The 72,089-nt window shown below is 36.3% G+C and overlaps 1 protein-coding gene and 1 pseudogene across 1 annotated transcript; one reads left to right on the top strand and one right to left on the bottom strand.

The window, feature by feature from the left end:
- The first annotated feature begins 43,154 nt into the window (after positions 1-43,154).
- LOC132314546 (rust resistance kinase Lr10-like) lies at positions 43,155-45,121 on the top strand (annotated as a pseudogene).
- Positions 45,122-64,421: 19,300 nt separating this feature from the next.
- Positions 64,422-69,208, bottom strand: LOC132314545 (rust resistance kinase Lr10-like). The gene is made up of 3 exons (XM_059813395.1): positions 68,981-69,208; positions 68,769-68,867; positions 64,422-64,943 (listed from the first exon to the last, which is right to left on the bottom strand). The coding sequence occupies exons 1-3, from the start codon at positions 69,206-69,208 to the stop codon at positions 64,422-64,424; spliced, it is 849 nt and encodes a 282-aa protein (XP_059669378.1).
- Positions 69,209-72,089: the final 2,881 nt, after the last annotated feature.

Here is a 72,089-nt window from a genome sequence, read left to right as displayed (position 1 = left end):
TATTTTAATCGAAGTATTTGAACATAACTTTGACAAAATCTACCTGGCCTGTCCAGCTAGATCACTTCACCGAAAAAGAAGCAAGAAGTGGGTCTATCTGTTGGTTTGTCGGCGCCGAAGACTTTCCTCTCCCTCTCTCTCCTTTCTTTCTTTTTTTCATTCTATTTCTCTCTCAAATATCTCACTCACCGGGAAGTGGGTCGATCTGTTCCGAAGCTGGTTCGTCGGCGCCGAAGACTACTTCCTTCTCTTTCTCTCTCTTCTCTTTCTTTTTTTCATTCTATTTCTCTATTTGATATCTTACTCACCCGGAAAAGAGAAGTGGGTCTGTTCTGAAGGTAGTTTGTCAGCGCCGATTGAGTATTGTACTTCGATTTAGCAGCCATCTGACCTAAATCTATGAAATATTCAGTTGGTGTTGCGTTTTCCGGCCGTCGGAAAGTTTACCTTTGGTTGGGTCTTTTTGAAACTCACCGGAAATTTGTATACGAAAGTCGCCAATTGGATACTGTAGTTCGATTCAGCATCCCTGGACCTAAATATATGAAATCTCTAGTTGGTGTTGCGTTTGCCGTTTACACGACCCCTCTAACCACCAATTATCCTCTGGATTTACCTTTATTCTACTGTATGATTATGAAATTCAGACTAACAAGTTCCCACTATCACCAGAAGAAAGAAAGATAAGGAAATCTAATGAGGAGGCATATATTGTTTCTACTTTTATTTTATTTATTTTTTCTTTATTTAATTGTTAAAATTACTTACCTGACTCTCACGTGTATTCTGTCAAATTAATTTGTCAAGTTGGTGTTGCATTTGCCGTTTACACGACCCCTCTAACCACCAATTATCCTCTGGATTTACCTTTATTCTACTGTATGATTATGAAATTCAGACTAACAAGTTCCCACTATCACCAGAAGAAAGAAAGATAAGGAAATCTAATGAGGAGGCATATATTGTTTCTACTTTTATTTTTATTTATTTTTTCTTTATTTAATTGTTAAAATTACTTACCTGACTTTCAGGTGTATTCTGTCAAATTAATTTGTCAAAATCATGGATCTATCTATCACGACCCATGAATATGTATCTTATCAATTAGTACATCAAAGAGATATTAATCTTTAAACTAGACAAATTTGCCTTCCCCTTTTTTTTTTTCACTTTCAAGTCACATGTAGAAGGTTTTCTTAGCTCAAAAAAAAGAAATAATTAGAGGGATTTTTGGAGTAAGATAATTTGAGAGGGCAGGCGGCATGATGTAAAATTATTTACAGTCATAGAAATGAAAAATTAATAATAATAAAATTAATGAGCCAGCTTGGGCGGGGCAGCTAAAAATTAATAGTGGTGTGCTTTTTCTTCTTCTTGCACAATTAAACATCTTTTTTTTTTTTTTTTATCAATGACTTTGACTAATTCTCAAACAAGGTTCTACCTCCACTGCCGTTATTAACCAAATTTACTAGTATCGAACATTTTTAGTGGGCTTAGCATTGCAAGTTGCCTGAAATGACCGGAAACGAATGCTATAAAAGTGTTGGCACCAAAACTTGGCAGCCACTTCAGGGACCAGTGAGGAGGGGACCAGTGAGGAGCTGACAAATGTGCAATATGATTCCAAGAAGAATCGGCCAATTGAAAAACAAGAAGAGAAAATCTAAGAATTCAGCCACCTTACCCAATAAGGTTGTTGTTGAAATCTTGCTAATTAATATTTGAATTAATTCAAATATGTTATTTGAAAAGGAAAGACTCAGAAGATTTAGTTACAACAAATAACTAAATCTCTACGAGGTAGGAATTTAGTTGAAGAAGGAAATTAAATCCCTATGAAATAGGAATTCAATGAAGGGGCAGCGGCGTGAATATATGGGTAAAAGTTACAAAAGGTTATTCAGGCCATTTAAGGAAAATACATCCGTCGAGCCTATGGAAGGAAGTTGCTAATTTAGCAACTTGTCAGCAACTTTTTAGCAACTAGCATGGACTAAATCAAAGGGATTCTTCGGCAAAGTATCTTCAACTAAAGCAAAAAAAGAAAGGAAAATTCAAAGACGAAGCAATACGTAAAAGGAATACTGAAGCATGACTTTGTTTGAGTAACAAAGTGAAGAAAATCAAGGGTAGCGAGATATTTTAGCAAGAAATAAAGATAAATGAGTTGATTTATAACTTCTATAAATAGAAGTCTTGTAATCTATTCCAATTTGTCCAGCACCAACCACAAATCTGCATGAATCAAAAATTCATCAAATAACTCTACGTCATCTTTATCTTCAATTCATTTTGTCCAAATGGCAAATTTCATTCGAAGAATATGAGTTCCAGTAACTTATCGTTCTTTTTGCAGTGTCTAGTTATACTATTTACATTATCATTCATTGTTCAACGCAATAAATTTAAATAACAAATCTTTGATCAAATTCATGTCACTTTAATTTGGCCAGTATTTCATTCCAAAATGTCATTATTTTCTATGTAATTTTCATTCAGCCATTTTCTTTATTGTCATTTCAATTCAGCCATTTATTTTTCATGTTATTTCAATTCAGCCTTCTTTCTTAACTCTCAATTTACTTTCAGTCCATTTCATTTCAGCTACCTTTATTTTAAAGTCAATTTAAATTCAGCCAGTTCATTTAAATTACTTTACTTTTCATTGCATTTTTACTTCTTTAAACACCTTTTATAAAAAGTCTTTACTACAAACAAGGCAAAAAAGAACCTTGCTGGGAGTTCTTACTAGTCTCTCTCCCATGCAATCGCCTGAGAGTCAGCCATTGAAAAAAGGGATAGGCTGGTGTTCGAATCAATACTTTGAGTGTTTTGTACAAATACTCTGGCACGCCCGCAAAGAGTCCATCGACCGGCGTAAAAAACCGCGCGAACATAATTTGGCACGCCCGGTGGGACCACTAGAGAGTGTTTTAAAAGAAGCAAAGATGCCACCACGGCAGACGAAAAATTCTAAGGCCGTGGCTACTGATGAAGATTTGGAGGAAGATCATCAGCCAGCTCAGACTGAGAACTCTGCATAAAGTCCTATTAATGAGTTAGCAGTGATGCAAGCACAAGTGAGCTCATTGGTAGATGCAATGGGAATAATAGGAGCACGTTACAATGACTTGCATGAAACAATGTCCCAACTCTCAGCCGCAATTTTGAACAGGCCGACTCAGGCTAGCAGCTCCAATAATCAGGAATCGGCTCTTCAGCCGAATCCATCATAATCTACTAGGCCAGAGAGGGCCGTTGAATCATCATAGCCATGGCCACCAGTAATGATTGTAACGACCCACTCCACCATATGGTATAATATTGTCCGCTTTGGGCCTGAGCCCGCATGGTTTTGCTCTTGGGTTTCACCCCAAAAGACCTCATACCAATTGGAAATGACACTGTGCACCCATAGCTCGCCAGTATTGTAGCCTGATAGTGTCTCTTGCACCCGCCCACGACACACCCGCCCACAAGGTCATCACAATCCACCCCCCTTGGAGGCCCGACGTCCCCGTCGGCACACTTCCGGCTGGGTCAGGCTCTGATACCATTTGTAACGACCCACTCCACCACATGGTATGATATTGTCCGCTTTGGGCCTGAGCTCGCACGGTTTTGCTCTTGGGCTTCACCCCAAAAGGCCTCATATAAATTGGAGATGACACACTTACATATAAGCACTTCACCTTTCCTCTACCCAAGCGATGTGGGACTTGTGCACCCGTAGCTTGCCAGTGTGGGAGCCTGACAGTGTCTCTTGCACCCGCTCATGACACACCCACCCACAAGGTCATCACAATAATTACAACATATAAATAATAAGCAAGTAATTTACAGTCCAAAACCAAATATCCATATCATTACAGAAAAGTGATTAAAGCTTCAGCAATTTAAATCCAAGATCCAAACCATGTAATTGCAAGAAATGGTTTAATAGTTCAACAACCAGCATCCAGAGCATGCATAGATCAGTTTTAATGGTTTAATTGTGATGACCTTGTGGGCGGGTGTGTCGTGGGCGGGTGCAAGAGACACTGTCAGGCTACCACACTGGCGAGCTACGAGTGCACAAGTCCCACATCGCCTGGGTAGAGGAAATGTGAAGTGCTTATATGTAAGTGTGTCATCTCCAATTGGTATGAGGCCTTTTGGGGTGAAGCTCAAGAGCAAAACCGTGCGGGCTCAGGCCCAAAGCGGATAATATCATACCATGTGGTGGAGTTGGTCGTTATAATAATACTCCAACCAAGTGCAACATCAAGTCAGCCGGCTCATACGCCACCAACCTGGGCAGAGAATCACCCGCAGCCTACTGTGTTAGGTTTTAATCAGCCGCCAGTAGCAGCTCCGCGGCCACAGGTAATTACATTAAACCCTCATCGGGTACCTTTAAACTCGGGGGGCAATCAGATCAGATGGAGGTCACCGAACCCATTGTATACTTATGTGCCACCACAGGTTGGGCTCGGGGGGCAAAATATAGCTAATCAGGCACATGATTGGCCGAATTACTATCAACCAGCGGCTAATCAGCCGCTAGTTTTTAATCAGGTACCACCAGTAGTAAATTATCCACCTCAGGTCATGTTAGATAGAACACAATTAGCTAATTTACTTACAGAAGAGTATGGCCTGGAACTTAGGGGTGCCGGCTGACCAATCTATATAACTCCATATCCAGAAGTGGTAGACCAAGTTGAGTTCCCTAGAGGATATAAAGTCCCTGACTTTGTAACCTTTAGTGGTGAAGGGAATCAATCAACCGTGGAACACATCGGCCGCTTCACAATTCAATGTGGAGAGGCCAGCGTGAGCCCTTGGCTAAAATTAAGGCTTTTTCCTAACTCTTTAACAGGGGCAGCTTTTTCATGTTATATTCGTTTACCTCCTAACTCTGTTTTTAATTGGCCATAGATGGAGGAGTTATTTCACAATCAGTTCTACCGTACGGAGACAGAACCAACTCTGGCCGATTTATCCAGGCTGAGCCAATTGCCTAGTGAATCGGTCGAGACATTCATTGCAAGGTTTAGGAGGGCAAGATTAAGATGCCGTGTACCTCTTCCAGAACAGGAGTACATCAATTTAGCCTTGAACGACCTTGATTTTGAACTCCGGAAGAGGTTTGAAGGAGTCCCATTTCGTGACATATATAACCTGGCCGAGAAAGCTACCAGGTATGAGTTGGTTCTCAAGGAGGAAAAGGAACGGAAGAATTCCTCGAAAGGTACGTACTATAGGGATCCTAATTATGAAGTTTTTTCAACCGATGTGGTTGAAGAAGAGGATCTTGATGCTAATCATGCTGAAATCATTATTAAGAAGCCTTATATGTGTGAGGCTTTAACAAAACCAAAGGCATTTACCAGTGGTACTCAGCCATCAACTTCATCAGCCAAGAAGGGTACGGCCGATACTGGTAAGGTTTATACGTTTGACTTAGCCAAGATAGAACAAATTTTTGATTATTTGTTGGTCGACAAGCAAATCGTTTTACCAAAAGGACACAATATACCGTCAGCCACTGATTTAAAAGGAAAAGAATTCTGCAAATTTCATAATTCATGGAATCATACTACTAATAATTGTTATGTATTTAGAAATGTATTGCAGAAAACAATTGATGAAGGTGTATTGAAATTTCCTGAAAAGAAGCCAGACGTGATGGGGGTCGATGGTGATCCATTCCCTAATATTGTAAATACTAATGTAATCAGCCTGGCACTTGAAAAAGCCGCTGATAATAGTATGCAAGAAAGATTACCAAAAGTTCCTGATAGTTCGTCATCGGCCAGTAGCGATGAGTAGAGGGTAAAGGACTTGGAAAATCAGCTGAGAGAAGCTCAAATTGCCCTCATCAACCACGGCTGTTGTCCAAATTGCAAAGGCCGTGGGAACATTCAAGACAAGAGAGGTTATTTTTAATCGACCAAGAAGCACAGTGTCCATGAAAGGTTGGGTCATCAGCCTAGACAGTATCCTGAAGAAATTAATTGACCAATATTCAGAGAAAACGGGCCAAGGGCAGTAAGAATCATTTGGTCAGAAAGATCTGTGACTGATAGAGTTTTGCCAGAGCAACATTCTTATCCTAGTTTCAAAAGGAAACCAGTAATTCAGTAAAAAATATGGATTCAAAAAGGGAAAGAATCTAGCCGTGTAAAAATGGTTAGGCCTCCTTTGGTTGACCATAGCAGATGGACTCGAGTGAGCCATCCGAAATTTCCTAAGCAACCTCTTACACATACTCAAAAAAGGAGGATGCAAGGAAGAATGCAGAACTTAGAAGAAAAGAGGTTAAGACTGATTAGGTTCAGCCAGCCATGGAAGATAAACCAGGGATGGCTGAAGACATGGAGGTTGCTATATCTTTTGGGAATGAGGCATCCTCCTGTGAGGAGAAAGATGATCAAGAAGATCAAGATCCAAAGCATGCGGCCAAGTACATAATCCATTTTGGTTCCTTTCCGGATGAGGTAAATTGTAACATGGTATTTGTTTTACCTTCTATCTTTGAAGCAAGGACATAGCCAATGGTGAACAGGGATGTTAAGTCAGCCAAGCGCAATGAGGAGGCTGAATCATCAGCAATCAAGAATAACTCAAAGAGTTTATCAGCCGGAGTAGGATTGGTCTCTCAAAGGCCGATAAGATCATCTTTGAAAAACCACCTCTGGCTATGACTCAACAGTTGAGGCCATTGTATGTTAAAGTGTGGGTTGAAGGTCAGCCAATTAATAGGGTGTTGGTTGACAATGGTTCAGTGGTAAATGTTATTCCAGCAACTACTTTGAAGAAATTGGGCAAGACCATGGATGATGTGGTTCCAACCGACGTGGCCATCAGTGGTTTTAATGGAGGGTCTAGTAACACCAAATGTATTTTGCCTTTGGAGATTACTATTGGTGGCAAGACATCCTTCACGGCCTTCTGTACCATTAATTCAACCATGGCCTATAATCTCCTTTTAGGCCGAGATTGGATTCACCCTAATATGTGTATCCCATCAACATTGCATCAAATGTTGATCTTCTGGGATGGAAATGAGTTAAAAATTGTTGAGGCAGATAATAAACCCTTTATAGCTAGGGTGTATTTGGCCGAGGCTGCACTTTATGATGAAACTGTTATACCTATAAAATTTGTAGGCATCAACAGATTGGGTTGATCAGCAGCAACAACAATGAAGAAGAACATGATAAGTACTGAAATTGAAGAATTATTGACAGAAGTAGCTCAGCCGAAAATTGATATTTTTAGGTCGACCATCAAAGAAATTAAAGACGTTTCTGATGGATATCACAACTAAGGAAGAAAAGAAGCGGCAAGCTTTCAGGGCCGCTTGCATAAGACTAAAAGCATATTTGGCTGAAAATAGATTGGCCAAAGAAAACTATTATATGAAGAGGTATCGGCCAGCACGGCCGATATAGTTCAAGAAAGTTTCCAAAAGTTAGATGCAATCCAAATTGAAGATCTGGAATCAGCCCCTTCCAGGATGGAAGACAATAAAGCAGAGGTTCAAGATCCTTTATTTGAGATTAACGTTGGTACTGAAAAAGATCATCGGCCATTATTTGTTAGTGCTTTGCTTGAGCCTAATTTCCAGGCCGAATTGATCAAATTATTAGAGGAATATAAGGATTGTTTTGCTTGGAGTTATGAAGAGATGCCTGACCTATCACGGGAGTTGGTAGAACATAGATTGCCTATCAAGAGAGATTTTCAGCCTTATAAACAACCATCAAGGAGAATGTCCTTGGAGGTGATGCTTAAAATTAAGGAAGAAATTGAAAGACTGCTAAAGGCAGGATTTATTCGAACGGTCAGGTATGTTGAATGGTTATGTAATGTTGTTCCTGTAATAAAGAAGAATGGCAAGCTTAGAATTTGTGTGGATTTTTGCAATTTAAATAATGCCACTCCAAAAGATAAATATCTAATGTCAGTGGCTGATCAACTTATTGATTCTGCTGTTAAGCATGAAATATTGTCTTTTATGGACGGCCATTCCGGTTATAATCAAATCTATATAGCCGATGAGGATATTCACAAAACGACTTTTAGCTGTCCTGGGTCAATTAGCACTTTTGAGTGGGTTATTATACCATTCGGCCTAAAGAATACAGGGGCTACTTATCAAAGGGCAATGAATTCAATCTTCCATGATATGATTGGCCGATTTATAAAAGTTTACATAGATGATGTGGTTGTGAAATCATCGGCCAAAAAACAGCATTTGGAACACTTGAAAAAGTCCTTTGAAAGGATGAGAGTCCACAAGTTGAAAATGAACCCATTGAAGTGTGCTTTTGGGGTTTCAGCCGGGAATTTCTTGGGATTTTTGGTACACAAACGAGGCATAGAGGTTGATCAGAATAAAGCTAAAGCTATTATGAATGCTATGGCTCCAACAAACAAAAAACAGGTGCAAAGGTTTCTCGACCAGGTAGGTTTTCTTAGAAGATTTATTTCTAATCATGCTGGCCGAGTACATGCTTTTTCTCCTTTGTTAAAATTAAAGTCACATGAGAAATTCCATTGGGATGAATCTCATCAGAAGGCCTTTGACAAAATAAAGAGTATTTAGCAAACCCCCTAGTAGTAATCCCTCTAAGGAAGAAATGGTCGTTGAAGCTTTATTTATCTGCCACGGAAGAATCAATTGGCAGTATGCTTGCTCAAGATAATGAACATGGAAAGGAACAGGTTGTTTACTATTTAAGCAGAGTACTAACTGATGTTGAATGCAGTTATTCTTCAATTGAAAAACTTTGTTTGTCTTTATATTATTCAGCCATGAAATTAAGAATCTATATGAGGCCGGTTGATGTTTACATTCTTTGTCAAACTAATATGATTAAATATATGCTATCAAGACCATTGATCACTAGCCGAATAGGTAAGTGGGCATTGGCCTTGATGGAATTCAATTTTATTTTTGTCCCACAAAAATCAATTAAATGAAGGGTTCTGGCTGATTTCTTGGTCGATCATCCTTCAACTGATATTGATCTGTAGGTTTATGATGAATTAGAGTCATCAGCCATATTCCTAACACCTTGGGTTTTGATGTTCGATGGATCAAGCAGGTATTATTATCATCTCACTAGCTGGAAGAAGGACTTTATTTTCATTTTTCTTAGATTTTAAATGTTCAAATAATTAGGCCGAATATGAAGCACTTATAATCGGCCTAGAAATTTTGATTAAAATGGCTGTTGGAGATGTAAAGATTTTGGGAGATTCAAACTTGGTATTTAGTCAAATTACTAAAGATTTCAAATGTTTAAGTTGGCAATTAAAGCCATTTCATTCTCTGGCCACTTCATTGTTGAATCAATTTAATACTGTTCAATTTAAGTTCTGGCCGAGGGACAGAATAAGAAGGCTAATAACATGGCCCAAGTAGCCTCTGGAATCAGAGTACCAGTTGGAATGGAAGACCAGTTGATAAAGATAACACGAAGATCATTGCCATCGACCGAAATAAGAAACACTATGTTCGCCGATTCATGGGTAATTGATATAGAAGATCTGGCCGATGATGATTGGAGGATACCATTCATAATGTTTCTCCGAAATCCAAACATCAAAGCTAATAGAAGTATCAAGAGAAGAACAATCAACTTTCTACTCCTTGATGGGGATCTATATAGGAAGGGCCTGGAAGATGGACTCCTATTATAATGTATAAGTAAAGAAGAGTCAATTCAGGTTATGGTCGAGGTACATGAAGGCAGCTGTGGAGCCCACCAAGCAGGAATTAAGATGAGATGGCTGATTCAAAGGTATGGATATTATTGGCCAAAAATGAGAAAGGATTGCATAGATTATGCAAAAGGATGTCAGGCCTATCAAGCACATGGGCCGATTCAAAATGTACCAGCAAAAGAATTACAGCCAATAATCAAATTATGGCCGTTCAGGGGTTGAGGCCTTGACCTTATTGGAAAAATTAATCCACCATCAAGTGAAGGTCATCACTCGGTGATTGTTGCCACGGATTATTTTACTAAATAGGTTGAGGCCAAAGCTTGCAAAATAGTTGATCAACAAACAGTGATTAACTTCATGGAACAACATATTGTCCATAGATTTGGAATTTCAGAAACACTTGTTTTAGACAATGCAACAGTGTTTAGGGCGGTTGATGTGTTACAATTTAGCCACAATATGAACATCCATATGATAGCCTCTACACCATACTATGCCCAAGCAAATGGTCAAGCCGAGTCCTCAAACAAGATTTTAGTTGAGATCATTGAGAAAATGATCAAAGATAAGCCAAGAAAGTGGCATGAGACTTTATCTGAGGCTCTATGGGCCTATAGAAATTCAAAAAGAACAGGCACAGGAGTTACACCATATATATTGAATTATGGCCATGATGCTGTTCTGCCTATGGAAATGAAGGTTAGATCGGCCAGGGTTGCATTCCAAAATAATTTAACTCCGGCTGATTATACTTAAGCAATGTTAACAGAGTTGGAAAACTTGGATGAAGTTAGGCTGGATGCTTTGGATCATATCGTAGCTCACAAGAAAAAGGTAATGAAGATCTATAACAAAAGGGTAAAACCTAAGTCTTTTGTTGAAGAAGATCTAGTTTGGAAAGTCATTCTGCCAGTAGGTAAGGTTGATAGAAAATATGGGAAGTGGTCTCGTAAATGGGAAGGGCCATACCTAGTTCATCAAGTCCTAAGTGGAGGAGCATACAGGCTGAAGTATCTTAGTGGCCGATTGCATGATTACCCCATTAATGGCAAATAACTTAAGAGGTATGTGCCAACAATCTTTGAAAGGGAAAATTAGAGTCAGCCAGTACCTTTGGCTGACCATGTGTACCTTTATGTAATAAATTCGGCCTATTTATAGGCTAATTTAGTTGTTTAAATTCTAATAAATGTTCTTGCTGAAGTATTGATGTTTGTTTAAAGCAGTAAAAGAGACCATTTATTTATTAAAGTGTAGAAAGATTACATCATCTAAAGTTCGTACACTAAAATGGCTACAAAAAGGGTCCCCTTGGAATAAGAGGTTTACAAGTTTGCAAATTTCTTCTAAAAGTTAGCCCAAATCACTAAGGACCGATTGAAAGCAACCATGGTTTGTCTTTTTTATTCTTCTAACTTAGGTAATTCTTCACGAAGATTTGCATGCTCGTGAGTAAGGTCTTGAGCTTTAAACTGCAATGTGGCAGCCTCGGCAGACAAGATGGCCTACGAGCATGAATCTGGTCGATCTCCTGTTGGAGAACTCTTTCTCTATCTTCAAGGCCGATCAACTCTTTGTTTACCTTATCAAAGATAGAAGCTTGGGTTAATAACTGTTCACCAAGAGTGTCTTTCTTGCTTTTGCTCCTATTAAATTGGTTGATCGATTCATTAGCCTGAAAAATCTCATTAGCCTGGCAGTTGACCTTTGAAAGTAGCAATGGTGACTTGTAGGTCGACTGGGAAGTCTGGATATTGGCTGAGTATGGTAAGAACAGCTGTGAGTTCACTCTTAAATTGAGGAAGATCGCAGCATCTCTTTACAAAATTTCAACCAAAGCTTTTTTGGTTTCTTCCATGGTTTATACTGGAACACTGGCTGAAGTAATTGGAGTTGATCCTGAAGACGCACTCTCTCTTTCCTTAGTTACTGAAGCTACCACGTCTTTGAAAAAATTACTCAAGGCGAGAAGAGAAGAAGCAGGGACTTTTGGTGGAAATGAAGGAACAATTTGAGTTTTTTCATGCACAACCTGCCAATACAAAAAAAGGTTAGTTTACTGAATTTTGAAGTATGGACAAAATTTAAGGTATGAGATAGTCAATACTTTGGATAATTCGGCCATAGTTGCATCCAAATGTGACTGATGGCTGATTACTGGTGGAAGAAACTCTTGCTGAAGAGCTGTGTTGTCTCCCTGAGATGATGCTTTGGCCGGAGTAACTTGAACATTTAAGGGTACCTCAATGGGTTCATAAAAATCTTTCAAAAGGATGAAATTACTAATTGGGCTATAAACCAAGTCAAGGAGAGGAGATTGCTGCAAAGGAAAGACCAATGGTGTTAGTAAAAGTATTGAAGGTTGAAAAGCTTATATAAAAATAATAATAATAATAATAATAATAAAAGAAGTTATCATTACCTCTTTTTCATCTGAGGAATGATCAGAAGGATCATCAGCCACATTAATTATGGGGTCATCGGCCAGTTCAATTACAGGATCATCAGCCATGTCTTCTGTAGGCTGAGGGCTTTCTGGATCCTTCTCTACCTCATGTTTTTTACCCTTGTTAAATTTTGTCCTCTTTAAAGTCCCATGGGCAGTTGATTTCTTTTTTTTTCCCTGAAGAAGGAAATTTTATTAAAAATTGTGTCGGCCAATAATAGTTGTGGCCGAGAGTTAAGTATCAATATTGGTCAAGTATTTCAGTAATACGGCCGATATGATTATCTTCGTATGCGATGAGTGTAAACTTTTACCCTGCCTACAACAAGAGGGCCTGGAGCAACATCAGGGATGTGGATGATTCAATTTCTGCAAGCTGAGGAGGTTGATTGGAGTAAATTTCATCATCTTGAGGATCAACATTCCCTGGATTAAGGGAGGCTTACAAGCTTTCATTATCTGAATCTGCAAAAGGGTAAGAGAATTTAATTCAAAGCTTTTTAATAAATATATATATATGAAAATAAAGGAAGATTATACCTTTGAGAAGGCTGGCTGTGGCCTTTGCCTTAGCTTTTCTCTCCTTATTTATTCTTGTTAGAGCATCTGTTGGCTGGGAGAAAGGAAGTTTTTTGGCCTTTTGTTTCTTACCTTTGGGAGGATCTTTTTGTGGTACTTTCTTTGGGGTAATAGCCCGAGTAATTACAAATGCCCCTTCAAAGGTCACAGATATGAATTTAAATGATTCTAAGATTTTAATGACAAGGTACTGGCACTTAGCCGTCCTGGTAGAGACAATGTAAGAAGACCACCATTGGTCAAAACTAGAATCTGAGGCTGGGTTTTTTATGAAGGGTTGGAATTTGAATCCAGCTTGCAAACTAGAAAACCGAGAAGATACATTCTTAACATAAGATTCATCCGAAAATACCACTCGCCTGTTGAAATTTTTGTAAAAGGAAAGATAAGGAAGCGTGGGAATCATTTGAGTCAGGCCGAATTGCCTAACAAGTTGACTAAGGTTATAAAACTCAACCCCGACCTTTGAATTTATTGTCCCCAAAGGACCAATATTGAAATGGAGATCTCTTGAAAGAAGGAAACTGGCCCACATGGCCGAAAACTCGTCAGTAGTTTTCTTTGTGGATACTCCTTGAGGAGGAGTCAGCCATCAAGGGGCTTGAGAACAATGAGAGAAGGGAAGGAATTGGCTGATGGTTCTATGCTCACAGCCAGAGTAGAAGAAATTAAAGCAATCTCCAAATGAATGAGATTTGGGCACGGCCGATGCATAACTCACAGAAAGGAGTGGGTCATTGGCCGATGGCCTCACCACAGGCCCTAACTCAGGAAAGTATACTTGTAGCCAAATTTGAAATAGCCAGAGGGGGCCACCATAACGTCCAAAGTTAGAGGTGAGCAGGTCATAAATTCCCCTATATAAATGGGAAAGCACTAAAGGGGCTAGAGCAAGGGGATTACCTCTGGAAAGAGCAACGGCCACATGAATGTAATCCTTAGTAACTTGGAACCCCGGTACACACAGAAGGAATTTGTTCATCCAGGCCAATAAGAAGGCAATATGCTCGGCATCATTTACAGGAACGCGAGGATCCATGGTAGAGGTTAAATACTTGCCATATGAGGATTCGGAGGATTTGGTTCCATTTTGCTTAGAAAGAAAAATGAAGGGGGAGTCCTCCTCTATCAATAAGGTGCTCACATCAATCCCAAAGGGTTTGAGGCCGGTTAAATAGCATACATCTTGAATGGTTGGAGCCATTATGCCACATTTCAAGTGTAAGGAGTTGGTGGTGGTCGACCAGTTGAACATAGCTGCTATCATCAGAGCCCTGTTCTGAGCGATGTTTGTTTTGCTTAATTGAATGGCATCATAGATACCACAAGCTTTCCATGTGTCTCCTTTCATAGCTCCAACTCGGTCAACCTAATTGATCCAAGCATCATTGGGAATATGCCATGTCTTAAAATGAAAATGTGACAAACTGCCATTTTCATTAGTAGGGAAAGTTTGAAGAAATGGAAGTGCCTCGGCCGAGGGGTAGTAAAGCGAGATGGATGAAGGAGCTTCATCAAGGAAGGTAAGACCTAAACCCTTGAAGTCAGTGAGAAGATCCATAAGAGTATTAGGGCAATACTTGTAGGAAGAAAGAGTTTTTAGGGGTTTCTCGATGATACTGCTATGAGTTGAAGAATCTGAAGGTTGTGGGGCCGAGGTAGAATCGGTTGACTTGGTTTTCTTAGGAGCCATGAAAGATCGTCAAGTGAAGGAATCTGGGTTGTTGAGAGATGAGGAAAGGAATTTCAGAGTTTGAGACTTAAGGCTAAAGAGGAATGATCTCAGAAATTTCAAGATATGAAGTTAAATACTAGCTGGGTGTAATGACGGATTGATGTAATCACCGCTTTAATTAGGAAGTGGATAACCATTAAGGTAGGTGGTTGGGAAGAGAAGGAATTAATTATCAAAAATTTGAAATTCAAGTTTGGCTGACTCAAATTCCAAAAGCTTCTTATCATAAACGATAAGAGCATTTGAAATTCAGGGGGCATTTGTTGGCACCAAAACTTGGCAGCCACTTCAGCAGTGACGTGGACCAGTGAGGAGCTGACAAATGTGCAATATGATTCCAAGGAGAATCGGCCGATTGAGAAACAAGAGGAGAAAATCTAGGAATTCAGCCACCTTACCCAATAAGGTTGTTGCTGAAATTTTGGTAATTAATATTTGAATTAATTCAAATATGTTATATGAAAAGGAAAGACTTAGAGATTCAGTCACAACAAATAACTAAATCTCTACGAGGTAGGAATTTAGTTGAAAAATGAAATTAAATCCGTATGAAATAAGAATTCAACGAAGGGGCAGCCGCGTGAATATATGGGTGAAAGCTACAAAAGGTTATTCAGGCCATTTAAGGAAAATACATCAGCCGAGCCTATGGAAGGAAGTTGCTAAAAATTAGCAACTTGTCAGCAACTTTTTAGCAGTTAGCATGGACTAAATCAAAGGGAGTTTTCTTCGGCAAAGTATCTTCAACTAAAGCAAAAAAAGAATAGAAAATTCAAAGACGAAGCAAGACGTAAAAGGGATACTGAAGCATGACTTTGTTTGAGTAACAAAGTGAAGAAAATCAAGGGCAGCGAGATATTTTAGCAAAAAATAAAGATAGATTAGTTGATTTAGAACTTCTATAAATAGAAGTCTTGTAATCTATTCCAATTTGTCCAGCACCAACCACAAATCAGCATGAATAAAAAATTCACCAAACGACTCTACGTCATCTTTATCTTCAATTCATTTTGTCCAAATGACAAATTTCATTCGAAGAATATGAGTTGTAACGACCCAGCTCCTTATGGATCCGGATCATTAAACGGGTCCTAACCCGACTCAAAAACATCCGAGGGCAAAACGGTCATTTCACGTTAAAATTAAATAACAAGGTCCAAAAAGACAAAATGGTAATTTGCCATAATTCAATAAATTGAGTCTCAAAGGGTAAAATAGTCATTTGCTTGCATTGCATAATAAACAAAATAAGGTTCGGGCAATATAGTCCTTTTGGTGGTTAAAATGTGATTATTGCATTTTATTGGTTCATAAAAATAATTACGTGAAACCTCACTTGAGTGCCAAAGTGCAATTTGGGAAACTAAACACATATTACTTAAGAGACAGAAACCGGTCGACATATCCACACCATACGTTGACTGGTTTGGGTATGAACAGTGGGAAAACCTAATGCCAAGATACCGGTCGACGTATGGATACCATACGTCGACTGGTTTGGGACGTGATACCGGTCAACTTATGGGATGCCATATGGGATGCCATACATCAACTGGTTTACGACGTACGTAGTATTAACCCATACTGAGAGGATATCGGTTGACGTATGGGAAGCTATACGTCGACCGGTTCTGGGAAACTTTCAATTCCTCTTGCCACTGTCCAATGAGAACTCTCATACACCAACATTTGGTCGTTCAACCACCCACGCCACTACACTTACATGTAATTTTAATACATTTCAACAATAAATTCAATAACAACAACCACGTTATTAACATAATTTACCACACGTCACTAAAATACAGTAGAGGATTAAGTGTAATTAAAAGTTAATTACATTTTCTCAATGGCCATGAATACAAACTTATTTACATTCCCAAAACTATAATTACACATGAAGTGGCCAAATACAAAATAGCAAAAAAAAAATCATTTTCTAACGACTTTCAAGCTTGCGGAGGATTTTCATCCGCCATTTCCTTGTCGTGACCTGAAAAATATATAAGTAGGGTGGGGTGAGCAATTTGCTCAGTAGGTGATGCCTAAGACGCACCTCATGAGACCCCGTGAATTCAAAACGAAGAATAGGCCAATAGGAGTTGGGGTCATACAACTTAGGGGAGAATACCACATGATTATCATTCTCAACATAAATAATATGGTGCAATGGAGATGCAATGCATGCCGATGTCGCTCCCTATTTTCACAATCAGAATCATCGCTTTCAACTGTTAATACAACCCGCCCTTTGGTGACCCCGCAACGACACGAGAGGAGGATGGGCTAGTGTCCCTGACCCTTGATACCCCCGCGGCGTCATTATGGGGCCTAGCTAGCTCAGCCAAGCTAGGGCGACTCCCTAGTCCCCTCTAGGCTATATTAACCTCCGACCCTTTGGTATCCCCGCGGTGACCGAGTTTTCCAAAACACTTTCATCAAAACATTCTTTCCCAAAACTCCCCATTTTCATTTCAAAAACAGATTTCTTCCCTTCATGCAGCCCAATGGTGTACATGCATGTCTCATGATCTCAATACTATGAAAATGAGGAATTTGACACGACACAAGTAAGCATGTTCTCATACTTCTAATATTTAAACAATAATGGATTATCACAAAATATAATAGGGCATGCTTTCATACACCATTCATAGCATGTGAATAATACAATAGGCATAACTCACAATATAAGCATGCTTTTCAAATAGTGCAATCAAGACAAGTCTTCATATATGCACATATATACATTCAAGACATTTTTAGGCTACAATTAACATAAATAAGCATGCTATAACACAATTCAAGTAAGTTAATTCACAAAGGTGCATGAATAATGTGAATTAGGAAGCCCCTACCTCAAGATTGCACAAAACCCTTAAATTGGGTCAAGAATTTTGAATTCCCTAGGGAGGCTCAAAGCTAGAATTGTCAGTATGAACGTGTAGTGCTCGTCGTGCTCTTCGTTTAGCCTCAAACGGCACTTAAAAACTCCAAGAGTTGAGAGAGTTATGAAGCTCCAAAGATTGTTACAAAATGGAAAAGAAAAAGCAAAAACACAAGGAAGAGCAAGGCATTTATGGGAGAGAGGAAAAATGAGAAGTAAAAGTGGTTTCTAGACCACTTAACCTTGGTGATGGGTCCCGCCATTTCCATTTGCTTTTATCTTTTTCTTTTAATTTCAAATTATACCACATACAAATACCACCTAATCCACATAATCTAAAATGTCCAAAAATTTAAATGGACCCAACCACAATCCCGAACGACAAACGTGAAAGGACAAAAATACCCTTGTCTCTATGAATTACTGAAAAAAAAAATACAGAAAATTAGAAATGTCACAATCTCCCCAACTCAAAAGGATTTCGTCCCCGAAATCAAGCCATACCTGGGGAAGAAAACAACTCTGAGTACTTGGAGCGAACCTGCGGTTCAAGCTCCCAAGTAGCCTCCTCGACTCCGTAGTGTCTCCAAAGAACTTTCACTAGTGATATCGTCTTACCCGTTAACACCTTCTGCCGTGTGTCAAGGATCTGAAGTGGTCCCTCTTCATAGGTGACATCTTCATTTATGTCCATATCGACCCAATTCAAAATGTGAGATGGATCCGGTTCATACTTCCGTAGCATCGACACATGAAACACATTGTGAACCCTATCCATCCGTGGCGGTAAAGCGAGTCTGTAGGCAACCTCCCCTACACGGTCCAAAATCTGAAACTGTTCAATGAATCATGGCGACAACTTGCCACTCTTCCCGAATGTGATACCCCTCGGATCCGAGACACGGGGTGATCAAGCCCAGGCCCAAACCCGAGGGAATATCAAATAATTAATATTTTATAATGAACACGGAATACAAAATAAATTAAGAAATGAAATTAAAGCTGGAAGGAACTAAAAATAGAATCCGCAAAATGTTATAATTATTGAAATCCATCAAACCCAAACTCCAAAACTCCATCAGTTTACAACTTGGGAATCCATCTCTAGTGGACCCCTATTAAACATCCAAACGGAAGATAGAACAACTGTAATAAACGTCCAGAAATAAAACTATAGAGAGAGCCCTACATCGTCGGAAGAGTGAATAGAGACCTCTGCTTAGCACGAACACGTCTAAGCCTGGAACTGTCATGTACCTGAAAAAATAGAAGTGGGTCGGGCCCACGCGCAAGTTCTATACTACTACAATCCAAACAGAGGCCCGATACGCATGTACATCCTAAACAATTCAACAATAGCTGATAGTCCGTAAATATATATATAGTCACACTAAAGGACTCTCACTGGACTATAGGCCGGTCTCAACCTGAATAGAGGTAACATGCTAAAACGCACACGAAGTGGGCATATGTACCTATACCTAAACAGGGTACACCTCCAACCATCGTAGCCAGCTACACATCCCGATGCATATACGCTCCCTAGCCATCAGTCCTGAGGCTCAAGCTCATACCGAGGCACCATAACAGTACATATATAAAATCCATCCAAAATCCCTGGTATTGCCGCTCAACAAGTAATTGCCATGACAATACAAATCCACGGGACTTAACTTTTAGTTAATCCCATCCTTATTCCAAGTAGGTGGGTAATGGTATTGTTTTAAAAACCAAACCCATCCTTAGTATGCCACCGTCCCATACCGGTGCCTACTTTCCAATCCTTCAGTAATCAATAATACCAATAAATCAAGTATATATCAACTAAATTCCAACATCCAATATTCAATGTTAGCAGTGATAAAATAAGCATTGATAAACAGGGTCACAACAACAACATATACATGCCCAATTTAAGTTGTTCCCTTTAGTCTGATATAAAGACAAAATTAATTAAAACTTCCATTTAACACCTTACAAATGACATACAGATATGTAGGGTATGTATCACAAAATCCTAACCTCCACAGTTGATACTAACTGTGATAATGTAAGCATCAAAACAATATTCACAGTATGTATGTAGACATGCTCAAATTATAGTGTTCCACAAAATCGATCTAGTGTTAAACTCAAATCCTCCTAATATTTAAGTTCCAACAGTTGCTATTACAGAAGTTAAGATAGCTATCATCTAGACCCATCCTTCCAATAATTTATACTAGCAGTGGTAAGGAAAAACGTGAACCACAGAACCACAATGCATCCACAAACATGCTTAGTCTAGGTTGAACAAGCATACAACATTACTGTAACTACCAGTTTCATAGCAAAACAGATATCATTTTAGTTTGGTTTAATCTTCATTAATCCTGGAATCATTTAAGAGTGCAAAGAGTATGAAGCCTAAGGGAAAGAGTAAGGATAGAATCTTACCTCAGAAACTTTTGTTCAAAGTTTCAATGTCGTCTTCTTAAAAAATCCCGGCGAGTTCCAAAACCCGGTTACTGTTCATGGGTACGAAATACTATTCCCGAACTCAAAATCTGATCTCTACCATTCAGATTGTGCGACACTGAGTCATGAACCTATCCTCCAAATTTCAGCTCGATCGGACCATGGACAAAGCAGAATCAGATGTTTGATGAAATCTGGGCAGAATGGAAAAAAAACCTGTGCGACTTCCAAAACCCTGTTACTGTTCACGGGTACGAATCACTGTTCCCGAGGTCAAACTCTGATCTCCACCGTTCAGATTGTGCGTCACTGAGTCGTGAACCTCTCCTCCAAAATTCAGCTCGATCGGACCACGGACGAAGCAGGATCAGATGTTTGATGAAATCTGGGCAGAATGGAAAAAACCTGTGCGACCCAATTACTGTTCACGAGTACGAATCACTGTTCCCGAGATCAAACTCTAATCTTCACCGTTCAGATTGTGCATCACTGAGTCGTGAACCTCTCCTCCAAAATTCAGCTCGATCGGACCACGGACGAAGTAGGATCGGAGCTTTGATAAAACCTTGGCAGAATGTAAAAAACTGCGTTTTTCCTTCTCCACTTCCCCAAAACGTGTGCTTTGTTTAAAAAAACCCTACACAGACGTCTACCTTATACTTATAGAGTTTTCTTAAACCCTAAGTTCATTTAAGTCCAACTCACAATCCTAACCGGCCCATCCAATTAACGTAGAAACCTACGACGGCTATAATATAAAACCCTAATTTATACTGTAATTAAAACCCTAGTTAGATGTATTTACCTAATTAACCTATTCACCATTAAATACTTAACAAATAATCTAATTGAACAAAATAATAATTAGTAAACCCACTTAAACCAAATAAGACACACATAAAATAAGACACACATAGAATAATTAAACCAATTACACTTAAACCATTAATGCCAATTAAATAATTAAAATACTAACAAGTAATTCCAATCAAATAACTAAACCAATTACACTTAAACCATTAATGGCAATTAAATAATTAAAACACTAACAAGTAATTCCAATCAAATAACTAAACCAATTACACTTAAACCATTAGTGCCAATTAAATAATTAAATTCCAATCAAATAACTAAAAATAAATATCATTTAAATAAATTAAATTACCACAAAAGAAAACAATTAAGCACCTAATAAAAAAAAATAATGACACATAATCAAATAAAATGCACTTAAATAATAAATTAAATACCATTAAATACCAGGAATATCATTTTTAAAATTAGGGGTATTACACCGAACCTCATCAAACCTTTCCGTGCAGAAACCCGTAAGAAAACATGGTCTCCCACCTTAAAAGATAGCGGTCGTCTCTGCCTATCCGCATAGCTCTTTTGTCGGTTCTGAGTCATGAGCATTCTCTGTCTAATCAATTTAATTTTCTCGGTAGTCTCGAGTACAAGGTCGGGTCTTAAGGCGGCTGTCTCGCCCACCTTTGTCCAACAAACTGGAGACCTACAAGGTCTGCCGTACAACACCTCAAATGGAGCCATTTTGATGCTCGCCTGATAACTGTTGTTGTAGGCAAACTCAATAAGCGGTAGATGCTCTTCCCAACTACCATCCAAGTCAAGCACACATGCCCAGAGCATATCCTCCAAGATCTGGATAGTACACTCCGACTGGCCATCCGTCTGCGGATGGAATGTCGTACTCAGGTGCAACACTGAGCCAAACGCTGCTTGAAGTCCTTCCCAGAACTTCGAAGTGAATTTAGCATCTCTGTCCGAAACAATGGTTACTAGAACTCCATGTAACCTTACAATCTCCTTCACGTAAAGAACGCCAAGCTCCTCTGCATTATCTATTGCCTTAATAGGCAAAAAGTGAGCCGTTTTGGTCAATCTGTCAATGATGACCTATACAGCCTCGTTGCCTCTTCGTGACCTTGGAAGACCTGTTACAAAATCCATAACAATCTGTTCCCATTTCCATTGTGCTACAGGCAATGGTTGCAATAACCCTACCGGTCTCTGATGCTCGGCCTTCACCTGTTGACAGGTAAGGCACTTAGCCACAAACTGTGCAACATCCTTCTTTATCCCGTTCCACCAATACTGACGTCTCAAATTGTGATACATTTTTGTACCACCTAGATGAACTGCAAAACGGGAAGTGTGAAACTCCCAAAGAATATCCTCACGACAAACCGTGGGGACAACCAAAAAATCTCTAAACCGTAGACCCCCATCTGCATGCAATGTCCAATCTTTCACTGTCTCATCACTGGAGATCAAGATGTAAATGGCATCTAAATCCGGATCCCGTCTCTGTAATTCAATCACTCGTCTGACAAGAGTAGGCTGAGCCACAAGACTAAACAGGAAAGCTGGTTCACTGTCATCATCATCGTCAAAACATTGCAATCCCATCTCTGCCAAACTTTCAAGTATCTTCCACTTCCGGATAGCTAAACCGGCCAAAGTGCCACGAGATTTCTAGCTTAAGACATCAGCTACAACATTTGTCTTGCCCGGATGATACTACAGATCAAAATTATAATCCTCTAAGTACTCAACCCATCGTCTCTGCCTGTTGTTCAAGTCCTTTTGGGAGAAAAGGTACTTGAGACTTTTATGATCTGAGAATACCTCGAATCTCTCACCATACAGGTAGTGTCTCCAACACTTCAAAGCAAACATGACTGTCGCCAACTCCAGATCATGAGTAGGGTAGTTGTACTCATGAGTCTTCAACTGTCGAGACCCATAAGCCACTACTCTACCATCATGCATTAACACACAACCCAGAACATCACGTGAAGTGTCACAATAGATCACATAACCTAAGCCACGCTCAGGTATCACTAACACTGGAGCCGTAGTTAGCCTTGTCTTTAACTCCTGAAAGGATGACTCACAGGCTTCATTCCATGTAAACTTGATCCCTTTCCGGGTCAAACGGGTTATAGGCACTGCCAAACGAGAGAAATCTTTCACAAATCTTCGATAGTAACTCGCTAGACCAAAAAAACTACGGATCTCAAACACATTATTGGGTTGCTCCCAAGTCAAAACTGCTTCAATCTTTGATGGATCAACTGACACTCTACCTTCCGAAACAACGTGTCCTAAAAACTTCACCTCTTGTAGCCAAAACTCACATTTCTCATATTTGGCATACAATTGGTGTTCTCGCAAAATCTGTAAAACAATACTTAAATGGATCTCGTGCTCCTCTCGAGTCCGTGAATACACAAGAATGTCATCCACAAAAACTACCACAAACTGGTCCAAGTAATCGTGGAAGACGCGGATCATCAAGTCCATGAATGCCGCTGGCGCATTAGTCAAGCCAAATGGCATAACAAGGAACTCATAGTGTCCATACCGTGTATGGAACGCTGTCTTCGGGATATCCTCATCCCTAACCAACAACTGATAATAGCCAGACCTCAAATCAATCTTCGAGAAAGAACTGGCTCCCTTCAACTGATCAAATAGATCATCTATCCTTGGCAAATGATACTTATTCTTGATGGTAGCATGATTCAACTTCCGGTAATCAATGTACAACCCCAAGGAACCATCTTTCTTTTTAACAAACAAGACCGGTGCGCCCCACGGTGACACACTCGGTCGGATGAAATCTTTCATCCTCAAATCATCAAGCTGCCTCTTCAACTCTTCCAATTCAATGGGTGCCATACGATTCGGTGCCATAGAAATCGGTACGGTACCAGGCATCAAATCAATAGTGAACTCCACTTCTCGGTGTGGAGGCAACTCCGTCAAATCCTCTGGAAACACATCCAGAAAATTACAAACAACTGCCGGATAACTTTCCTCCACAACATCATCTTCCTCGACTAGAAGACTAGCCAAGAAGTAATCACCACAACTCCGTCCACGAATCCCATACAACGATAAAGGCTGGGAATCACTCCAATCTCCCATAAAAAAGAAACAGTTTCCTTCTGGAGTGCAAACTGCAATTCTCCCTTTGAAACAATCAATCGTTGCCCAGAAGAAAGCTAACCAATCCTTCCCGAGAATGACATCAAAGCTAGTCATCTCCAGGAGGATAAGGTCAAACACGAAAGTCCGCCCGACTATCACAATGGGACAATCCCGCACAACTCGGCTCAAAGACATTAAAACTCCAACCGATGTATCAACACACAACGCCCGATCCATGAAACTGACTTCTAACCCCGATGCAAGTGCAAATGATGATGAAATGAAAGAATGAGATGCACCAGAGTCAAACAAAATACGGGCCCAAGAACTAAACACTGGGAATATACCTCGGAGAACTGACGGTCCAGGAGATGGATCAGTAGGTGCAAGTGCAAAGACACGTCCTTGCTGTGCCTGTGCTTGAGAACCACCAATCTGAACACCAGACTGCTGTGCCGACACAATAGGAGTATCCCCCCTAGCTGGTCGAGAACCTTGAGAAGACATGGTAGGTTATGGTGGTGGCAGTGGTCTAAAACCTAACTGAACTGTAGCCGACTGTGACGGTCTCTACCGTAACCCTCTGCTACTACCGGTGCCTGCTCCCTAACTCGGACAATCTCGAATCAAGTGACCCTGCTGGTCACACCCATAACAAGCCCTTGGAACTGAAGAAACTGAGGACGATCTCATAGGACAACTGAACTTGTAATGTCCCGGCTGCTGACACTGAAAATAAACAACTCCACTCTTATCAGACCCAGCTGGCATAGGAGTGGTAGGAGCAGATCGTGCAGACTGTTGCCCCTAAAACTGAAATGGACCACCTTTATTCCTCTTCCAAGAAGATCCCTCTGAAGATGGCCCTACACCTCTCTTTTGCTTCAATTGCTCTCTTCTTGCATCCTTCTCTCTATTGTCAGCCTCCAATATCAAAGCCCTTTCCACTACTTCAGAGTAAACCTTAATGAACTGTGCCGTGATCAATGGCCTCATCCGATCATTAAGACCAGAAACAAACTTCCGAGTCTTGTCAACTTCATCTCTCACCGTTTCTGGAGCAAAATGAGAAAGTGAAGTAAACTTGTTCTCATATTCCGCCACCGACATATTGCCCTGGATAAGGTTATGAAAATGGTCCTTTAGCTCCCATCTTTTAGAAATCGGGAAATACTTTTCATAAAACAATTCCTTGAACTTATCCCAACTCATCTTCTCCACCTTATACCGGCTTGTAACCAACTTCCACCATAGTTTGGCATCCTTAGCAGACTTATAAGTTGCTAGGATGATTTTCAGGTGATCCTCCGTCACATCGATAGAGGTCAACTGAGTTTCAACTTGATCCATGTAGTCGTCTGCTACCATTGGATCCGCACCGCCCTTAAATATAACCAGCATCAACTAAGAAAATCCCTTAATAATCTTGAGACACTTCTGAGCTGGCGTCTTCTCAACTTGAACTGTAGGTTGTGGTGCCGATTGCGACTGTGCAGCAATCGTTGCCCTCATGGACTTTTGCAACAAACGATTCAACTCCAGTGCTACAGAACCTTCACCCACTTCTACGGTGCTTCAACATTATCCCTCCTCGAGGGAACAACTCTTAGGGGAATCAAGTCCCTAAGAAGTGTGTCCTTATCATTTAGCTCCTCCAGATTGGAGCTAGAGCTCTCACCAACATCACCCCTAGTCGGCCTAGGGCCAACTTCCCTTAACTCTTCACGTCGTGACATCGTGCTATAAAACGAGAGAACGGTTCAAAAACATGACGCTAAAGTCCACCGTGGACGACTCAACAGGAAATGATAACGTACCAACATTTAACATGCACAACTATGCAAGAAATATTTAACGTAAACATTTAGGCACGTAAGCACATAGACAATTAAACATACTTGTTCAAGTAAATAAACACGTAGCAAGTAATCACGTAAACAATGCAAAAAACACCCCACGCAACTCTATGTAGACCTTTACTCGTCGTCCCAAAGGTTTTCGAAGCCACGCTTTGATACCATTTTGTAACGACCCAACTCCTCATGGATCCGGATCATTAAACGGGTCCTAACCCAACCCAAAAACATCCGAGGGCCAAACAGTCATTTCACATTAAAATTAAATAACAAGGTCCAAAAAAGACAAAATGGTAATTTACCATAATTCAATAAATTGAGTCTCAAAGGGTAAAACAGTCATTTGTTTGCATTGCATAATAAACAAAATAAGGTTCGGGGTAATATAGTCCTTTTGGTGGTTAAAATGTGATTATTGCATTTTATTGGGTCATAAAAATAATTACGTGAAACCTCACTTAGGTGCCAAAGTGTAATTTGGGAAACCAAACACATATTACTTAAGAGACAGAAACCGGTCGACGTATCCACACCATACGTCAACTGGTTTGGGTATGAACAGTGGGAAAACCCAATGCCAAGACACCGGTCGACGTATGGGAAACCATACGTGGACTGGTTTGGGACGTGATACCAGGTATGGGATGCCATACGTGGACTGGTTTGGGACGTACACAATATTAACCCACACTGAGAGGATACTGGTCAACGTATGGGAAGCTATACGTCGACCGGTTCTGGGAAACTTTCAATTCCACTTACCACTGTCCAATACTCATATACACCAACATTTGGTCGTTCAACCACCTATGCCACTACACTTACGTGTAATTTTAATACATTTCAACAATAAATTCAATAACAACAACCACGTTATTAACATAATTTACCACACGTCACTAAAATATTAAGTGTAATTAAAAGTTAATTACATTTTCTCAATGGCCATGAATATAAACTTATTTACATTCCCAAAACTATAATTACACATGAAGTGGCCAAATACAAAATAGCAAAGAAAAAATCATCTTCTAACGACTTTCAAGCTTGTGGAGGATTTTCATCCGCCATTTCCTTGCCATGATCTAAAAAATATATAAGTAGGGTAGGGTGAGCAATTTGCTCAGTAGGTGACGCCTAAGACGCACCTCATGAGACCCCGTGAATTCAAAACGAAGAATAGGCCAATAGGAGTTGGGGTCATACAACCTAGGGGAGAATACCGCATGATTATCATTCTCAACACAAATAATATGGTGCAATGAAGATGCAATGCATGCCGATGTCGCTCCCCATTTTCACAATCAGAATCATCGCTTTCAATTGTTAATATAACCCGCCCTTTGGTGACCCCGCAGCGACACGAGAGGAGGATTGGCTAGTGTCCCTGACCCTTGGTACCCCCGCGGCGTCATTATGGGGTCCAACTAGCTCAACCACGCTAGGGCATCTCCCTAGTCCCCTCTAAGCTATATTAACCTCCGGCTCTTTGGTACCCCTGCGGCGACCGGGTTTTCCAAAGCACTTTCATCAAAACATTCTTTCCCAAAACTCCCCATTTTCATTTCAAAAACGAATTTCTTCCCTTCATGCAGCCCAATGGTATACATGCATGTCTCATGATCTCAATACTATGAAAATGAGGAATTTGACACGACACAAGTAAGCATATTCTCATACTTCTAATATTTAAACAATAATGGATTATCACAAAATACAATAGGGCATGCTTTCATACACCATTCATAGCATGTGAATAATACAATAGGCATAACTCACAATATAAGCATGCTTTTCAAATAGTGCAATCAAGACAAGTCTTCACATATGCACATATATACATTCAAGACATTTTTAGGCTACAATTAACACAAATAAGCATGCTATAACACAATTCAAGCAAGTTAATTCACAAAGATGCATGAATAATGTGAATTAGGAAGCCCCTACCTCAAGATTGCACAAAACCCTTAAATTGGGTCAAGAATTTTGAATTCCCTAGGGAGCCTCAAAGCTAGAATTGTCAGTATGAACGTGTAGTGCTCGTCGTCTTCTCCGTTTAGCCTCTAACGGCACTTAAAAACTCCAAGAGTTGAGAGAGTTATGAAGCTCCAAAGATTGATACAAAATGGAAAAGAAAAAGCAAGAAGACAAGGAAGAGCAAGGCATTTACGGGAGAGAGGAAAAATGAGAAGCAAAAGTGGTTTCTAGACCACTTAACCTTGGTGATGGGTCCCGCCATTTCCATTTTCTTTTATCCTTTTCTTTTAATTTCAAATTACACCACATACAAATATCACTTAATCCACATAATCTAAAATGTACAAAAATGCAAATGGACCCAACCACAATCCCGAACGACAAACGTGAAAGGACAAAAATACCCTTGTCTCTACGAATTACTAAAAAAAAAAAGTACAGAAAATCGAAAACGTCACATGAGTTCCAGTAACTTATCGTTCTTTTTGCAATGTCTAAATATGCTACTTACATTATCATTCATTGTTCAACGCAACAAATTTAAATGACAAATCTTTGATCAGATTCATGTTACTTTAATTTGGCCAGTATTTCATTCCAAAATGTCATTATTTTCTACATAATTTTCATTCAGCCATTTTCTTTATTGTCATTTCAATTCAGCTATTTATTTTTCATGTTATTTCAATTCAGCCTTCTTTCTTTACTCTCAATTTACTTTCAGGCCATTTCATTTCAGCCATCTTTATTTTAAAGTCAATTTAAATTCAGCCAGTTCATTTAAATTACTTTATTTTTCATTGCATTTTTACTTCTTTAAACACCTTTTATAAAAAGTCATTGCTACAAGCAAGGTAAAAAAGAACCTTGTTGAGAGTTCTTATTAGTCTCTCTCACACATAATCGCCTGAGAGTTAGCCATCGGAAAAAGGGATAGGCTGGTGTTCGAATCAATACTTTGAGTGTTTTGTACAAATACTCTGCCACGCCCGCAAAGAGTCTATTGACCGGCGTAAAAAACTGCGCAAACAAAAAGACATAAATATTCTATTTGATTCAGACCAATGCTCCATTGGATGAGGTGAATTGATTTCATATTGAGATTGATGTGCACTTAGTTGATCTTTCTCAACAATATCTGTGATAATTTTGACAAATGTCACTAGGCTTGAAATTTTAGTATCTATTAATTGATTTTGCATTTTCGTTATAACTCGAAAAAAATATATATAAGGTGTGTTTGTTGCAAAATTTTTGTAAACAAAAATATATTTGGTAAAAAAATTGTTGCAAAATTTAAAAATATAATGGCTACATTATATGTTTTTTTTTTTTTTTTTGGATGGTAAAGCAAAAACACACACACTTTTTTGCCTACGCCGGGGCTCGAACCCCTCCCCTCCCCTCTTCTTTGAAGTTGAGGAGGTTATACCATTGGGCCAAAGGCCCTTTGGTGCTACATTATATGTTGCTATTGTGCAAAAACATGTAAAAATATTAATTTAAATGTTTCAAGTTCTATTTATTTTATTCATTAAACGTCTCAACACTATACAAGACAAAATATGTTTTTACCAAATATATTTTTTTTAACTGATCATTGTTACAATAAAGGACAAAAATAAAAACAAGAAAAACAAAATGAGTAGCAAACATGTCCCGATTAAATTATGCACACATAATTCTATATTTAACTGCGGACTTTTTGTGTGGACGTGATTAATTCAGAAGGCCCTCTCTTGCTTTTTCCAATGTATACTTTTAGGAGCTTTGTGAGTTCAGCTTTCCATTGCAACCTCGTACCTCTGATATTTTGAGATTATTAAAAGTTGTTAAAATGAAAATAAGGCATTCCAATAGACTCTGAAAATATGGAATAGTTATTTTGTCGAAAAATAATTTATATTATTATTTAATATATTATAGATTAAAATATATTTTTATTAGATAAAAAATAATGTACAATATTTAATATATTTTATATTAAAAATATATATTTTTTATTAATATTTAATATACAACTTAGTATATAATATAAATAATATGAATTTTATTTGGAATGAATAGTGTCAGTATAGTAACAATAATAAAAACTTTTATGCGTTACAGTGTCAAAAATATAAGAAACATTTTTTTTTTATATTTTCTTTTTTCTTCACAAAAATAAAAAAACGTTTTCAGTTATAAAAAAATAAAAATATTTTATTGAACATGATTTTTATTTTGGTTTTGCCTTTTTAAACTATGCACACATAATAATACTATATTTAACTGTGGACTTTTTGTGTGGACGTGAATAATTCAGAAGGCCCTCTCTGGCTTTTCCGATGTATACTTTTAGGAGCTTTGTGAGTTCAGCTTTCCCATTGCACAATTTGTAACTAATTCTCATGTTGAAAAACTCTCTCTCTCATGTCTGGAGGAAGGCTTCTAGTTTGTGTCACAGCCCTTATACTACTCATCCTTCAGCTACCTCAGATTTCAGAAGCTATGTGTGAACCTTCTTCTTGTGGCAATATCCATAACATAACCCACCCTTTCCGATTAAAAGGCGATCCACCTAATTGCGGTGATACCAAGTATGAGCTGGTTTGTGAAAACAATATTTCTACACTAGCTTATTTCCATTCCAATAAATACTATGTTCAACTATCAACTATCACAACTTCACTATCCGTCTAGTCGATGCCCATGTACTACTGCCCATTTCTAGATACCCAAGGTCATACCTATACCCAGATGATGAGAACATTATAACAAAGCGTATAAATTTTTTAAGTTGTCCAAATCCATTGGATTCTCCTCTCCAAGTTGACTTATCTCCTTGTATGAATATTGGAGGAGGAGGAGGAGGAGAATTCGTTGCTTCTTCGAACTCCTCTACAACTACAAGGAGGCATTCTTATGCTCATATTGTTAGGATATGTGTGCCCTAGCATAGAAAATTCTAATTTTGGATTGTAGAAGTCATGGTTTCTTGTCTGGATATTATTATTAAAGCATTATACAATTGGTGAATGGAATGTATTATTTTTCGATTCTTTATGGAATTGATGGTGTCCGCTTGATTACAAAATATATTTATATATGTATGTAATGGCAATTAATACTATGATATAAATTAGTAATCATAAATGGTTTAAAGTCGGTAATTATGGATGGACATTTAATTAGTTAAGACTTAAACCGAGTCCACGATAGATTGAGATATATTGCGAGAGCTGTCGTATGCAATTGCTCTCTATCACAGTCATGGCTTTTGACTCTCAAGCATGAGAGAAGTATAGACTCTTTTATTAATTAATAATTACTTTGATTTGCTCGGCGGATACCTCGGGATCTTTAGATCGACACTTTGGGTAGTTATGTAATTAATAATTAGAGGTCTATATTCTCAATATTTGCATCAGTGCTATTTGTATTTATTTTGTTTTGATTATGGTTGATCACAAATTAAATTCGAAGGCCTTCGTATGTTTTAGACAAATGTTTTATATATATATTTATTTAATAAATTATTATTATTTTTTGTCAAATAAATATTTTATTGTGATCGAGCCGAAAATAATCAAAGGTAACAAAATAATTATATTAATTATGTTGTCGGATTGATGGCTTTAATTATCCGATAAATAATTAAGCATAGAGGGGTCAAAGTGCAACATTGACTTAGAGGTTATTTACTATTTAATTGGAGTGCAATTAATTTCTTTTAGTGGAGTAGAAATTAATTTATGAATTAATTGAATTGGGTCCATGGTTTAATGGACCGGACCAATTATTAATTTATAAGAGCCAAGAAAATAGTAAGCCCAAAAGGATTCTCACCAATAGCCCAAGTTGATATTGGAGTCATGTTAGGATTGAGAAAGTTGAATTAGAGATGGAGAATGATTTATTGTTTCCTTATTCTTATTTTATTTTGCCTATATATACATGAGTTCATGTATATTTTAGGTGTGACTTGGAGAACAAGAAAAAGGAATACACTTTCTCTCTCTAGATTTTAGGGTTTTGTTTCTCTTCTAAAGGAGGCTACCACCAGCCTAGATTCCAAGGTCATTCATCAAGGCATATTGGTGATTCCTAAAGGGAAGATAATAATCAAAAAGAAGGAGAAAGGATCTTGCTAAAGGGATCTACAATAAGTGAGAACATTCACTTTAGAGGAAAGTTCAAAAGGTTTACTCAGACCTTTGATGTGAGTATTCAATCTGTTTATTGAATTATGCATCATCTTTTATTTATCTTTGCATAAAACTTGTCTCCATGTAATGAATCAAGATCTATGATTGCAAATCCCTCAAAAAGTTTTAAAAATTTGCACGTTTCCCAACAGTGGTATCAGAGCACATGGTTTGATTCATTACTAGAGAACATGTGTTTATAAAAATCATATTCATGGATCCAAATTATATATACATATATAAAATTATTGATATATGTTGATGTATATTAATACATGTTGATGTATGTATAATTGTGAATGGATGATGATGTGTGTTGGGCCATGGATGAAGCTTATATGTATATAGAATGTAATTTTATTTTTGGATGAATGTAATTAAGGCTTTGTTTTAGCCGTTTGAAAATTCAATGATGTAATTTAATTTTTTCCATTGTATTTCAAATTGTAAGTATTAATTAAAGCCATGTAATATTCATCAAAGGATGCTATGAAGCTTCAAGAGGGTCTGAAAGGGTTAAATTATGCTTCAGTAATTTTCTGGAATTTTTACGAATTTTTCGGGAATTTTTTGAGGCTTAATTTAATTTTCTGGGATTTTTCCGGATTTTTTGGAATTTTTTCGGCGTTTTTCCGGTGGCCGGAGCTTTGCCGGCGGCGAGAAGAGGCGTCGGAGGTGGCCCGGATCACGTGTGGCAGTGGCTTGGTGAGCCTGGCGCGTGTTCCACACGCGCCAGGAGTGGGCTGGTAAATGACAAGCTGGCGTGTGGATCTCACGCGCCAGCCAAGGAGTTGGTACACTCCACGCGCGGGAAGGCGCGTGGAGGCGCGTCCCACGCGCCCCAGGCGCGTGGGAGCGCGTGAGGGTGCATTCCACGCGCCCCAAGCGCGTGCCAGCGCGTGGGGGCGCGTGCAGCTTGCCCTAGGCGCGTGCCAGCGCGTGTGGGGTCCTCCGGGCTCGTTCCAAGCGGCGTTTTGCTTCTCCTGATGCGTACAAGCTTCCTATGGGTGTTTACTGACAGTTGAAGGATGCCCGTACAGCAAGAATAGTTTTTAAATGTTAAAAGCTGAATCCATTGGCCATTTATATTGCTTCTGTCTATTATTTGATGCATGGAATAATTTTATAATTGTTATAATTGTTCATGCATTGGATCCATGATTTTTAATTAAATGGCTTGATTTATATTAATTAAATTATGAAGATAAATTGGATTAGATTGCTAATTAATTTGAGGGCATTTATTGGGAAACAGAAAAATTATTTTTAAAAATTATTTTTTGCCTCAAATTAAAGATTAGTGAATCATTTAAAATTCATATATTTTCTAAATTTAATTGGATTAAAATCAAGGCGTTTTGCATGCATTAAATCATGAATTAAAAACCCTAATTTTATATTATTAAAAATTGAGTGGGAGCGGGGATTTTTATACATTACCCCATGGCCTTCGTAATTATAACCATTATGATTAGATCTTTAAAAATAAGGCTCCACGCATGATTTAAAGAGTCTAGATTACAAGAATGGTTGTCTCACGAAAATATATTTATTAAATAACCATTATAGTTAAATCTTTAAAAATAAGGCCCTACGCATGATTTAAAGAGTCTAAGTTATTAATGGCAATATATTTAATATTTGTGTTTCCGTTGGAGCATTAATTATGTTATACACTCAATCTAAAATCAATAGTATTAGCTCCCCAACGGAGTGGTCTATACTAGGTGATTTTAGAAAGGCTAAATCTAATCGGGAATTATTTCATATTTAGATAAGGCATTGTCTAAAGAGATATGGAAATAATGAGTTATTCTCGTCAATAAGCAATAATGAATTCCGCCAACTGGATAAGTTATTGGCATATTGATTGTCCGATTTTTCATGCAATGTGGTTGAGGGACCCACAATTAATTAATTGTTTTATACTTGCATGATTATTATTATTCACTTTATTTATTGTATGAATGCTTTTATTTTCAGATTTATCATGACTAGTCCATTCAGTCCACTTGCGAACATACTAAAAGAAAATCGATTAACTGGACCTAATTATATCGATTGGAAAAGGCAACTAGATATTGTACTCACATATGAGGGGTTGAATTATGTGCTTACTACTCCTAGACCTTCTCCACCTTTGCCTGAGGATCCTCCTGAGGAGCATGAAGTATTTAAGAAATGGAATAAAGCAGATGAGATGACTAGGTGCTACATTCTTGCTTCACTCTCGAATGTACTCCAAAGTCAACATCTTCAATATCTCACTTCTGCAGACATTATGCTTAACCTTAAGGAAATGTTTGGGCAAATTGGTAAGAGCGCACGCCAAAATGCTATGACAAATTTGATGACCATTAAGATGGTCCAAGGTACTTCAGTTCGGGAACATGCTTTAAAAATGATTGGTTTTTTAAATGAACTGGAGATCCTTGGATGCAACTTGGATGGTGAACTTCAGGTTGACATGATTATCGCTTCATTGCCAGACTCATTTAACTCTTTTAGGGTTAATTATTACATGAATAAGCTTGAGTACACACTCGCTGAACTATTGAATGAGTTGGTAACCTTTGAAGGGATAAACAAAAGCAAGGGTGCATCTATCAACTACACTCAGTCTGCTGGACCATCTACTTCTAGGCCCAAGAGGTGGGGCAAGAAAAAGAAGAAGGATGGTGCCAAAACTGTGGTTGTGCCAAACAAAGTAATCCAAAAGGATAAGGGAAAGAAGAAAGTGCGGGTTGAAGGCGAAGGAAACTGCTTCCATTGCGGTCAACCGGGTCACTGGAAACCTAACTGCCCAATACTTCGCACACAAGGCAAAGGAAAAGGTATATTCATTGTTGAGGCATGTAATGTGGTTGAATCTATAGATTCCTGGTGCATAGATTCTGGAGCCACTAATCATGTTTGCAATTCATTGCAGGGATTCCAGGAGTCCAGAAGCCTCAATGAAGGAGAGATATACTTGCATATGGGATCTAATGCCAAGGTGGAAGCTAAAGCAGTGGGAGTGGTTCATATGCAGTTTGATAGTGGGAGGAGTCTTATTTTAGAAGATTGTCTTTATGCGCCAAATGTTAGGCACAATTTAATTTCAGTTTCTTCGTTGGTTTGCAAAAATTATATTTTTACTTTTGGAAAAAATGTTTTAATTAAATTAAATGGTTGTGTTATAACTTCTGGTGCATTGAAAGATAATCTATATGTTTTAACTCCTAGCTCATATCAAATGCAAAATTATGAATTAAATGCAACTTCATCTAGATTGAATGTTAAAAGAAAAGCAGTTTCTCCAAACTCATTGTATCATTGGCATCTACGATTGGGTCACATCAATCAAAATAGGATTCAAAGGTTGGTTAAAGAAGGTTTATTACCTGGTGAGGCAGAGGAGCCTATGCCAACTTGTGAATCCTGTATTGAAGGAAAGATGACTCGAAGGGCTTACTCAGCCAAAGGAGATAGAGCCAAAGAACAATTAGAGTTGGTGCACACAGACGTGTGTGGTCCCATGAACACCCAAGCGAGAGGAGGGTTTGAGTACTTCATCACTTTCATTGATGATTATTCACGTTTTGGATATATTTACCTAATGCGACACAAGTCAGAAGCTTATGGAAAATTCCGTGAGTTTCAGGCGGAAGTGGAGCGTAAATTAGGTAAACTTATCAAAACACTTCGATCTGATCGAGGAGGTGAATACCTCTTGGGGGAGTTCAAGGATCATATGGTCAATGAGGGTATTGTGCGCCAGTTATCCGCACCTGACTGCCCTCAACAGAATGGAGTGGCAGAAAGGAGAAACAGAACTTTACTTAACATGGTTAGATCTATGATGAGTTTTGCTACATTACCTCTATCATTTTGGGGATTAGCCTTAGAATCAGCGATGTATATTTTGAACTGTGTTCCATCCAAGGCTGTTTCAGGAACGCCATATGAGCTGTGGTTTGGACGTAAACCTAGTTTAAATCACATGCATATATGGGGGTGTCCAGCACACGTGCGAAAGAAACAGGCAGACAAGTTGGAAGCAAGATCAGATGCATGCTTATTTGTTGGCTATCCTAAGGGCACTAGAGGTGGATTATTTTATGATCCCAGGGACAATAAGGTTATTGTCAGCACTCATGCTGTTTACCTGGAGGAGGATTATATTATGAATCACAAACCTAGTAGCCAGATAGTGTTAGAGGAGATGGTTGGCACGTCAGAGATACACCCAGTGGACACACCTAATATAAATACTGAGAATGATGAGACACAAGAAGTCCCTGTTGAATTACCATCATCTAGTACATCGATTCCTGCACCGGTCCTTCGGCGTAGTGGGAGGACTATCATCCAACCCGAAAAACTCACACTTTTGGGTGAGGTCTATGAGGCCGTCCCCGATAAGCATGAGTCGGACCCAGTAAGCTATGCGGAAGCGTTGACCGATATAGATGCAAATCGTTGGAAAGATGCCATGAAATCAGAGTTGGAATCGATGTATTCTAACAAAGTCTGGGATGTTGTAGAACTTCCTAGTGGGGTTCAGCCCATTGGTTGTAAGTGGATCTACAAACGAAAGAGAGGAATGGATGGGAATGTTGAGACATTCAAAGCTAGACTGGTTGCCAAAGGCTTCACTCAACGTGAAGGTATTGATTATGAGGATACATTCTCACCAGTTGCAATGCTTAAATCTATTCGCATTCTTTTGGCCATTAGTGCTTATTATGACTATGAAATATGGCAGATGGATGTTAAGACGGCATTTTTAAATGGCCATCTTGAACAAGACATCTACATGAGGCAACCAGATGGTTTCGTGGTTAAAGGTCGTGAGGACTGTGTATGTAAGTTGAATAGGTCTATTTATGGACTTAAGCAAGCTTCACGCACATGGAACATTTGTTTTGATCAGGCAGTCAAATTATTTGGCTTTGAACAAAACGTGTTTGAACCTTGCGTTTACAAGAAAAAACAGGGTAATGTCATCATGATTCTCGTTTTATATGTTGATGACATCTTGCTCATTGGTAATGATGTAGAAGCATTGTCATCAGTTAAAAGGTGGTTGTTCAATAAATTTGAGATGAAAGATCTTGGAGAAGCAAGCTATATTCTTGGGATCAAGCTTATGCGAGATCGGGTTAAAAAGAAAATAGGCTTGTCTCAAGAGTCTTACATTGACAAAGTTCTGATCAGGTTTGGAATGGAAAACTCTAAGAAAGGGTTTTTGCCATTTAGACATGGGTTGGCTCTTTCTAATGACCAGTCTCCCAAGACTGATAAGGAAATTGAGCAAATGAGGCGGATACCATACGCTTCGGCAGTTGGTAGTCTCATGTATGCCATGGTCTGTACCAGACCGGACATCTGCTACTCGGTAGGGATTGTCAGTAGATATCAGTCCAATCCTGGACTTGATCATTGGTCAGCTGTGAAGAATATCTTAAAATACCTTAGAAGAACTAAGAATCTAATGCTCATTTATGGAGGTGATGATCTGGTTCCAGTCGGATATACGGATTCTGATTTTCAATCAGATCCAGATGCCAGGAGATCTACATCTGGATATGTGTTTAAGTTCAATGGAGGGGCAGTTAGTTGGAAGAGTGTCAAGCAGGGTTGTACTGCTGACTCAACCATGGAAGCAGAATACATTGCAGCCTCTGAGGCAGCAAAAGAAGCTGTTTGGTTGAGAAACTTTCTAATTGAACTGGAGGTTGTGGAGCATATAGATCGGCCTATGACGCTTCATTGTGATAATAGTGCAGCTATAGCCCAAACCAAGGACCCAAAATTTCATAAAGGAACAAGACACATTCAGAGGAAACATCATGTGGTCCGTGATATAGTAAAGCGAGGAGATATACTTGTGGCCAAGATTGCATCGGAACATAACCTTGCTGATCCATTCACAAAGGCTTTACCGATCAAGATGTTTGATCGTCATATGGAGAACATGGGAGTTAGATGTGATTTGAATTGGCTATAAGTGCAAGTGGGAGCTGTTAGGATATGTGTGCCCTAGCATAGCAAATTCTAATTTTGGATTGTAGAAGTCATGGTTTCTTGTCTGGATATTATTATTAAAGCATTATACAATTGGTGAATGGAATGTATTATTTTTCGATTCTTTATGGAATTGATGGTGTTCGCTTGATTACAAAATATATTTATATATGTATGTAATGGCAATTAATACTATGATATAAATTAGTAATCATAAATGGTTTAAAGTCGGTAATTATGGATGGACATTTAATTAGTTAAGACTTAAACCGAGTCCACGATAGATTGAGATATATTGCGAGAGCTGTCGTATGCAATTGCTCTCTATCACAGTCATGGCTTTTGACTCTCAAGCATGAGAGAAGTATAAACTCTTTTATTAATTAATAATTACTTTGATTTGCTCGGCGGATACCTCGGGATCCTTAGATCGACACTTTGGGTAGTTATGTAATTAATAATTAGAGGTCTATATTCTCAATATTTGCATCAGTGCTATTTGTATTTATTTTGTTTTGATTATGGTTGATCACAAATTAAATTCGAAGGCCTTCGTATGTTTTAGACAAATGTTTTATATATATATATTTATTTAATAAATTATTATTATTTTTTGTCAAATAAATATTTTATTGTGATCGAGCCGGAAATAATCAAAGGTAACAAAATAATTATATTAATTATGTTGTCGGATTGATGGCTTTAATTATCCGATAAATAATTAAGCATAGAGGGGTCAAAGTGCAACATTGACTTAGAGGTTATTTACTATTTAATTGGAGTGCAATTAATTTCTTTTAGTGGAGTAGAAATTAATTTATGAATTAATTGAATTGGGTCCATGGTTTAATGGACCGGACCAATTATTAATTTATAAGAGCCAAGAAAATAGTAAGCCCAAAAGGATTCTCACCAATAGCCCAAGTTGATATTGGAGTCATGTTAGGATTGAGAAAGTTGAATTAGAGATGGAGAATGATTTATTGTTTCCTTATTCTTATTTTATTTTGCCTATATATACATGAGTTCATGTATATTTTAGGTGTGACTTGGAGAACAAGAAAAAGGAATACACTTTCTCTCTCTAGATTTTAGGGTTTTGTTTCTCTTCTAAAGGAGGCTACCACCAGCCTAGATTCCAAGGTCATTCATCAAGGCATATTGGTGATTCCTAAAGGGAAGATAATAATCAAAAAGAAGGAGAAAGGATCTTGCTAAAGGGATCTACAATAAGTGAGAACATTCACTTTAGAGGAAAGTTCAAAAGGTTTACTCAGACCTTTGATGTGAGTATTCAATCTATTTATTGAATTATGCATCATCTTTTATTTATCTTTGCATAAAACTTGTCTCCATGTAATGAATCAAGATCTATGATTGTAAATCCCTCAAAAAGTTTTAAAAATTTGCACGTTTCCCAACACATATTGGGTAGCTAAATGCATCAAGTGTGATGGAATTGTGCAGTATTGACCTTATTTTTATGACAACGTTGCCAGGGTTTAATGAAGTTCACGGAAACCTTTCATTTGCACAACTCCAGAGTGCCCTGCTTTATGGATTTGAGCTTTTCTGGTTTATGGATCAATGTGGGAACTGCACTCGAAGATATTGCTACCTTGATGAAGAGGATCACTTATATTGCTCTAATCGCATTGGTAAGACATGGAAATTCTTTTTTCTTTTTTTCTTCTAGTTCACTATTTTCTTCACTTCAAATTTTAACACCTAGTTCTACTTTTAAAGATTAAAACTTCCTACATATACTAATTACCAAGCGTCATATGTGTGTGCCTGTTGTAACCAAGGCCGGAGCGAGCAAGTGTATTCCCTCCCCTTATTTTTTTTTCTTCCTTATTTCGTGTGTGTGTGTGTGTGTGTATATATTACTGAGTTTTTACAAAATTCTCTTCCTGATTCGTAAAATTGTTAGTCTGAGACCACATTTTTACTCGACTAGACCCAAAAATCTCTTGCTCTAGATATATATATATAACCCATGAAAACAAATTTAAATACATAAACATTATTTTTATAAATGTATTTATCTCTCTTTTCTTGGATCCCAAATATATACAAATACGTATGTACATGTACATATATTATTTGCATAACATTGCATCAATTTTTTTTCTTTTTTATTTGTCCTAAAACTTGCTTCGTAGCGAACGAGGTAGGCTTTATCCAGACAGGTTGCAAAGTCACCGAATCAATCATAATCTGGTATGTCCTTACTTAAGCCCTCGATCGAAGGGGGTCAACCTTGCTAACCCTGAAGTGGGTCGATGGCCCAACCCTGCATTTTTGACCACTAACACTCTCTTTACTTTAACCGGAAAGAAAATATCACTAAATCACAAGCCTTTTTTTATTAGGAATTTTATCTAATTCTTATATATTCATGCCCATGTGGGCACTTCAACCATCCATCTTATACTTGGCAAAGTAAAAAAATACCACCTAACCCTTGATAGATTCTTTGCATATATCTTATTATTATTACTATTGATATAAGAGAATCTTAACCATCCATCAATAAATTTATTTTAATTATTTCCTTGGGTGGACTACGACATAGTTAGTACTCGTAGTTAAAACGAATGCAAATTCTCACGATTGTGACCAAAAAATAAGTATCTTATTTCAAATTTTCTATTGAAATGAATAGCTTTTATATTATTTTTTATATTTTAACTTAAGTTGTTAGTTAAAATTTATTTATTTATCACGTTCAATATGCCCCGAAATAAAAACCAAGACTATATAGCTATTGTGACTTCTTTATATATTCAGTACCAACTATTCTAGAAGCTTCATTTTGCCAACAAAATTTTTAATTACCCAAGAAAAAAAAAAAAAACTAACTGTTATAGAAGCTCACACTTTACTGGAAAGGGTATAATTATACCCTCATTTGTTGTCTCGTGAATTCCTGTCCAAAATTATGTTATTGCATTTCCTCACCTCCCTCATATGTATTATGCATGAGGGACGATTTAGAGCAGAGGCGGATTCAGAAAGTTGTGGAAGGGATGCAAAAGTAAATTTAGTATAACTTTTTTTGTAATTTTAAAGTGGCTAAAGTGAAAATTTTATATGTATATAATTAAAAATAAAAAAAGTTCAGTTGGGCAATTGCCCCACGGCTGTGTCCTGACTTAGAGGTGTTGATTGCTTTTTCTTCTGTGTTACTTCTTGCACTTTGTTGCATGTGGTTGAAAACTACTCTTTTTCTTTTTTCTTTTTTCTTTTTTCTTTTTTTTTTAAGGTATCGTTGAAAAATACTCTCATCACTTACTCATTGCTACATGCCATTATTGTTTATATATTGGTTAGTTTGCCTACATGTTATAATAAAAAAAGAAAAATGTTGTTATAAGGGAATGTACATAAACTCTTGTTTTGTATATTGTCAATTGCTGGTACCCAGCTCCAAAAATTTTGTGCTCTAAAAGTACACCAAAGTGACTGAAAAAAGAAAAAAGAACACGGGCTAGATACACGGGAGTATATATATATTTTTCGAAAGTTACTGAAGGGGTTTTTCTTTTTTGCCATAACTAGATTCTTCTTATATGTGTGTTTATGTGCGCTCTTTCTTCTGGACAATTTAGGTATGGATTCATCTTATAAATTTTTCAGTTATTTTTTAAGATTATGTTATCTTTGATCTTATTCATATATGTAATTTTTTTTTTTTTTTTTCTGGACAATTTAGGTATTCATGACGGGGTGCTTTACTTGATGCGTATTTGCGGTAAGAATTCTTTCCCCAGCAAATCACAATTAATGGAGGTGCCTATTGTAGTGGACCACCAAAATGAGATTGGCGTGAGTTTGTGACTTGAGCTAAACTAATTCATGAAAACTCAAGCAAATCGTGTTTGGTAACATTTTCAGTTTCGATTTTTAGTTTTTGTTTTGATTTTTCTTTAAAACCAGCAACAAATTTTTATTTGGTAACTCTATTTTGACTTTTTATATTTCAAAATTTTAGAAAACTTTGGAAAACTCTTTTCATATTTCCTTCACAATTCTCAACTCTACAAATGTGTGAACTTTGATTTTCAGTTTTGGTTTGAAATACTGTTGTTGTTGTATTTTTTATTTGATGGTAAAGCAAACACACACACACATTTTTTTGCCCACGCCGAGGCTCGAACCCCTCCCCTCTTCTTTGAAGTTGGGAGGTTATACCATTGGGCCAAAGACCATTTGATTGGTTTGAAATACTGTTATTATATTATTTTCTCAAAATGAGAATTAGAAAATTATTATTTTATTAATTTTCACAATTAGAGAAATGTTATTTTATTATTTTTCAATTATACTCAAATAGTAAATAAAATTAAAAAATATATTTTATACTCGAATACTAAAATTATAAATGTTATTTTTTCATTTTATTAATTTTCAATTATACTCAAATAGTAAATAAAATATTATTTTATTATGTTATTATTTTCAAATTATACTCAAATAGTAAATCAAATTAAAATATATATATTTTATTATAATTGAATAGTAAATTTTAAAATGTTATTTATTATTATATTAATTTTCAATTATATTCGAATAGTAAATAAAATATTATTTTATTATTTTTCAATTATACTAAAATAGTAAAATAAAATTAAAAAATATATTTTATTAAACTCAAATAGTAAAATTAAAAGTGGTATTTTATTATTTTTCAATTATACTTGATTGGTAAATAAAAGAGTCAATTTAAAATACATACATATATATATATATATATAAAACAAATTTTCTCTCTTCTCTTTTCAAAAATTCAACAACACCAAATTTACGTTACCAAACATATTTAATTTTGACAACTCCACAACTTTTCAAAATTTGTCATTTCACATAAATGAAAGCAGAGTCAAAAATGAAAACAATGACTTTACCAAACAGGCCCTAAGAAGTAGCAATTGGTTTTTAGTTACAAGGTACATTTGGCACAATTATTTTCAGTTTGTTTATATTCCTCACTTCTTTTTGCATATTTGCTTGCTTTTTTTTCATTTTTTACTGCAGTGATCTCTCTAGCGGAACAGGTCATTGGTAAGAATCTGCGTCTTTCAACACTTCAATATATATATAAACACACACATAAAGAAGAAAAAATGTGAAAAATATGTCCTGTATACAAAGAAACAAGGCAAATTATAGATTTTAAAAATGCATGTAATGTAAAGTAGTCTCTTCTTCTATGCAAAGAATAATAATGCAGCCATAAGTACGTCTGGTCATGATTATCTTGTACTATGCCTCCACAGGATTAAACGTTGCAACGAGAATTTTATGTGGAATTCCATTTGGAGTAACGGTCTTAATCAAAAAATTGCGAAGAAGGCATTTATCAATGTTCGATGATATTGAGGATTACTTACAAAGTCAGAATAACCTCACTCCTATTAGGTATTCTTACTCCCAAATTAAAAAGATGACCAATGATTTCAAGGACAAGTTGGGTGAAGGTGGTTATCGTACGGTGTATAAAGGAAAGCTTAGAAGTGGCAGCCCTGTAGCAATCAAACTATTGAGTAAGCCTAAGGCTATGTTGGTACGGTGAGTTTGAAAGGGAAGGATAAGATTAGTTGTGAGGGAAAGGGAAGGGAAGGGAATGATAATTTTAACTTTCCGTTATGTTTGGTTGGTTAATGAAGGAAAAGAAAGAGAAGGATAATAATTATATTTGGGGAAAAAAAGTAAAGGGAATGATAATAATAAATTTACTATTATACCCTTATTATATTTAAAAATATATATATATATATATATATATATATATATATATATAATCTCTTATATTTTGCTACAAAAGAAAAAAAAAAAAAAAAGATTAGGGCAAATCATTTCAACCTCCATCTCTAATCTCGTTCTCAAAGCACCTCTATCTCTAATCTCGTTCTCAAATCTAAACTTACCATCTCCTCCTCTCTCTCTCAAATCAAAACCCACATCTTTCAATTTCCATCGTTGTTCCAGTTCGGGTTCGCCGTCCGCCTCAAAAAATCAAAACCCACATCTTTCAGTTTCCATCGTTGTTCCAGTTCGAGTTCGCCGTCGCCGTCCGCCTAAAAAAATCAAAACCCACATCTTTCAGTTTCCATCGCTGTTCCAGTTCGGGTTCGCCGTCCGCCGTTCGCAAGCTTCCCATGCTGAATACATGCCCAATATCAAGTGCAATTTTGAGGGTAAAAGTGGCATGACAAATATTATATGAGCCATTGCCTGCCATTGCCTTCCTTTTCCTTCCTTATCCTCCCATTTTTGGAAGGTTAAAGAAATTATTGTACATTGTTATGAAGAACCCCTCCAAACCCTTCCCTCTCATTCTCTTTCCCTCCACTCACCTTACCCAAACACAATTTTTTTATAACCCTCCATCACCTTCCCTTCCCTTTCCCTTCAAACCCACTCTACCAAACTGAGCTTAAAGCTAATAGGCAAGAATTCATCAATGAAGTGGCTACCATTGGAAGAATTCACCATGTCAATGTGGTCCAACTTGTTGGATATTGTGCCGAGAGGTTTAAGCGCGCACTTGTGTATGATTTCATGTCTAATGGATCTCTTGAGAATTATATTTTTCCTAGAGAAGGAGAAACACTATCCTTGAGTTATGAGAAAATGTACAATGTTTCTGTTGGAGTGGCACGCGGGATTGAATATCTACATCGGGGTTGTGACATTCAAATCTTACATTTTGATATCAAGCCTCATAACATTCTCCTTGATGAGAATTTCACTCCAAAAGTTCCTGATTTTGGGCTTGCAAAATTGTACCTAACAAATGATAAGATTGTGTCTCTGACTGCGGCAACAGGAACAATGGGTTACATGGCTCCGGAATTGTTCTATAAAAGCATCGGAGGTGTTTCATACAAAGTTGATGTGTATAGTTTTGGGATGTTGTTGCTGGAAATGGCGGGAAAAAGAAAGAATTTGAATGCATTTGCCGATCATTCAAGCCAAATTTACTTCCCTTCATGGGTATATGACCAAATTATTGAAGGAAAGGACATAGAAATAGGAGATGCCAATGAAGATGAAAGGAAGGTTGTAGAAAGGATGATAATAGTGGGATTGTGATGCATACAAATGAAGCCTAGCGATTGTCCTTCAATGACTAAAATTGTGGAGATGCTCGAGGGAAATGGTGAACTCATGCAAATGCCTCCCAAGCCTTTTCTTTTTCCAGAGGAGATACCTGAAGATATTGGAATTAAATCAGAGCATTCAATTCAATTGGGTGATTCTATTGATTCCATCAACTTAGATATAAGTGCTTGACCTGTGGCTGAACCACATGGAAATAAATGGGGGCAGTTGCGCCCCTATTGAACTGTTTGTTATTTTAATACTATATGTATGTTATTTTATAATTGTGAACGTATTGTCTTCGAACTTCTTAACCCTTTTATATATATATATATATGTCAAATTATCTCTTTTCTTTTCCAAATCTCTGCCCCTTCCTTTTCATGACCATAACCAAGCTCATCTACCTCTTCTATTTTAGCCAGCTTCTCTTTGGCTCCTAAGTCAGCTAATTCCAATTTTTAGCCAATATTATTTTTTTTACAAAATAAGATTCTTATTTTATTTTAGAAAAAGAGAAAAGTGAGAAAAAGTGAAGAATTTTGTTAACGTCAATGGATTGATTAAGAAAAGTATTCAACGTTTTTGTTTTCAATAAATAAAAACATTTAACGTTATTCATAATGAAATTGAAAATTATAAATGTTTGGAAAAGAAATACTACAAACCAATATATAAACTTCATTATTTGTTGTTTTGGAAAAAGATATATATATATGGTAATTTTCACTGAAGTAAATTTCTGAAAAGTCCGCATTGTTCTTAACTATTTACCAAAGCTTTAATGTGTAATGAGGAAAATAGATTTTTTCATTCATAAATTCTCTCATTAATGATCTTAATTAAAGGTGGTTGTTGTTTCTCCAACATGTAAAAAATAAATAGATGGAAAATGTTATATATATTTATGTGTGTGGGGTCCCCAATTATATGTCATCCATGAGATCATCAATGAGACTTATAAGGGAAGCTACCAAAATGGCGTACAGAGGAAGTTTGTTTTTGAAGCCTATAAATAGGCCTTGTACATGCACTAAATGATATAGCTTCTTTTGTCTCTCAATTCTCACACTCTCTTTTGTCTTCTCTCTCTCTTCATATATATATATATATATACACACACATATATATTTATTATAAGTTATCAGCACGAGCTATCCATCTGAGATTTGAAGAAGAAAGCTTTCTCTCCCTCTTTCTATCCCAACTATATATTTATTTTGTGATATTAGTTTTGATAAATTGTTAGATTGGTTTGCTTTATCGGAGAAAATAATATTTCTGACTCCAAAGGGTAAGGAAATTTTAATTATGGATTATTGTTAGTAAAATAAAGTTGTTCACTTAAATGATATATATGCTTACACTATGGTCGGTTCTACCACCTTTATTATTTAATAATTTACTAATTATGATCGGTCTTACCACCTTTATTATTTAAAATTTTATGGCTGGTTTTACCACCTTTATTGTTTAATAATTTATTTATAATGACCGGATTGACCATTATTGTTGTTTAAATAATTTATATTATGCTATTATTTCATTTTAATTCCATTTTATTTATATGCTAAATTATATTTTTATATTGTTGTCACATCTAGTTATTCTGAAAATGTCAAATTTGACAAAGCTGGAATTCGTGGCCCTGGATATTTCTGGCAAAAATTATTTATCATGGATTCTGGATGCTCAGATCCATTTGGATGCCATGAGCCTTGGAGACACAATTAAAGAAAACAATGATGCATCATTACAAGATAAAGCAAAGGCCATGATTTTTCTCCGGCTCCATATTAGTGAAGAACTGAAAACTGAATACCTCACTTAAAGAGGTCCACTTTGTTTGTGGAACAATTTGAAAGAAAGATATGATCATCAAAAAACAGTCATCCTCCCAAAGGCCAGGGCTGATTGGCTACAATTGAAGTTGCAAGATTTTAAAATTGTGGCTAAATGTAACTCTGCTCTATTCAAAATCAGCTCTACATTGAAATTATGTGGTGATACTGTTACTGATGAACTTTTGCTAGAAAAAACATTCACCACATTTCACGCCTCGAATGTACTCTTGCAACAACAATATCGAGAGCGTAGATTTAAAAAATATTCAGATCTGATATCATGTTTGCTAGTGGCAGAGCAAAATAATAAGCTTTTATTAAGAAACCACTAGTCCCGTCCAACTGGATTGACACCGATCCCTGAAACATATGTTGCCTCATCCCGTGGTCGTGGACGCGGACGTGGACGTAGTCGTGGTGGTAGAAATGGCCACAATAATGAATATGGTCGTGGTAAAAATAACTACCACAGTAATGACTATGGCCGTAGTAGAAGTCATTATTATTACCGTGAAGGATATCAATCCTCACATTCTCGCAATCAGAGATCCACACCATATCCTCAAAAGAGAGATCATAATAAAATGAGACAAGTAAAAGGAAAAGATGTGGCCCAACCTCCCAAAATACATGATAATACTTGTTATCGGTGTGGCATGACAGGGCATTGGCAAAGTATTTGTCGTACACCGAAGCATCTGGTTGATCTTTACCAAGCCTCAATGAAAGAAAAGGGAAAACAAAAGGAAATGAATTTCCTTAATCATGATGAGCCAGTTGACACCACAAATCTGGAAATGAATTTCATTAATCATGACGAGTCAGTTAACATCACCAATCTGGATGTATTAGAGTTTTTTTATGATCGTGATGGAAGGATAGACTTCCTGATTGGTGATGGAAATGTCCACACCAGTTAATCTTATGTTTTTTTTTTCATGTTCTGTATACTATGTTTCTATTTTCCTTGTATTAAAGTTTTTATTTTCTAGTTTGTATCAAAGTTTCCTTTGTTATAAAAGTTTCTTTTCTGATAAAGAAATTTGCATGAATAGGAATGGATCTAACTAGTCCCAAAATAAATGGTGAAGATATATGTCTTGCAAATAGTGGAACAACACATACAATCCTTCGAGATCAAAAATATTTTTCCCACTTAATTCTGTCAGACGCCAGTGTCAGTACCATATCAGGTCCCACCGACTTGATTGAAGGCTCCGGATGAGCCAACATCATTTCACCACATGGAACAAGATTACAAATCGATGATGCCTTATATTCTACAAGATCTCGGAGAAATTTGTTGAGTTTTAAAGATTTGTGTCGTAATGGGTATCATATTGAGATTGCAAATGAAAGAAATATGGAATATCTCTACATTACTTCCATTACCTCAGGTAAGAAACTGATATTAGAAAACCTCCATGTTTTCTCTTCTGGGTTATACTATACAACCATTAGGACAATTGAGTCAAATGCTGTGATCAATAAAAAAATCTCATGACCCAAAACTTTTTATATATAAATAATAGATAAATATATATCCCCACTACAGGATTCTCACTAACTATGCTGAGGGTCTCAACCTGAATAGAAGGTAGCATGCAATACGCACCTGAGTGGGCATGACTACCTAAGCCTAACAGAGTATACCTCAACCAACATAGCTAGCTACGCATCCTACTGCATATACACACCCTAACCGTCGACTATGAGACTCAAGCTCAAATCGCGGTACTATAATTTATATATATAAATTCCCATCCAAACCAATGTAGTGCCGCTCAACTGATTCATTGCCATGACACGACATAAAATTAAGATTTAAATGTTTTAGTTAAAACCCTATTCATCTTAACGCAGAAATATAAACAACCATCCAGTATGTCGTTCAACTGTTTAGTTGACAGGACATGAAACCATGTAGGATTTAACTGTTTTTAGTTAATCCATTCCGTATGTATGAATGGGTAGGAATTAGCGTTGTGACCTAATCCATCCCTTCGTATGCCACCATCCCATACCGGTGCATATATGCAAATGATCCGTAAATGATGCAACATTATAAGCAGTACATCAAATAAAGTCCACATTATCCATATAGTTGATAAACACAGAATTTAAACAAGTTATCAACTACAAATCCAGAATCCATCCATGTAATCAAACGAGACAAAGTTTACTAATTCGTCAAGTTAAATTCCAGCATTCATCCATGAAATTGACAGAAAATATATATTTAATTCTTCAATTAATTCTAGGCCAACATCCAATTAGATTGACAGAACCTAAGTACTAGTTCAGTAATTTAAGTCCAAACCCTAATCCAAGTAATTGCAGTGAAATGCTTAATATTACCGCAATTAAGATTACAAGCTTAAGTCCATGCATTCCAGAAAAGTATTTAGTATTTCAACAATTAACATCCAGGATATGCCTAGATCAAACTTGTTAATTAAATGATCCTAGCATGCCACCCCAACAAAATTTATAAATATATACATATTCCGTTAAATTGCTAAAACTAATTTAGGTAATTAAACCCCCTTCATTCGTTAGCAGCCTACACCGTTGTATACTTCTCTACGGTTAAATCCATGAGCACAAGGACACTAATTATGCATATTAGGCTTTAAAACAACCCATTATAATTTTTGGAGTCTACACTACAATCCGTTAAATTTTTAAAACAAGATTTAGCAAATTAGTCCTTCCTATTCGTTTGCAGCGTGCAAAGTTGCTTATTTTTACACTGTTTATTCTAATTGCTCTATAAACCAAATTTCCCAATTAGAGAGTTTAAAACCCCTTGAAATTACTCTTAAAAATTTTATTTCAGTCCTTGCGACAATTTAAAATTCCAAACAATGCCCAAACCATCAGATTTCACGCATAAAAGGGGAGCCTGCTCTTAAACTAGTTGAGCAGGCTCCAAAAATGATGGAGCAGGCTCCAATATTTATTGGAGCCGGCTCTAGAAGGGTGGAGCCTGCTCCACTTTCCCTAGAGGCGGCTCCACTCTTGGGGGGAGCCGGCTCCCTCTTCCATGGAGCCGGCTCTCTCCCTCTCTGAGAACCGTCTGCGTTTCTGCCACTTCTACGGCCTTCTGCACCGTCTCCGGCCGCTTCCACCTCCTCTGTTCTTTATTAAAACTCAACCTAAGGGTCTAAATTTCATCTTACATCATTCCAGTTATTTATTTTAAATAGTTTGCATTCAAAAGAAACATATAAACTATTACCAATTCAAACATGCTTACAAATCAACCACTGACCCAAACTTTCCAGAACAAATTCAGTTTAATTTCAACACATATAACTACTTAATTTAACCTATATAAAGCATGTAAGATCCATTTAATATCCAATTAAAATCCTAGAGATATCTAGGATGCACAGAACACAGGCCAACAGGAGAGAGAAATGAGAGAACTTGCCTTTACAGTTTTGGATTCAAAACTCTATTGCCGTCGTTCTAAGTTTTTCCGGTGATCCCATTCACTGTTAAATCTCCTATTGCTCCATCTTCCCTTCTCCTACGTCCGTCCTGTAAGCCACGGCCAAACCCTCACCAAAGTAGCTCTGTTTGTTTCTCACGACCCCTCTCTGTTCCTCTCTGTTGTTCTCTCAATACTCTGAACGTAAATAAGGTCTGTGATTGCTAAAACCCTAAGGTGACATACTACTCTATATATATATAGACTTAATTGAAATCCTATTCCCTGTAGGATTAAAAACAGAGCCCTAATCTAAATACTAGTCGGCCCATAAACAGAGCCTACGTTTAAAATCTATGTCGGCTACACTTAGGTGACGTCTAAAAAACTCACTTAACTTAATTACAATAATTTCAACCCAATAATGAAATTAACGCAACCAATACCAATAATCACCAATAAATCCATTCAGTCAAATAATAATATCATTAACGCAAATAATTCAAATAATTACAAATAGGTCCAACAATTCAAATAATAAAATAAAAATCCAATTAATTTAAATATCACAATTACCAATTAAACCAAGGAAAAATAAAACAACTAACAAATCAATTTAATGTATAACCATTTAAATTCACCCAACACTTAATTTAATTCAGAAAAGCCTAACCACATAAATACCAAAAACAAATAAAATAAATAATGAAAACAATAAAAGGAATATTAAAATTCCAATTATAACCCTTTTAAAACTAGGGGTTTTACATGAATCTTTTATTAAAAGACTTCAGCTAATTGGTCATCCTTTGCTTATACGAACAAAATTACCTGTTTCTGCCTGGGGTTATGCCATATTGCATGCTACATCATTAGTTTGTATACGACTAACTGCTTATCATAAGTACTCACCATTGTAACTTGTTTTTGGTCAACAACCAAATATCTTTCACATACGAGTTTTTGGTTATGCTGTATATGTTCCAATTGTACCACCCCAACGCACTAAAATGGGTCATCAATGTAGACTTGGTATTTATGTTGGTTTTGATTCTCCATCTATTATTAGATATCTTGAACCCATGACAAGTGATGTCTTTAAAGTACGATTTGCTAACTGTCATTTTGATGAGACAGTTTTCCCACCATTAGGGGGAGAAAAGGCACAGCAGCAATGTAATCTTACTTGGAATGCCCTGGAATTGTCTCATTTTGATCCTCTCACAAATTAATGTGAACGAGAAGTTCAAAGGATCATTCCCTTGCAAAATGTTGCAAATCAATTACCTGATGCATTTACTGATACAAAGAAAGTGATAAAATCACATATACCAGCTGCAAATGTGCCAACACGAATTACTGTCCCTGAGGGACCTTCTGTCAGTAATGCAACAAATGCATCTAGAACACGCCTAAAGCGTGGCAGACCAGTTGGTGCAAAAGATATTGTTCCTCGTAAGAGGAAATTGTAAAGAAAAGCTGGCACTCCTGAAAAGGCCACAAAAGGAGCAACATATATTATTGATCAATCTGAGATAATAGCCTTTGATAAGGCAGAGGCTCTTGATGAGTCTCAGGTACCTAAAAATGATGAAATAATAAATATTGATGAGACAAAAGCAACAAATGATGATATGGCCCCTGATGAGGCAAAGGTACCTGAAAATGATGAGATCTCATTAAATTATGAAACGAGATGGAATAGAAATGAACTTGTTGTGGACAACATATTCTCATATCTCGTTGCTCTTTATATTGAAAATGAGGATCCGAAACCTCAAAACGTCGAAGAATGTCGACGAAGAAATAATTGGCCAAAATGGAAAGAAGCGATACAAGCAGAGCTAAATTCATTGGCTAAACATGAAGTATTTGAACCAATAGTCCAGACACCTGAGGGTGTTAATCCTGTTGGGTACAAATGGGTGTTTGTAAGAAAGCGTAATGAGAAAAATGAAATCGTGAGATACAAAGCCCGACTTGTCGCTCAAGGTTTTTCACAAAGACCTGGTATTGATTATGAGGAAACATACTCCCCTGTGATTGATGCAACTACTTTTAGATTCATAATACATTTGGCAATCACAGAAAGATTGCATATGCATCTAATGGACGTGGTTACAGCATATTTATATGGATCACTAGATAGTAATATTTATATGAAAATCCCAGAAGGATTTAAAATGCCTGAAACAAAACCACGTAATATGCACTCAATAAAATTACAACGATCCTTATATGGATTGAAGCAATCTAGACGAATGTGGTATAATTGCCTTAGCGATTACTTACTCAAAGAAAGGTATGTGAACAGTCATATTTGTCCATGCATTTTTATTAACAAATCATAATCTGGTTTTGTTATTGTTGCAGTATATGTTGATGATCTGAATCTTGTGGAAACATTAAACGAGATCGAAAAGACAGCCACTTATTTAAAGAAAGAATTCGAAATGAAAGATCTCGGAAAGACAAAATTCTGCCTTGGGTTGCAGGTTGAACATTTTTCGAACGGTATTCTCATTCATCAATCAACATATACAAAACAAGATTCTGAAACATTTTCATATGGATAAAGCCTATCCATTGAGCTCCCCAATGGTTATTCGATCACTTGACATCAAGAAAGATTCTTTTCGTCCTCGAGAAAATGATGAAGAACTCCTTGGTCCTAAAGTGCCCTATCTCAGCGCGATTGGTGCTCTTTTGTATCTTGCAAATTGCACAAGACTTGATATAATTTTTCCAGTCAATTTATTAGCACGGTACAGTTCTGCACCAACTCGCAGACATTGGAATGGAATCAAACACATATTGCGATATCTTCGTGGCACAACTGATATGGGCTTTTTTTATTCGAAAGCACCAAAGTCTCCATTAGTTGGATATGCAGATGTCGGCTATCTTTCTGACCCACATAAAGCTTATTCATAAACAGGATATGTGTTTACCTGAGGCGGCACTGCTATATCATGGCGATCAATGAAACAGACAATAATTGCAACTTTTTCAAATCATTCTGAGATACTCGCAATTCATGAGGCAAGCAAGGAATGCTTTTGGTTGAGATCAATGATCCAACATATTCGAACAACATGTGGTCTCTCATCAATAAAAGAAAGCCCAATAGTATTATATGAAGATAATGCGACATGCATTGCACAAATGAAATAAGGGTATATTAAAAGTGACAGGACCAAGCACATCTCACCAAAATTCTTTTATGCACATGAACTCCAAAAAAAAAGGGCGATATTGATATTAAGAAGATACGTTCATGTGAAAATCTAGCAGATTTATTCACTAAAACGCTTCCAACTACAATATTCAAGAAGTTGGTGCACAACATTGGAATGCGTCAACTAAAGGATCTTCAGGGTTGATCTAATGAAGGGGAGCAAGTGATCAAAGAAGTATTGACATGCTGTACTCTTTTTCCTTCGTCCAGGTTTTGTTCCACTGGGTTTTCCTGACAAGGTTTTAATGAGGCAGTTTTACTCTATGCAATACCATTTTCAGATACATAAGAATACTGTACTCTTTTTCCTTCACTAGGGTTTTGTCCTACTGGATTTTCCTTAGTAAGATTTTAATGAGGTATATTCTTAATGTAGTATTGTGAACCCCAAGAAGAAGTGTTATATATATCTATGTGTGTGGGGTCCCCAATTATATGTCATCCATGAGATCATCAATGAGACTTATAAGGGAAGCTACCAAAATGGCATACAAAGGAAGTTTGTTTTTGAAGCCTATAAATAGGCCTTGTACATGCACTAAATGATATAACTTCTATTGTCTCTCAATTCTAACACTCTCTTTTGTCCTCTTTCTCTCTCTCTCTCTTCATATATATATATATATATATATATATTTATTATAGGAAAAGAATTGTTTCACATCAAAAAAATACCCCACACTTGACTTGTTTTTTTGTTTTATTATAGAGCTTGACTTGTCAACCAAAGACTTCTGGCCATATAATTGCTGGACCACTGAACGTTGTTGACTTGTCAACTATAAACTAACTTTAGTTGTTTTAAAACGCTTTTTAGCTTTTGGTCCAGTCCATAGATTTTAACATTTCGAGCAATGGACTTGGTAGCTATTTGTCACTGTCCATACCTGGACATCTTAATCGTTGACTCACCGTCTACATATTTTGCCAAAAAAATTCTATAATGGCCACAACCTACGAGGGTTGCTAAAAAAAAAAAAATTTCTTTACGAGGGATTCAGAAATAAAAGATGTATCAAATGATTGATATCTATAATAGATCAAAACTAAGTGTGGATTTTACCTTAGAGATTTCAAATTACATATACGTCATTTTTCAATTTATTTAAATTAAATTCTCTCCATTTTAACTTTTCTTTCTCTAAAATTTAATCCTCCATATTTCAACATTTCTCACATTAAAATTTATTTTAATTAAATTCTCCCTTTTTCATTTTTACTAAGTAGTCCGTATTTTTTTAGATGATATATGAGGAATCATTTATTAGAAACCAATTAATTGGAAATCTTTTTCCAAATTAAATTATTCAATTTGGATAAATTATTCAATGTTTTTCACATTCGATATGATCTAGATCTACACGGCACTACTTGAATTTCTTTGCCTATTTTAGTCAAAGCCATTTATCACTTTAAACAAAGACTTGAGTCACTTGATAGCTATTTGCAATGATTCATGCGGTACTAATTGACTTGCTAATATAATGAAAATGAACAGTGATATTCACCCCGAACACTTGCAGTGAATTATCTAATCGATTAATTTTTAATTAATTATTTATACAAAATACAACTAAGTAGATGTCTCTATTTTCTTATTTGTTGCATAATTGACCAATCAAAAGAGTAAGTCTAGTAGTTAACTGTAATTATTCAGTGTTAGAATCATTTTTCAATGAAAATATAATAAAAATCATTATTTTAAAAAGTTAAAATTTTAAAATGTGTACACTTACTTAAGAATGGAGGAGTAAGAATCATTAACCATGTAAACTGTGTTGAATCTCTAATTTCTTGTGCATGCAAATTTTTTTTTTATTTGAAATCAAAATTATTACAAAATCATTTTAATTACTTCATATAAGTTTTTAAGAGAGATAAAAACACGACATGCACACCTACAGTCAACTTGAAATAAGTTGAGACTTAAGTCAATATTTTGAAAGACGACTCTTTAACACATTAATATAAATAACATTAATAACTCGATATTTGTAAAAAGTTTTTATTTGAAATCAAAATTTCCTCTCATTTTTAGCATCATAAATTAAAGAGAGAGAAAAAATGGTGTAGAGAGAGAGAGAGAGAGAGAGAGAGAGAGAGAGAGGGAGAGGAAGCCTCTCAGGGCTAGAAGGAATGCAGAATTTTTGCTAAACGTGCCCCTTATCACATGCATAGTCCACCTTTGACTCACTAAATGATCGAATTGCCCCTCTCATGCCTATATAATACAAATACACCATTAACATGTAAAAACCGCATATACCCTCACATAAATATTAAATACCATGTAAAACATCCAATTAGGTCCAGAAAATATTTTTCGGACACTCAAATCCGGGCATGGAACCCACCTGAGACCTCTCAGTTTGAAAATTTAAAAAATAACAAAATGATCAATAATGCATTTTTAATAGTCCTGAACTCGAAAAAATACCTCAAATAACTCTCGAAACTCATACGGTACACCCCACGGTGTTAGACTAGCAAAACGAGTTGACAAAATAAATAAATTCAAAAATTTTGAAAAAAAATAAAAAAATGAGAAACATTACCATACAAGTAATTAAAAGATCATACATTCACATGAGACACTGCCTTTTCAGAGAAGTGTGATTGCTTCTTCATGCTCTTACTTCTTGTACTTGCTGCATTTTTTAATTTTACTTTCTAATATGTGTGTGTGTGTGTATATATATATATATATTATTGTTACTTGCTAATTGGATGTCATACATGTCATTATTATTCATGTGTTACTTGTATTTATCTCAGGGAATACGTATGCAAAAAACCCTAATTCTATTGTTTAGCTGATATTATTATTTTTACAAAGAAATATTTTTTTATTTTAGAAAAAGAAAAAGAACGATAAAAAGTGAAGAATTTTGTTAACATCAATAGATTGTTCGAGAAAAAACATTTAACAATTTTTTTTATATATATATAAATTTAAAAAATTTAACGTTATTCATAATTAATTTAAAAATTATAAATGTATTGAATAGAAGTACTACAAGTCAATATTTAAACTTTATTATTTGTCGTTTTGATCAAAAAATTATTTATTATTGATTTATTGTTCACGGTGGCTTTTACTAAAGTAAATTTCTAGCTAGGAATTGTACTTAACTATTACCAAAATGTGGTATTATTATTATTATCATCATCATCATTATTTATTATTTTTGGCAAGTAACCAAATGCTTTGTATTGTGTAACGAGCAAAATAGATTTTCCTCGTTCATAAAAAGGTCGTTGTTGTTTCATCAATATATACTTAATTGTAAAAACAAGCTCCAATGTTCAATAAAATCTGTCATTAGTTATCTTAAATGATTTAAGTTGCTTTTTCATAGTCAAATATCTTACTTAAAAGGCAGTTCGCTTTTCTCCGAAGGGTTAGCTAGGAGATTTTTTTATTATTTTATTATTTTTTATTTTTTTTTTGTGGTATGGTGTAACGAGTACGTTTAATTATTTATTTTTATATATACGCACAATATACGCACAAAAGCGTGTATTACATAAATAATTCATCCTGTCATGAACAAAGGATAAGAGAGAAGAAACATAACTCGATGGAAAAAGAATTTGTTCACATAAAAAAACCCACACGGTATCACACTTGACTTTTTGTTTATTTATTTATTTATTTCTATTTTTTATGGATTATGGAGTTTGACTTGTCAACCAAAGACTTCCATCCTCATAATTCCTGAACCGCTGAACAGTGTCGATGATTGATTTGATTCTATTTTTTTTTTTTTTGGTTAAAAGATTGATTTGATTCTATGATTCCTGAAGGACCCACAGTACTGTTTTTACATAAATTTAATTATAATTTCGTTTCAGAATTTTCAAAATTAATGAAATAAGTATTTTATTGGCAAAGTTTTTGTTTCTTACGGGCAGCTAGCAATAACTTAGAGAAGAGGCTAGAGACCTTTGCTACTTTTAGAAAGGGACCGAAAGCTCGAACTTTTGGGCTACGTTTTAGAAACAAACACAGAGCAGAGCAACATTTTTTTTCTTCATCAATGTAAGTTGAAACAAAATAAAACATGTTTGATAATATTTTTTGTATTTGAATAATGTTAAAACATTTCAATTCGTACAAGAGAACAAAATCAAAAGTACCAAATTAATATTTTCAATTGCTTCAACACTGTGGCAAAAAATACTGTACCAATGTATAGTAAAAAAAAAAATCTTCTTCAATTACTTTTTTAAGTATCTATTTTATTTTTTAAATTTGTAATTTTTTTTTTACCATATACGTTTTCATTTTTTTTTTTTTTTTGTTTTAATTCTACAAATCCTGCAACTTACCAAGCTCCAAAATAGAAATATTACTTCTATTTTAATTCAAAACAAATGCACCAAGAAAAGGTTTTGATAAACTCATAAACAGGCCTTCACAGTGTTGCTTTCAATAATGTTACCGGAATTGTCTGCAACTGCCAACCGCGTTGCAATGGCTGAGCAATGTCTAAGGGCCGATTTTACATGGGCTTTGTAGAAAGCTTTGTCTGGGCTTCTATAAGCTTTGTTTGGGCTATAGACTCTGTATCTTTTGGCCCACAATGAGTTTTGTATATTCTTTCTCTGTTTATATAATCTTACACTAACCTTTAAAAAAAAAAAAAAAAAAAATCGATAGCTTATGATCCACGACATCATCCTTCATTTGTTTGTTCTTATTTTTCTTAAGAGTTAAGTGCACTTAACACCCTTGAAAATTAAGTTGAATATTTTACACAAATTGACTACTCTCAAATTACATGTATTCCTGTGACATGACATGTGTTTTATAGCAAATATCACCAATTATATGAAGTTTCACCTAATTACCATGCAGACGTAAAATTGAATAATCATGAGTTCTTGATGATAAATTCAAAAACATAAATTTAGCAAATCAAAACAATTGAGATAGTATGATGAATCAATTTAGATCGTGGAGATATTGAAACGGGTAATTAGTAAATGATAAAAAGAGAGTTCTCCTATGGACCACTTGGAATTCAAATAAGGTCCTACCTCCATTGTCGTCAGGGGTGGAGTCAGGATTTTGAGGTTGGAGGGCCAAAATTATAAACAACATTACCTAGTCAGAACTTTGGAATATATATATATATATATATATATATCTATATTACGTAGGTAAAAATATTTTACTATTTATTATATTCATACAAAAATATATCTATTTAAACTTTTTTCAATTTATTTAAATAAATAAAAAAATAGTTATTTAAGGAAATTTTTTGTCAAACTTTCTGAACAAACACAAATAAGATTTATGCCAAAATTATAAAAAAATTCAATTAAATAACTCTCTTTATTTACCAAAAAGGAAAAAAAAAAACAAAAATAACTTTAAAAAAAGTGTAACAATTGAAAATTTAACAAAACAATAACAATGATAAAAAAAAAAAATAAAACACAAACAAATTAATAAAAAAAAAAATTAGATTCTTAAATCATCAATTTTTGTTGATATTCAAAACTTTAAATGAAATTTTTGTTCTTGATTTTGTAAAAATTAATTTCTTATAGAATTCTTATAAAAGCATTTCAATAAAAATGAATAAAAAGAAGAAAAAAAAAAAAAAGTGACGGAAAGAATCATGTATGAGATGGAATTTTAGAATAATAAGGTTATGGAAAGAGGAATTTTAGAATAATAAGGTTATGGAAAGAATCGTGCTTGTAGTCACATTATGGAAAAAAACGGTGTTTGAGTTGAAATTTTAAGATAGTCACATTAAATTTTCATGTGAATTAATTTTTATCGGGATTCTATAGTCGTTATATGAACTATCTTTTGTTAAATTCTAATTAAAGAAATAAAATTTTTTTCTTAAGAGGGTCCGCCCCTGATTGTCGTTATTAACCTTAGTATCCACATGTTTTGTGCTTAGCAGTAAAGCATTCAATTTGGAAAAGTTCAAATCCTACATACACGGTACTAATGTCATTTTATCGCTTCACAAAGACTTGTAACGGAGTATATAATTTCTGGACCGTTGAACATTCTGTGCTTTCATTCTTGAATGCATGATTTAATATTCTAATTTGGTTTCATAATTTTCAAAAGAAATGAATAAGAATTTGCTAGTCCAAGTATTTGTGCCAAGACTATTTTCAATAATTTTCACTGCCAGAAACTGGAAGCGACATGCCTTCCCCATCTCCACATATCAGCAATATCTATTGTCCATGATTAGTACAGATCACTTGTGGTGTTTCCCATTTCACCTTAACAAATTTAAACCAATCCAAATATGACTGTGCAGTAGAAATCATGAATGCAAAATCACCCTAGTGCACAATCTCAGCATTTTCAATTGCGTCTCAAATGGGTTCTCAAATTCAAAATATAGCAATTGGATAAAAATAAGATACTCCTGACCTCTCAAAAGACTTCTTATATTTTGAGATTCTTAAATGTATTACTCTATCCGTCCCATATTAATAATCCATTATTTCATTTTTATATGTCCCAAATTAATTGTCCTCTTTGAAAAGTCAAAACATTTTTCTCTTATATCATCATTGTCCTTTATCTTTTTCAAAAATTTCAAACTTTATAACTATATATATTTAAATTAAAAATCACAATTTAGTAATTTTAAAATGGGACAATGCATTAATTGCATGTTTCCCTAAAAACTCCAATTTCTAAATATGGACCTCTATTGTGGGACGGAGGTAGTATAAAATATAGCAGCTGTCAAATGGCCTCTCAAACTCAAAATATAGCAAGTGGATGAAAATAGGTGGGCTCTCTCAAAAGATCTCTCATATTTTGAGATTGACAAAAGTTGCTAAAATGAAAATAAGACACTTCAATAGGCTCTCAAAATATGAACTGGTTGTTGTGTTAAAAAATAACATTTTGAATGAAATGCACCGTTAAAGCAGAATTACAAAAATATAACATTTTTACACTTTAGTTTCTCTCAAAATATAGATTTGACATGAAAATATACCATTTTGCATTGAAGATTCAATTGACAAAACTATAAGCTTATATCATATGTCTTTCATAAAAGAAAATAACAATTAATGTCGTCTATTCCATATACCCAAAAACAAGAATTTGAGTCCTTTCTGTTTCCTGCTTTATTTTCCTATAAAGGGTCATTATCAAATGACAGACTTTGATCCCCATAATCAAGAAAATCAGCTTAGAAATTGCTAGCATGCCTTCTTTATTTTCCTTATATATGTAATAAAGACCGCTTAATAAATCATTTGAAAGAATGAAAAGAAATTGAAGCATAACTAGCTAAAAAGAAACACGAAATCATTACAGAACAAATTATTCCAAATCTCCTTAAATGGCAATGGGGTTGCCATTTCACTTATGAATGAGTACACACAATACATGGTACCTACCCATCATAAATACTAATAGCATCGTAAACATATCAAATTAACTCGGCTTTATAAATAACTTCTAACTCTCTATTAAAAGCTTTTGCAGGCATGGTTGTTTTATTCATTTGAGCTGTTGAAGCAAAAGGACTTGGGGGCATGGTCAGACCATCTCCTTCCCCTTCCAGCATTTGTACTACAGTGTTCATGGCAGGGCGATCCACGGGGTACCACTGAATGCACCACAACCCAACAATAGTTAATTTCTTTACTATCTTGGCATCTTCCTCTTCTTCAATGTGCATCCCTAGCTCTTCTCCTTCACGCAAGCAATTATAATTCCATTGTGGGAAGTATGTTTGGCTAGTTTCCTCTACTGTAACATCACCCTTCTTCCTCACACCCACCATATCAAGTAGCAACATCCCAAAGCTATAAACATCCGATTTATACGACACATTTCCAAAATTCCTAGAAAAAACTTCGGGTGCAATATAGCCTATTGTCACGCCCCGCCTACGGAGGTTGTGCCACGCAGGCGACACGCAGACGCTGAGGAGGACGCTGCATGGTGACTGCATGGTATGGGAGTTTCTAGAGTCTTCCAGAGTAGTCTAGAGTTGTGTGAAAAATTCTAGATATGTTTAGAAATGTGTAGAAGTGTGTGGAAGGTTCTAGAGTTCTCTAGAGTTGTGTGGAGTAGTATGGAGAGTTCTAGAATGTTGTAGATATTTATGGATAAGTATGGAAGTGTGAAGAAGGTAGGAGAAGATTCTAGAGAATTGATCTCCACCATCGGTTAAAATGCATCCTAGCCGTCCATTAGGGATGGGGATGCCTATAAATAGAGGTAGGACTTCATTTTGTAAACAACAAATCCTAGAGTGAGTCTTGAGAGCCTTGTAGAGAGTTTGAGTGCTAGCCTTGTACAAAGCATTCTTTGAAGTAATAGAAGTGTTCTTTCCTTGCCAACTTAAGTGCCTTAGTGTGTGTGAGTGTGCAAGCCAAGTGAGGAGAGGGCGAGGGCCACTACAACACTAGTAAGCGCACGAGGGGAGTGTGTTGGCTAAGGTGTGCACGGGAGTTAGGCTGACCAAGTCCTTGCGAGAGTGGAAACAACGTCTTGGTATCGCACGGGAGTAGCTAGAGTGGTGCTGAAACTCTAAGCCCGTGACAGTTGGTATCAGAACAGATTCGTCAAGGGAGCTTTATTGGAGTAGACATGGCTAGCGGAGGAGACCACTAAGTCTACGTCTTGGAGGAGAAGCTTGCCACACACTTGGTCTACACGGAGACCAAGTTTAACAGGCTCGAGAAAAGGATGGCGGAGCTCTACGAGCTGATTGATGGCATCGCCAACAAGGCACAAGAGAAGGAAAGGGACTTGTATGATCGGGTAGACGACTTGCGCGTGGAGATTGCCAAGTGCAAGAAGGAGTTCTCCCAGGAGCGCGAGGTCGTGGTGAAACCAAAGAAGAAGAAGGTGCCAAAGCCCAAGGAGTATGATGGGGTAAGGAATGCGCGCCAGATTGACAACTTTTTCTGGCACATGGAGCAATACTTCGAGTGCATGGAAATCGAGGATGATGAGGAGAAGGTGCAGACAGGCACTATGTACCTCACGGACACTGCCGCTCTATGGTGGAGGCAGCGCTTCACCGGTAGAGGCGCAAGAGCAGTTGACACATAGGAGGAGTTCAAGAGGCAGCTCAAGAGGCAGTTCTACCCTGAGTACATCGAGGACCTCGCCATGATCAACCTAAGGCACTTGAAGCAGAAGGGCAGCATAAGGGAGTATGTGAAGGAGTACTCCAACTTGATGCTAGAGATCCCAGAGATGCCGGAGCGGCAACGCATGTGCTTGTTCATTGATGGGTTGCAGTCTTGGGTAGCCACAGAGCTGAGAATGAGGAAGCCTAGAGACTTGGTATCCTCAATGGCTATAGCGGAGTGCCTTGAAGACTTTAGGCGCGATAACAAGAGGGCCACGTCTCCAAGGAGGGACCACGGCAAAGGTGGGGGAGACCGGCGCTTCAAGAAAGAAGGCTCGCCCAAGTCAAATGATGATGAGCACAGCGATGAGGAGAGACGCCTACGCCATGATAAGGGCAAGGACCATGGAGAGAGGTCCAAGGCTAGTGGCAAAGGGGAGCGCCGCGATAAGGGCAAGTGGGAGCAGAAGTGCTACTTGTGCGAAGGGCCGCACATATTGCGACACTGCCCCAACAAGAAGACCATGAGCGCCCTTGTGAAGGATAAGGGTAAGGGCAAGGTGGACGATGCGGGCAGCGACAAAGACAGGTGTATGGGGGCTATGCAGATGCTGAGTAGCATAGCGCATGACACCAAGAAGAAGGGCAAGGTGAAGAAGGTAGTTGGGGTGCGCTATGTGGATGCGCAGGTTGGTGGCAAAGCTGTGCAAGCGTTGGTGGACACGGGCGCCACACACAACTTCATTACCCCGGAGGAGGCGCAATGACTTGGCTTGGAGATGCGCAAGACGGAGGGCTGGATCAAAGCTATCAACTCCGAGGAGGCACGCGTGAGTAGAGTGTGCAAGGAGGTGGAACTATGTATACAAGGATGGAAGGGCAAGGCCGACTTCCAGGTTGCGGAGATGGACGACCACGACATGATGCTGGGGCTGGAGTTCATGGACAGGAACAACGCCGCGCCACTACCATGCCTTGGTGCGTTGATGATACTTGGAGGCGAGGAAGGCAAGGCCGCATTCATGGTGCCGCTCGTGGGCAGGAATGAGAGTCCAGAGGTGGCAATTAACACGATGGAGCTCGTAAGGACCCCACATCTCCCGAAGGGCGGGCGTACATTTGGGCCAAGGACATATGCATAAGTGCTGATGACCCGTGAGAAGTTGGGTTAGCTGAAAAAACCATGACGAGGGCGTCACGGAAATAGGTGGGGGAGAATGTCACGCCCCGCCTATGGAGGTTGTGCCACGCAGGAGACACGCAGAAGCTGAGGAGGACGCTGCATGGCGACTGCATGACATGGGAGTTTCTAAAGTCTTCCGGAGTAGTCTAGAGTTGTGTGGAAGATTTTAGATATGTGTAGAAATGTGTAGAAGTGTGTGGAAGGTTCTACAGTTCTCCAGAGTTGTGTGGAGTAGTATGGAGAGTTCTAGAATGTTGTAGATATTTATGGATAAGTATTGAAGTGTGAAGAAGTTAGGAGAAGATTCTAGAGAATCGATCTCCACCATCGGTTAAAATGCATCCTAGCCGTCCATTAGGGATGAGGATGCTTATAAATAGAGGTAGGACTTCATTTTGTAGACAACAAGTCCTAGAGTGAGTCTTAAGAGCCTTGTAGAGTGTTTGAGTGCTAGCCTTGTACAAAGCATTCTTTGAAGTAATAGAAGTGTTCTTTCCTTGCCAACTTAAGTGCCTTAATGTGTGTGAGTGTGCAAGCGAAGTGAGGAGAGGGCGAGGGCCACTACAACACTAGTAAGCACACGAGTGGAGTGTGTTGGCTAAGGTGTCATAGGAGTTAGGCTGACCAAGTCCTTACGAGAGTGGAAGCAACGTCTTGGTACCGCACTGGAGTAGCTAGAGTGGTGCTGAAACTTTAAGCTCGTGACACTATGGTCCCTCTGGCCGCAGTCATAGACACTGTACTTTGTTCCTTGGAACACAACTTTGCTAGGCCAAAATCTGAGACCTTTGGATTGAAGTTGTGGTCTAGCAAGATATTGTGAGGCTTTATATCAAAATGAAGTATTCGTTGATTGCACCCTTGGTGAAGATATTCAATTCCCTTGGCAATTTCCAGAGCAATATCTTGCAGCTTCTCCAAACCAAATGAATGTTTTTTGTGGTTTTCAGTAAACAAGAACTTCTGTAATGAATCATTTGGTAAGAACTCATAAACAAAAACTCGTTTGAATCCATCAGCACAGAACCCCACCAGGCGAACAACATTGACGTGGTGGATTCTACCTATTGTTCCCACTTCATTAATGAAATCTTCCCCTTTCCCTGTGGAATTGTCGAGGAGCTTAACAGCAACAAGAATTTCATTGGAAAGTTTTCCTTTGAATACAGTTCCGTAACCTCCTTGTCCCAGTTTTTCCTCAAATTGATTTGTGATCTTCTTAATATCAGCATAAGAGTATCTTGTAGGCTTGAGAGCTCTATAGTCCTCCAAAAACTTTTCAATCTTTACTTAGTTCTCTTTCTCCATTTTATTCATGGTATGGAAACGATAGAGTAGAATTGCAACCACCACGAGAAAAAAGGAGCCTAAGACTGAACCTGCACGTGAACAAACCAGAGTTTAAAACCTTTTCAATAGTCCACAGTCCCTGGTATTAGCTAGTAACAAATGAAATGATAAATAGACAACCTCACCTCTAATTAATAGCATTGCTATTGATGATACAAGTGTAGAAGATAATAAAATAATTATTTCATTATGTTCATGAAATAAATAAAATCATAATAAAACTTTTGTCCATTTCAAAAAAACAGATACAATTATTGATAGGAGCGGAGCCACGATTTTAATTCAGAGGGAGCATAGTTTAAAATATATATATATATATATATATATATATATATATATATATATATATCACTTAACATCGATATAACATGCAAAATGAAGAATTTTAAAAAGAAAAAGGAAAGAAACTTGTGATATATTTAAAAGAAAAAAAAAAATTAGAGTATGCTTTAAAAAGAGAAATTTGACTTTTTTTAAAAAAAAAAATTAAAGAAAAAAAAAAGTTAAAAATAATTTTAGAAATTAAAATTATTATATAAAAATAATTTTTCATATATATACTAAAAAAAGTTACAAATTAACTATATATATTTTATTGGGCGGGGCTAGGGGGACACGTACCCCCTAGGCCTTAATTGGCTCTGCCTTGTTGAATTAATTAGTTTTCATGTCTACAAGCACCAATTGCAGTAGAAAGTTTTTAATTGCCAATATGCCATAAATTTTCTCCCAATTTTATATCAAAATGGGTAGAAGAAATATAAGAAATGTTTCATGTCCGAGTTTTCAGTTGTGAATGTAGCAGAGCAATACTATAGTAATTTTAAAGAAAGAAAGAGGATGATGCAGAGAAAATCTTAGAGAAAGGATTTTAGAGAGAGAGAGGAAGAGAATTTAGAATCATGTGAGAGAATTTTAGAGAGGAAGAAGAGGGGAATTTGAGTCAAATAAAGGAAGTAAAACTGAGTCTCTTATATAAAGGGTAAAATATGGGTCAAAATGGGTGACTCGTATTCAACCTATTTAACCCTCTATAAAAATAGGTTGAATATGAGTCACCTATTTTGACCCATATTTTAAAATGATTCACCCATATCTATTTTAAAATGGGCGGATATAAACGAGTTAATGGGTCGTGACCCATTTTGCCACCCCCAGGAGTAAGAACCATTAACCATGTAAGCTGTGTTGGATCTCTAATTTTTGGTGCGTGAAATTTTTTTTATTTGAAATCAAAATTATTATAAAATTATTTTAATTACTTCATATAAGCTTCTAAGAGAGATATTATCAAGACATGCACAATTGAGACCTAATTCAATACTTTACTATAAATAACATTTGTATCAGCAATATCAACAATATCTATTGTCCATGATTAGGACAGATCACTTGTGTTTCCCATTTTACCTTAACAAATTTAAACCAATCCAAATATGACTGTGCAGTAGAAATCATGAATGAAAATCACCCAAGTGCACAATATCTTCTAAGAGCATTTCCAAGACCTCTTAAGTGGACTCTCAAACTCAAAATATAACAAGTGGATGAAAATAAGGCATTCTAATGGCCTCTCAAAAGATTTCTCATATTTTGAGATTCTCAAATGTATTCTCAAATATAGCAGTTCTCAAATGGCCTCTTAAACTCAAAATATAGCAAGTGGATGAAAATAAGTGGACTTTCTCAAAAGACCTCTCATATTTTGGTATTGTCAAAAGTTGCTAAAATGAAAATAAGATACTCCAACAGACTCGCAAAATATGGAATGGCTGTTATGTAAAAAAAATAGCATTTTCAATGAAATGCACCATTGAAGCAGAATTACAAAAATATAACATTTTTACGCTGTAGTTTCTCTCAAAATATAGATTTGACATAAAAATATAGTACTTTGCATTGGAGATTCAATTGACAAATCTGTAAGTTTATATCATATGTTTTTCATAAAAGAAAATAACAATTAATGTTGTGTATTCTATATACCCAAAAACAAGAATTTGAGTCCATTTCATTTTCTTGTTTTATTTTCCAATAAAGGGACATTATCAAAGAGAGATTCTCAAATGTATTCTCAAATATAACAGCTCTTAAATGGCATCTCAAACTCAAAATATAGTAAGTGGATGAAAATAGGTGGGCTCTCTCAAAAGAGCTCTCATATTTTGAAATTGTCAAAAGTTACAAAATGAAAATAAGACATTTCAATGGGTTCTCAAAACATGGAATGGTTGTTTTATCAAAAATAATTTATATTATTATTTAATATATTATATATTAAAATATATTTTTATCAAATAAAAAATAATGTACGATATTTAATATATTCTATATTAAAAATATATATTTTTTATTAATATTTAATATGCAACTTAGTATATAACATAAATAATATGAATTTTATTTGAAATGAATAGTATCTTTGTAGTAACAATAGTAAAAAACGTTTCTACGCTGTTACAGTGCCAAAAATATAAGAAATATCTTTTTTATGTTTTCTTTTTTCTTCAAAAAAATAAAAAATATTTTCAATTATAGAAAAACAAAAATATATTATTGAACACCATTTTTATTTTTGTGTTGCCTTTTTAAATTATGCGTACATAATAATATTATATTTAACGGGGGACTTTTTGTGTGGACGTGAATAATTCAGAAGGCCCTCTCTGGCTTTTTCCGATGTATACTTCTAGGAGGCTTGTGAGTTCAGCTTCCCACTACACAATTTGTAACTAATTATTCTGTTAAAAAACTCTCTCTCCCTCTCACTCATGTCTGGAGGAAGGCTTGTAGTTTGTCTTGCAGCCCTTATACTACTCATCCTTCAGCTACCTCAGATTTCAAAAGCTACGTGTGAACCTTCTTCATGTGGCAATATCCATAACATAACCCACCCTTTCCGATTAAAAGGCGATCCACCCAATTGCAGTGATACCAAGTATGAGCTGGTTTGTGAAAACAATATTTCTACACTAGCTTATTTCCATTCCAATAAATACTATGTTCAAGCTATCAACTATCACAACTTCATTATCCGTCTGGTCGATGCTTATATACTACTGCCCAATAACCATAATTGCTCTTCCTTTCCTCGTTACTCTTTGACTCAATACAATCTCAGCTTTTATAAAGACCCCCCCTATACCATTTATAGAGGGGCGTGAATCACCTGCAGTGAGGTCCCATGCGGTTTCTTGCTGTAACTTTTAAGTGGTCCATATTTGGCCACATCATTCTTCAAATAACGGATACTAAGGTCGTGTTTGACCAATTACACCACTATTTATAAGTAACATTTCACCACCATTTATAAGTAACATCACAGTGCAAACTAAGTAATGTCACATATAAACATAACGCAATTCAATATATCACCTGCAGTGAGGTTCCTATTTATAAGTAACATCACAGTGCAAACTAAGTAATGTCACATATAAACATAACTCAATTCAATATATCATTTATGTATTCACTCAACTAAGAAAATTCAATTGAGTGTCTAAAATTTAGGCCAAAACTTGAATTTGCTGAATTGGGTGTTGCATATTTAGATGTATATATATTTTTACATTTCACCATCATAACCCTAGTCAAGTCCCGATACAATGCTATAAATGCTCTTGTAACACGTAAATATGAAAACTGAAATGATTCCAAATTTTCAGCTATATCAACACAAACTATACAAACTGCGGGCTCTCTGGTTTCAAAGAAGCTATTCCACCTAACATATGCAACTACATTTTTTCCTTTTACAATACACAAGAATACCCATATGGGGCAATTTTGCTGCAAATCGAGATTTATCAAATAAAATAAAAAATAAAAATAAAAAATAAAAATAAAAAAATTACATGACAATGAAGAAGTCAAGCTTTATTAGGATCTGTCCCATCTCGTACATCCACATTGCTCCTTTCTACAGTAGTGTTACTACAATGAAACAACAGATGCTGAGTGGCTGATAAAATCCTTTGGCTCTCACTGGAAGAAGTAATGCTACGACCATGGCTGCTCCTGCCTTCAGGTATAGAAGCAGATGCCGAAGTCCGTGCACCCTCACTTTCAGGCAAGGTAGTAGATGCCATAATGTGTGCACTCTCACTTTTAGGCAAACCAGCAGATGCCATATTAGTGGATGGAGCAACCTTTGCTTCACTGCAGTTACTTGCTCCATATTTTGTGCATTTACTTGTATTTTTTGAAAATGCAAGCACTACAAGTAATTTCATAATTTGTTGAATATATGCTTAATTTGATTAATTTATTTGTGGAAATGCTAAAAATTATTCTAACCCTGATTGATTTCTTAATTTTATTTGAATTTTCTTAGTTGAGTGAATACATAAATGATATATTGAATTAAGTTATGTTTATATGTGACATTACTTAGTTTGCATTGTGATGTTACTTATAAATGGGAACCTCATTGCAAGTAATATATTGAATTGCGTTATGTTTATATGTGACATTACTTAGTTTACACTATGATGTTACTTATAAATGGTGGTGAGACGTTACTTATAAATAGTGGTGTAATTGGCCAAACACGACCTTAGTATCCGTTAGTTAAAGAATGATGTGGCCAAATATAGACCACTTAAAAGTTACAGCAGAAACCGCATGGGAACCTCACTTTATAGAGACCCAAGTACCCAGAGCCAGAGAACAGTATAAGGAAGCCTATAAATTTTTTAAGTTGTCCGAATCCATTGGATTCTCCTCTCTACGTTGACTTATCTCCTTGTATGAATATTGGAGAATTCTTTGCTTCTTCCAACTCCTCTACAACTACAAGGAGGAGGTGGCATTCTTATGCTCATATTGGGTACCTAAATGCATCAAGTGTGATGGAATTGTGCAGTATTGACCTTATTTTTATGACAACGTTGCCGGGGGTTAATGAAGTTCACGGAAACCTTTCATTTGCACAACTCCAGAGTGCCCTGCTTTATGGATTTGAGCTTTTCTGGTTTATGGATCAATGTGGGAACAGCACTCGAAGGGATTGCAACCTTGATCAACAGGATCACTTACATTGCCATAATCCTTATGACTATGGTAAGACATGGAAATTCTTTTTTCTTTTTTTCTTCTAATTCACCATTTTCTTCGCTTCAAATTCTCTTTTTTCTTCTAATTCACCATTTTCTTCACTCCAAAATTTTAACACCTATTTCTACTTTTAAAGATAAAAACTTCCTACTTAAACTAATTACCAAACATGTCATATTTGTGTGCCTGTTGTAACCAAGGCCGGAGCTAGCAAGTGTATTACCTCCCCTGATTTTTTTTTTTTTTTTTCCTTCCTTATTTCGTATATATATATATTATTGAATTTTTACAAAATTCTATTCGTGATTCGCAAAATTGTTAGTCTGAGACCACATTTTTACTCAACTACACCCAAAAATATCTCTCTCTCCATATATAACTCATAAACCCAAATTTAAATACTTAAACATTATTTTTATAAATGTATTTATCTCTATTTTCTTGGATCCCACATATATACAAATACATATGTACATGTACATATATTATTTGCATAACATTGCATCAATTTTTTTTCCTTTTGTATATGTGCTTTAGGGATTTCTTTTTTCTTTGTCCTAAAACTTGCTTCGTAGCAACGGGGCAGGCTTTATCTAGACAAGTACAAAGTCACCAAATCGACTACAGTGTGGCATGTCCTTACTTAAGCCCGTGATCAAAGGGGGCCGACCTTGCCAACCCTGAAGTGGGTCGATGGCTGAACCGAATTCAAACACCTCTACCTTTTATTTTAAACGGAAAGAAAATATCATTAGATCACAAGGCTTTTTATTAGAAATTTTATCTAATTCTTATATATTCATGGCCCATGTGAGCACTTCAACCATCCATCTTACACTTTGCAAAGTAAAAACGCCCTAAATAGATTCTTTATATATATCTTATTATTATTATTATTATTATTATTATTATTTTGGTATAAGAGAATCTTACACTTTGCAAAGTAAAAGCGCCCTTGATAGATTCTTTACATATATTATTATTATTATTATTTGGTATAACGGAACCTTAACCGCCCATGGATAGATTTATTTTAATTATCTTCTTGGGTGGATTAGGATATAGTTAGTACTCATAGTTAAAACGATTGTTAATTCTCACGATTGTGACCTAATAATAAGTACCATATTTCAAATTTTCTTTTGAAATGAATAGTTTTTTAATTATTTTTTATATTTTAACTTAAAGTTCTTATGTTAGTTAAAATTTATTTATTTATAAGGTTTTCCATATGCCCCGAAATAAAAACCACGACTATATAGCTATTGTGACTTCTTTATATATTCAGTACCAACTATTCTAGAAGCTTCATTTTGCCAACAAAATTTTTAATTACCCAAGAAGAAAAAAACTGTTATAGAAGCTCACACTTTACTGGAAGACTATATAGCTATTGTGACTTCTTCATATATTCAGTACCAACTATTCTAGAAGCTTCATTTTGCCAACAAAATTTTTAATTACCCAAGGAGAAAAAAAAACTGTTATAGAAGCTCACACTTTACTGGAAAGGGAATAATTCTACCCTCATTTGTGGTCTCTCGCGAATTTATGTGACATCCATGTCCAAAATTATGCCCCCCTCCCCCGCGCGTGTATATTATGCATGAGGGACGACTTTGAACAGGGGCGGATTCAAAAAGTTGTGGAAGAACGCAAAAATGAATTTAGTATATATATATATATATATATATATATATATATATATATATATTTGTAATTTTAGGGGGACAAAGTGAAAATTTTATAGGTATATAATTGAAAAAGAAAATAAAAAATAGTGATGTATGGTAATAAAAAAAAACATATTTCATGGCTCTGTCCTGACTTAGAGGTGTTGATTGCTTTTTCTTCTTGTGTTACTTCTTGCACTTTGTTGCATGTGGTTGAAAACTACTCCTTTTATTTTTTTTTTTTTTAAGGTAACGTTGAAAAATACTCTTGTTACTTTCTAAT

This window comes from Cornus florida, unplaced genomic scaffold, assembly GCF_030987335.1.
Source record: "Cornus florida cultivar Cherokee Brave unplaced genomic scaffold, ASM3098733v1 CherokeeBrave_3.0.0_Hap2_Chr06, whole genome shotgun sequence".
Classification (NCBI taxonomy): domain Eukaryota; kingdom Viridiplantae; phylum Streptophyta; class Magnoliopsida; order Cornales; family Cornaceae; genus Cornus; species Cornus florida.
This window is presented reverse-complemented; position numbering and strand designations above follow the sequence as displayed.

Coding starts and splice junctions, on each gene's coding strand:
- LOC132314545 (XM_059813395.1), bottom strand. CDS start 69,208: ATGGCATCTGCTGGTTTGCCTAAAAGTGAGAGTGCACACATTATGGCA. Junction 68,868..68,980: donor TAGAAAGGAGCAATGTGGAT/GTACGAGATGGG, acceptor CTCGATTTGCAG/CAAAATTGCCCCATATGGGT. Junction 64,944..68,768: donor TTGAAACCAGAGAGCCCGCA/GTTTGTATAGTT, acceptor GATATTAAGAAG/ATCACAAATCAATTTGAGGA.